Genomic DNA, 72,089 nt, shown 5'->3' with positions numbered 1-72,089 from the left:
AGGCACTTAAACATATGCATATGTACCTGGAGCTGAGAACCCTCCCACATTCTTTTTTCTTTATCCATCTAATTGGCCATCCTTAATTGTTGATGAAATTGTGGTGACGTCTAACAGGTACACAATTTGAGATTAAGTAGTGAATTAGCAAAGTTAGCTTTAAAGACAGGTGTGATGGTGGCAGACAGAGAATACTCATCTGTAGCACACTGGCTTACATGGCAGCAATATGAGCTACTTACTGCAGAAGACTACAGAGAGTTAACTGACTTTTAGTGTCAGCATGCAGGTTGTCCTCCTGCTGACGGTAAAATGGACTGCTGTGGAAAGCAGCATTTCTTCTAACTGAGCTTTTACCATACTCCATTGCAAGATAGTCAGCTTTTGTCAGTCTGCCAAAATGTGGGTCTACTACATAGAAGGTGTTCTTTGCACCTGCTTGTCTGTGCTTGAATTTGGACAATCCTGTTTGTTCCTTTTCAGTCAACACCACATCAGATCAGAAATTTTAAACATATATCTGCCAATGTAGGAATCATGATGAGATTTCTTAATTTCTTTCTGATGCTGGAATTGAAAGTCCAAAAAGGAGAACAAGAAATAGTCTGTTTCATCTAGATGTTGACTACATATTAGAGAAACAGCAGGAGGAAAAAAAATTAATACTAGACTGGGCTGAACTTGAAAAGTCTTGGTGGGTGATGAAGAAATGCCATTGGATAAACTTGGAAAGCTAAAGAACATTGTGCAATTTATCCAAGCAACTTTATTCACTTGCATTCAGCTCACAAAGCTTGGTGCTTAAACAGGATATATAATCCCAAATTTAGGTGCTGTAATGGGCAATTATCCCTGGGTGAATAAAAATAAGACAGAATTTGTGCCCCCTATTGCAAATACCTACGTATGAAAAGTTGGATTCTAAATATTTGCTTCCCTCGCTCAGAACAATTATCAGACTTCATATTTTAAGTACTGCACTTTATAGCTTGCAAACAACAGTCATGGGTTTTAATGTATTTAATTTTACTCGCCTGGCTTTCACATATTTTAAGAGCTTTCTACATTGCATTGGCAGCACTGAAAAAAAATTAACTTGCCAGAGGGGTATAAAGGGTCTCTAAATGAAAGTCAGGTCTCAGTTATTCTATTTCCTGACATCAAAGTCCCGGGTATTAGGCTGTTTGAGGTTTCTGCTACCTACCCTACATCCATATGAAAGTGAAATTATGCAGTGAAAAATGTGCTAGGATGAGTGAAATATTTTCCCCTTCTGTTGTTGTGTTTTGTCTCCTTGCAGTTAAAAGCAGCATAAAATGTGCAATTGAATCCTGTTTGCTTGATATTAAGATAATAATTTCATGCACTTGCCCATACAAACAATACTGCAATGAAAACTGAATACATTCCTGCAGCCTAGAAGCACTCATAGTAAATAGCTCTGATCTAAATTAAATAATAAAACTTTTCTAATTAGGCATGGTAGAAAGGCTAAAGAAGAGTGATGGCAGGAAATACCTTTTTCCTCATGCTATGGGGATGGAAATGCAGTGACATCATTTCTGTTGCCAAGCTCTAGAGGAGATTATAATAGGATATAATTGTTGCTTGCTCATTTGATTGAACTCCAAAACTATATCAAATAACACTTAATTATACACATGAATATCGTTTCAGAAGAGAACTCAGAACTGAGAGCTCAGTGTAAGCAGAAGCATTTAATAATTATACAACTCCTGTAGATGCAAATAGATAACTCACTGCTAATTAGTCTGCAGTTTTATGCTTGCAATATCATAAGTAAATTTGGTGAAAATTAGTCAGGAGCCTGAACATACAGTTTTACTATAGCTCCATCTGGTACGTGCCCTCCGATTACCCAGCACGTTGGCTAGCTGTTTGAGGGATGCATTTGATATCTGGCCAAGTTGAAAGGTCTACCGGAGGTAAAACAATGCCCACCCTTTTACAAGGGGATCATTGTTGTTTAACAATAAGGCTCTCTGGCTTATTTGAATGTCAACAATTCAGAAAAGTTGATGTTTGGAGCCATCAAATAAAATGTTTTTGTGAAACAGTTTATTATTTCAGTGGTAATTATTTGAATCATTCATGGTAAAGGATGTTTGCTAATGAGAGCTTGGCTGCTGTAAATTCCAGGGAGACTGAATGCTCTTTGTGCTGACAAAAAGGCCCAAATCACTGGAGAGAGACTGACTGGACAAATCATTCATCTATGCAAATGCCAGCTGAAATGGTCAGATGCATTTATTACCCTCCTCATTATAGTAAACAAGGCAGAAATCGTGACTGGCAGTTATCAACTTGCCCTGAAGTATGATTTGTTCTCCTACCACTATTTAAATGAGAGGAAGAAAGGCATGCCACCAGGGACTTTGTCGGTTTATAAAAGAGTAAATGTCACATAGCTCAGTGCTTAAAGACTTTTGATTGACAAATGTTTTATTTGACATATCAAACAATAATGGTTTTCATATCAAATAGTTCATATTTGTTAGCAGAAATTTAACCCTTGAAAGAGCGAGCACTGACTTTTCAGATTGCTCTGAATCCAGACGGAAAGTTACAAGTAAAAAGAAACTCCAACTGGGTGCACTGGAAAGACTCACACAGCATCAAGAAAGATGTTCTTTAACAGAGGCTTCAAAAGAACTGCTGTCATAAGGAAGTGGTATACAACTGAAGAAAATGAAAGACCTGAAGAAAATACTGTAGCAGTTTGAAGAAGCTCTAAACAGAATCTGTCTCACCCTCTGACCACGTTCCCAGGACATCAATGGCTATATCAGAACAGGCTACAGCCCAACTTGTCTGAGGAATGTATGAGCTTTGATAACCAGAAATAATACTGAGGGGGGAAAAAAAAAAGGAAAAACAAGAAAAAAAAAGAGGCAAATAAATATAAAAGCAGTTGTGGCTTATTTATTTATTGTGTACGTTTCTGTGTTGGTGATCTGTCATTATTGAATATGAACCTATTATTATATATATGGTTCTGAGACCCCATATAAATGTCTACAAAATCATGCCTCGTCTAGTGTAATTATATGTCACTAAGTGATGTATTTCACATCATTTGCTGATGATATCTTTTCACCTTTGTTAGTTGGTACAAGAATCAGATGGAAAGAGTATGAATGCTATAACCAAAGGTGAATGCACAGTTTTATCATTTGAGAATGATCTCTTTCAGCTTTATAGGAAAAGAGGACAAACTCTGAGTCGGGTCCTTTAAAGCTTTTTCCATCCAGAACACTGAACTAGATCTCAAGAAAAAAATCCTGATGCAGAGGAAAAATGAAAGATTGTAAGGTATTGTAAGAGGAAAATAAACTTCTTTGATAGTGACTTGATGGGAGAGAGAAAACCCACAAAACTTCCTACCTACCTATATCTTCTAACATATGCATACTGTTGAGATGCCATTCTGCACTTCAAGTAGCCTTGTAGAGAAATATTAAGTGGAAAAGAAGCAAGAAAAAACCTACCAGAAGGATGCTCTGCGCTACTGCTGGAATATAATGTGATTTTAATAATAGCATGAAAATGAATAATACTGCCTATTAGCTAGCATGATAGAGCAACGAGTTAAAAGCAAACAATGTCTATATAATGCTTTATGGCTCTTGTGAATCAAACATTAACTGATTCATTTTTTCATTAGCTCTATGAAGTAGAACTATTAATCCTCCTTTGTGATGGGAGAACATCTGCATATGTAGATAGGTGATAGATATTTAAGGTCACTTAGCTAGCTGCAGCAGACCCAGGTGTTACTACTTAGAGCATCTGAGTGCTGCTTACATGCATGGCTATTACAGTATGCTAAGACTACGCATGGAGACATTTCCTGCTGAAAATGGATTGCCACAGCATTTACTTGTACTGCATCTCTCTGCTAGGATCATTTAAAAATCCCTCTCATTAATATAATTTTAAAAACACTTCTTGTCATCATAGCTGTTGCTACTGTCATTAGAAGTGCAGTATTTTTCATTGCAACCTGAGTTACTGATTCCAAGTACCAGTTTCCTACATGTGGAAGCAGGCTGGCCTGGCACATCAAGGTAATAGCCTCTGACAGCTGGGCTGTGACACCAAGTATATGGCAGGAGAAGTCCTCCTCCAATATGATGGAACCACAAGGACATCTGACGAGAAACACATTAGGACAGAAGACTGCGAGCATTCTGGCTGATCATAAAATAATCCGACAATGCAGAGAAGAAAACATCCCCTCCCCCTTTTTTTCCCTAACTTAGCTTCTATTATTATATACAAGTTCCTCTTGCATTCTGTTCCTAATGCAGTCTGAATACACCTATAAAAGTCATTTGTTACCAGCGTTTTATAGGCATTTTGAGATTACCTTTCTGTCTCAGGATACAGCCAAATTTATTTATGAGAGTTCCTGCTTCTCCTTCTTTCTACACCCCCATATTTACCTTTTATCATCCTTCTGCTCCTAAATCCTTCCTCTGTCTCAGAATCTGGGGTGTTTAACTACTCCCATTGGCCCTGTGTTCTGGCTGTCGTCAATCTCCTTCAGAACTGCCACATCATTCCAGAGCCACCCTTTCTGCAGGTGGTGAGGGTGCTGTCACCACGGTGCAAGAGGCAGACAAATGCTTAGTTGTGGAGACAGGACAAGGCACTGCAACCTTGCAAAAGCTATAAATAGCATTCTTGGCTCCAAGATTTTGCAACTGAAGAGGAAAAGCAAGGTGCTAATGAGGCAGGGTGGAGCTCTTGCTCTTTGATGACATTGCTGGTCTCCATTTTCTCCACTGGAGAAAAAGCTAAAGAAGTTGATTAATGTAGTGCAAGAAGGTTTCAGGATCAACTTTCAGGAATGTGAAGTAAACAACATTTTCTCAAGCAGTCAGTATGTTGCATCTACAGCAATGCCACCTTCAAGATTTACAGAGTGCCCAGAAATAGTGATTGTCAGGAAACTACGAACAGGACAACATTGGGTCCACAGGATTGTAACATCAGGAGAGAGGGAAAATCTCACTGGCAAAGCTGAATAACTTGCATTAGTACGTACTGGAAGCTAACAGCAAGAAGGAAAAAAGCTGTCTCATCTTGCCAGCTGCTCCAAGTGACTTGGTGTCACTTGGAGGTGAGTGTGTCACACATACACAGTTTTCTGTACATCCCAAGCCTCCCGAGGTTGAACAGGAACTGCAGATGTCACTGCAGCTTCAGGCTTGGACTGCTGGTCCCTAAGTATGCCCTGCAAATAGCACAGAAAGCTTTTGGTACCAGCAAGTACAGAAACCATAAGCAAAAACAAACAAAAATCAACCAAACAAACCAAACCAAACCCCACTCTTCTGGTGACTCTGCTGTATTTAAAAGCTGAGGATGAAGTAGTTCTCCCATGAAAAGACATTCCAGCGTTCTTAGCAACTCCACTTCATTGCCTTGTTTTTGGATGAACCAATTATTTACAGTACCAGTAATTCACTGGCAAATCTCAGGCATGACATATTGGAGGAAAGAGCTCCGGGAAGAACTGACCTACCTACAATCTTCCTTAAATGACTTTATAATGGGGTAATTCCAGACACTTCAAAGGACTTACCCTCAGTCAGAAGTGCATAAATCAGTATGGAAGTAGGCCAAATATTTATATATATTTGTAGTCAAAAAAATATTTAACAGTATCGTAATTATCTGAAGTCATTGGCAGATATGCTGAATAGCCGCAAACATAAGAGAGAGTGGAAGAAATAAATCAAACTGCAAAGACAGTTTTACATTAAAAAATGGTTACTTACTCAGTCTGATCTGTACCCCATACAAAGATATTAATACCAGTATTTTCATTATTCAGAACTCTTTCAGTAACTGCATCCAAATTAACATAACCATCTATTTCCATGTGAGCAAGAATTCATGCTAATTGTACATTAATTCCGAGGATGAATAATTGAGGTATCAGATGCAACAGCTCAAAAACCTAAATCTTGTTTAGTGCTAAAGTAGCAAGTTCTAAGCCTTAAGTTAATCAAGAAAACTATACGTAGGTCTTCATTAACACACCAGGAATCAATCCCCAGCTGATAAAATCACAGACCACACAGGCTTAACTCTATCATACTTCAGTTATTCTGAACACCTCTGTGTGTTTCAACTTCCACGGCACTGATAATGCTACAGTTAACTGCAATGCTACAGAAACTGCAGCCACACATTGTGCTTTGAGTCCTTTTTCCAAGCAATAATGGAATGCGTAGATCTGGAAAATAATTATTTTTAAACAGTGCCTACTCTTTTTTGTTTGTTTTGTTTGTTTGGGATCTAGTTTGTTTGGAAGCTAGCAATTACTTCTGCTTCTTTAAGTTTCTCTATAGCAGTGCTGCACAAAGAGCTATGTGTAGATGTCCTGCAGTGTATGATTGTTCTACATACACATATGACATTATGTTGCTTGATAATGTTGTTTATTCATGCTTTCTCTATAAAAATGATCTACATCACAAACCTTCATCACCTACAAAAAACAGCCAAATTCCTGCAAGAAAATATGATGTTTTAAAAAGCTCTAACCATACAAAATAGAAAGGAGCTGTCTAAATAAACTAAGATGCAAAAGCTGATGAACTACTTTTAACTAAGAGCTAGCCTATTAATGTCTAGATGTAAGATGGAAAGAGGGAATTCAGTTCACTAAGGTAGAAAATCCCAGTGTAATTAATAGATAATAAAAAAGTCAGAACCTTGAGTTCTACGTTCTGACTGTTGGAATACTATGGTGGTATCCAAGCTCACTGACGAAATGTCAGTCCAGTTTTCTGTTGATATAGAAAATTCCTTCTTAGATGGAGATCCAGATATATTATTTTGTACTTGCACTGTGTCCCTAACTTGTGGGACATCAACAAATTGAAAAATCAAAGGTATTTCCTGCAAACATGTGTGCGTGTGTGCACACCTACACAGGGTAACTTGGAGCTGTTGGTTGCAAGGAAGGGGAGGTGGCTACAAGCTCCTTAGAAGCCAGAGCTCATGAAGTCTTTCCTGAAATTGGCTGCTAAAAGCTTATATATTTTATATATTACAAAATTATCTGCTGGAAACAAAAAGTAGAAGAAACACCAGAGACTTCTTGCCAGTAGCAAGTCCTCTTTCTCAGTACATTCTTCTAGTTTGCTCGATATTCTGGAAAAATGCTTAAATGACAAACTCAGATGGATCTCCTGAACCCACTTACCCCTCATTTGGGAGGACTGAACTTCTGATGATGAATAAACCTTATCTCTTTGAGATGTGTTCCTTTTTTTGTGTTCTTGCATTCTGAAGAACTCATTAGGTTAATCAAGAGGCCATTAGGTCATTAAGTGCCTAAATTTTGTTAGATTTCCCACAACTTTTTTAGAGTTTTTCAGGAATTATTTTGTTTTAGAACAAGGCAATAAAATAAGATGCTATATTGTAATCTGTAGTCTGATCTGTTCCATCACAAAATAAGTGCTGCAAAATGTTTTCTGTATTTCCACTTTATTCATTTATTTATCTATTTATTAATAAAACATAGCAAGAAGTAAAACCTCCTTCAATATTTGTGGGTAATATTTTCAATACTGCTTTTAAATATATCACTTTTGGTCTCATGCTGATGCGATATCTTTAGCAGTGGATAAATGTCCTAGTTAATAAGCATATGTCTTTACGTTAGCGTATTCATATAGGTGACAGTGGCATGTAGTTGATGCACACATTATTTCTGAAAGAAAACTTCTGCACATCCGATCCTTCATTGGAAGCTTAAGACACTGGTTGAAAAGCACCAGCAACTCTGAGTTCATTGGCACTGATAATAATGCTCCTATTGAACTGACTGGAACAGTGATAGGAACTTTGCAGTACGTTTCACAGTTCTCCAGATTTCTGACCCTTGGGTGGAATCAACTTACTGTTTGCCTTCTGTAAGCATTCAGCTTTGCTGAGCTCTTCTCTGACTGACGTTGCCATTGTGAGATGTGACAGCATTTGGATGAGCCACAGATAGTTTTGCCACCATGGAACTCAACTGGCATATAAAAATATATCTGGTCACATGAACATGTTATAAAGGACTGAAAATAGTTATGTGTTGCTTGATGAGAGGCTAACAATGTGTTTTTGTGAAGCTAAATGACATATCTCCATTGAAAAAAAATGTGGTATTGAAGTACTGCATTGCACCTGTATATATTCCCTTGGCTTTTGTGCTAAAAAAAATAATAATAAAAAAAAAAATAAAGCAGTGTAGCCTTTACACATAACTATTTCAGAACTACCAGTCATCTGCCCCTTGCTGCCAGTCAGGCTCACACAGCCATTATACAAGAAAATACGAGAAACTACTGGAGTGATAAAGGAAACTTCAGCCGATCAACGATTACAACCGACTGATACAATGAACTCAATAAAACAGAGTCTTGCTAATTATTAGGACATTCCTTTCACCATGAAAAACAAGACCTTGCTCAAATGTACCTTACAGCTCTTTCTAGTTGTAATGTGAAGAGAGAATCAACTATCCTCATTCCTTGAGCACAGACTCCTGTGATACTGTTCTGCACTCCTGGCAGCCTGCAAGGAAAGCCCAGAGACTAGAAGCAGCTGGCAGTGCAGCAGAAGCACTTGGCTTCAGAAATCTGACATTCAGAAGGTTAAAGCAATGGGTCCGGTGTGAAGAAAGTAGGTGTTTTGCCAGAACTGCCTCTGGGAAAGTTTTTACGACATAGACACCTACAGCATTTACTTGTCTGCTTGAATAGAGAAGGGGTGGTAGCCCAAGGGCTAAGGGAATTTCTTACTTATTCTTTCAATTGTTATTCAGGTTTCAATGTTACTGTATATCTTACTAAAATGTTATACAAGCTTTACATTCCCACTCTTAAATTTCAATTGAGTACAGTAACAAGCTGTGCAGTGTCAACACAAAAGCTTAATAAGATCGTATCTCTCTCTGTCTCTTTAGATCCCTATACGAAGACTATTGCTGGTTAAAATTAGCATATTATCCTTACTGGATCCTGCTGTTGCTGACAAAGGATTCTGATTTAAAACTTGTCTGAAGATTCTTGCACAACAACCTCCTTGGATACAGTGCTTTTTATTATCTCACATTTCCTAATCCTCATTAAAAACCTTAAGAAATCTTCAGTTAACACATCCTTTCCAGGCTTCAGGATTACTGCTCATAGGTATATTTCTGCAGAAAGATAAAAAAGAAATGATTTTTAACTATGATAAGACAGATAATGCTGTATTTTGTGAATTTTTTTTTTTTCCTGATTCTTTCTGCTTTTTTAAAAAAAGTTTAATTACATCTCAGGCTGAGTGCTTCTGCATTAGCTGCAGTCTTTAGGTACTCAAATGCTGCAACATATCTTGTTGTATAATTTGATAATATATACTAGGTGCTTTGCAGAAGACAGAGCAAGATATTGCTCCTGCCCCAGTTACTGCAGAGTCTAAATTGTGTGTGACCTGCTGAGAACCAGTGCCAAGCAGCAGAGAGACTGTTAGACAAAGTACTGCAGAGGCTTAACTGTATATAATGTTTAAGGACATACTTCAACTGTGGCATATCCTTCTCTTTATCTTTTAATAAAAGCACAGGAGAAAAAAAAAAAAAAAGATAAAATGCAGCAAATGTAATTAACTACAAAATTTGGTGCTTTCACAGAGCATAGCTGAGGACGCTATGCAAAACAGTGTGACGTGGGAAAACATAAAAGAGAAAATAAAAAATTTCCTCTGCAAAAACAGCCAGAGAAATAGAAGGGAATTCTTTTCTCACTACATTCAGGCTGGCATGGAAAGCAAGGACTTGTTAGCCCTGGTTCATGAAAACACTTACAAACATTTTAAACGTACTGAGTGAAGAGTCTCATTGACATCACATACTATCTCTTCCACTTCAAAGAATATATGTAATTTCACAAATCAAAAAGCAGGAATGCTAGCCCAAGAGGCAGCGATTTGTTTCCTGCGGTGGGTTAATATCCTGGGATGCGGAGGAAAACAGAGAGAACAACTCACTCCAATAGCAACAGTGCCCTGTGTACACAGTGCTGCTTTGTGGTTAACACTTGGCTAAGTCTGTTGTATTAAAAATAATCCACTGATTAAAATGATCTCATCATTTTTATAGTTTCACTGAATACTTAAAATACAAAGCTTTGCTAAGGGGTAACAATATCCAGTTTCCTACTGGGAGCAGAAAATGAAGACTTTTAATGTTGGGTATTTTTTTCCATGCTTTATTTACAGAATGTTTTCAGAAAACGAACTCAGGTCTCCCTCTTTTTTGGCAAATTTCAGTGAAGTGATACCCTGTTTCAGGAGGAGCTGTTTTATGACTCTTTACCCCAAGCTCAGGTAAAGCTTCCTTGCTGAATAAGCACATTTTTCCTTCTCACTAGAAACATTTTTGTCACATATTTGCACTTCTGCTATGAGGAAAGGTTGAGGGAACTGGGATTGTTTAGCTTGGAGAAGAGAAGGTTCTGGGGAGACCTCATTATAGTCTTCCAGTACGTGCAGGGAGCATATAAACAGGAGGTGGAACAGCTGTTTATGAAATGGATAGTGATAGGACAAGGGGGAATGGTCTTAAACTGTGACAGGGAAGGTTTAGGTTAGATATTAGGAGGAAGTTTTTCACCCAGAGGGTGGTGACGCACTGGAACTGGTTGCCCAAGGAGGTTGTGGATGCCCCATCCCTGGAGGCATTCAAGGCCAGGCTGGATGTGGCTCTGTCTGGTGGTTGGCGACCCTGCACGTAGCAGGGGGTTGAAACTGGATGATCACTGTGGGTCCTTTTCAACCCAGGCCATTCTGTGATTCTATGATTCTGTGATTTTATGGTATACATTTTCAAAGGTCAGCTTGGATGTTTATAATTGTTTTGAACACGTGGTCAAAGTCAGCACCAGTATTTCCTGCCCTTAAGTGCAGTGTACTGGGGCAGTGCATATGCTAACATGACTTTGGGTGATATTTGCATCTGTTTCAGCTTTATTTCATTTTATTAATGTGTGTGTATCTTAATGTAATACTGCTTAAGGATTGGGAGTAAGTTAAGAAAAGGTACTCATTACGTTTTGCAGCTTTCCTTTAGTCGCTGTTCGGAAAAAGATTAAATAATAGACCTCTTTTGCATTATGTCTCACAATAGACTTGTTTTGCGTTATGCCTCACAACTTATTTCTTGTGCCCATGCTGCAGATTGCCTCATTTAATGATAACTGTTTTCCACGTGCTCTAATTGCCTGCACATGAAACCGCTGCATGCGTACAAAAAAACAGATATCGATGAGCTTGGGTGGTATTTTCCGAAAACATTAAAGATGATTAAAGATCTCTTACCTAAAGGCAAGTGCCAGGCAGCACAAGGACTGCCCAAGAGCTTCCTAGTGGCACGGCGCACCACGACCACAGCCTGTCAATGCCTTCTGCAGCCCCACCTCCTGCGGAGCGCAGCTGGGAGGAATGCATGGCCTGACAGTCATCTCCGTGAGCACCGCAGGACCTGGAAACTGGGCTTCAAAAAGCACGAGTGCTTGGGCATGTGTATCAAATTAAGGAGTACGGAAGCAAAAGATGACACTTATTTTGCAACGTGCCAGTTAGGGCCCCCAGAGCCACAGCGATGCGCTGGAGCAAGTACTCATTAGGCTCAGCTAAAATCAGGGCTCCCTGATGGCATGCCGGCACCTCAGCACGACGTTAAGAGCCTGGTCAGGCTGGGGCTGGAGTTACAAGCTGCTTTTTCCCAAGTCTTAAGGACTAAGTACCACGGACACAGGCCGGACAAGAGCGGAAGGGCTTCCAGACAGCCGTGACAGCCAGCAAGCATCAGGCAAAGGAGAGAAAACAAGAAAGACATAAGCAAGAAAGGACTCAGCTCAACCCCCTCCGTTGCTTTGACTGCACGCGGCAATTAAAACCACGGAACGCCGGGCCGGGCACAGCGCGCAGCCCAAAGTCCATCCACCGCCCCTCCCCAGCGCCCCGCCCGTCACGGCCGTAGCGCCCGCCCCCGCCGCGCCGCGGGCACGCGCAGCCTGCAGCCCCGCCCCGTGCGGCGACGCCCCGCCCTCCCTCGCCGTGCGGGGCTTCCGGCGGCGTTAGGCGCGGCGGCGCGGGGGGCTCCGCCCTGCGGACGGGTACGACGGCGGCGGCTCAGCGCGGGGCGGCGGGGCGGGGCCGGGCGGCCCGTCTGGGCTCCTCCTCTCGGGGCAGAGCGGGGAGGGGGCGGCCGGCGGTAGGCCGGGCGGGCGCAGGTGTGTGTGTGCGCGCCGGGCCGCGTGGGCTGACGGGGCGCGGGCGGGTGGCGGCGGGGTGCGGAAGCTCGGCTGCGTGCCGGAGCTCGGCTTCGTGCCACGCTCCGGTGTGCGGTCCTAGTGGTAGGCCTCGGCCCGGAGCTGGGGAGAGCTGGGCGTTGGGCGGGCAGCTGGGGGAGCGCACGTGTCTGGGGAGCTCGAAGGTGTGCGAGGTGTGCCTACGGCGTACGTAGCGGGGCGGCGCCGGTGGCATTGGAACGCGTGGCGTTAATGTGCTCGGAGCAGCGGGCTGTCCGCTGGTACCGGCTGCTGCCCGCGGGGGGCACGTGTAGTACTGCAACCGGCGGGGCGAAGCAAGGCCAGCGGGGGTACTGCCGAGCGGTGGTGGGTGGATGGGCGGTCGCAGCGTGGCCTGATGGCCGCAGGGCAATGACCTGCAGGAAGGAAGCGGTTGGCCGGCCGGTCAGTGGTGTGCAGAGTATGAACGTGTGGGGTGGTGGGAACTAACAGTGAGAGAGTGGCCTCGGTCTGCTTACTGAGAGCGGTGCTGAGTGAGGTGGTGCACAGGTTTGGTGTGCTGCTTGTGTGTTGCTCATACCTGGGCTTCCTGAAGCTTTGGGGCTGCAAGGTGTTGGGCTTTTACACAGTGAGGAGAGAGCTGGCTGGAGCAATGTGAGCGACACGTGGCTTTCCTTTTTCCTGAAAGTGGGGGTTTCCAATGCAGGTTGTAGGCCAGATGTTCAGAATGAAGTGGTACAATGCTGTTGGCTTTATGCTTTGTTTAGGAGCTATTTTTAAAAAGGCTTACCTGATGATTTGCACGTAGTGGGAAGTAGTTTCTGCGATGTCTAGACAAACTCCAACAGGCAGTGTGGTCACCTTGGATACATAACAGATGCTCAATAAACATTTGTCTCAGCAGTACTTGCATTCTAAGCCATTCAGTGAGTGCTGGTCCTTGCAGGGAGGAGGAGCAACTTGTGAAATAATTTGAGATGCTCAGATTGTGAATGTTTTGTTGCTCATGACAACAACACAGTCAAGATTTTAAATGGACAGAATTGTCTTCACATTCTGTTGTTGTTGCAAGCTCTATGTTGAGAAGTTTCACATATGTAAAATGGCAGAGTTTTACTGCCAGATGACATTGCACGAAGAAACAGAAAGTAGGGCCTGAGTATAAACTACATTGTAAGAGCTTACTAATTTCTAATCAATATCAGCTCCAAATCTCAATAGTTTGAGTGCAGACACTGATATAATCTTCACAATCAATAGTGACAGATGCTCACCTATAGTAAAAATGCTCTGTTTTAGCCTATAATGTAAGGCTCCAGTATTCTCTCTGTGCATTGATGTGTGAAGAGATTTCTCCCTGACCATCTTTTAGCTGATGCACATACACTAAATCACATTAATCTATTGTTTCTGTCATTTATGTATTCAAGTTGTCATTGTTGCCGTTTCTTTTATATTCAAGTGAAAGGAAAGTACAGAGACACCAGTTTGAGATTGGCAAAGCTGCTGTAAAGAGAAGTTATTGCCTCTCTGTCTTTTAAAAATCAAATTTGGTGTACCAGTGGCTCATATATACAGCATTTACTTCTCTTGAAACAGGATGAACTCTGCTCTAACACAGTGTGTTGCTCAGGGGTGAAATATGCCAGCCTCTATTTTGCTAGGTATAATGTATGCTTTTTACACATATCCTTTGCTTGGGTGCCCTCCAATATTTTTGGTATGTACTTCCCACATTTTTCTAGCTTTCTGGCTGGTAAATACCTATGTATTGCCCACATGCCCTACTTCTGTACTTGTGGGAGAAGACTGAATACTAGCGAGTGGAATTGATATGCCCTGTAAAAGAGGATGAAGTAGCATAGAATCAACAGGGTAGGAAAAGACCTCCAAGATGATCTAGTCCTACCATCCACCTACAACCAATATTTCCCCACTACATCATGTCCTTTAGTGCAATATATAAACGTTTCTTGACCACCTCCAGGGATGGTGGCTCAAGCACCACCCTGGGCAGCCCATTCCAGTTCTTGACCAAAGAGTCACACGAAGAAATCTAGCGTTCCTGAATGCTTTTGTTTAGTCAGTGCCTGTTCCAATTAAATATGTGGACAAACAACATTTTTCTTTAGCAAGATGTATTGAAAGAAGAAGAGGTGAATTAGTCTCAGAAGGCTTTTCATGTGTATAGTTAATTGTATAGAAGGGAATTTCCTTGCACAGTTGTCAATTAAGTAATTGATGAATTTTGAAAGAAAGTAGCATTTCTTTACAAAGGAAGTTTTACTCTAGATCTAGCTTAATTTGATTCTCTGAGTCCCATCTCTTGTGTAAAATTGAAGGCACCCCTTCCATGGTGCTTTGAGCTTGGTGGCTTGAGGGTGTTGTAGTCTGGCTACCCCTTTGTGCCAGCCCTGATTTCTGTGAGGCAGCCCTATGTTGGTTCAGGAGCTGAGCTGCCTGAAGTTGGCCCTGGCAGGAGAGAGGCAGAATGGATCTGAGTAGGCCCCAGAGCTGAAGCTGCTGCAGAAACAGGGCCTGCTCTGTGGCTATGAAGCAGGAGTGAGGGTATAGGCAGCTGAGCTGGGGGGGTGCAGGGGCAGCCCTGCCCAAAGCAGGGGGTTGGGGCTGGGTGGACCTTAAGGTCTCTTCCAGCCTGAACTGTTCTGTAATTCTATGAATTTCCTATGACTGTACAGCAGGACAGAGGTACTGTCAGTGATTGGAAGATAGAGCTGAATGTGTCCAAGGGGATTTCTTAAAAATTATCAAGCAGTTTAGGAAGGAAAAAAAAATTCTCCATGTAAACTCCAGAGATGTTTATCCTGATGCTTTGCCTAGCTCTGGGCCTGCTTTTTTATACTTGCTGGATTAGATCCCTTTAATCAGAAGTCTAACCAAGTGGTAGTTTCTGAACATCTGTCTGTATCACCTGGCCATACTCATCTATGTTTAATGTAATTCTTCACTAGCTTATTATCCTTCCACTTTCTCAGCAATTTTTCGTTGGTCTTTTAAATCCTCATAATTCTTAATGCTTTTAAAATGTCAGAGGAAGAATTTATACTTTTATGGTAGTCCTAGTCTTTATTTATCCTAGTCTTTATTTATCCTTCTTTTGTGATATTTTTCTCTTTCCTCTTACTTTACGTAAGCTATTATATCCTGTATTACTTTTAACTCTTTAATATCCCTTTACTTGCATTGCTCAGACTAGAGTGTTTATATGAAAAGCCATGTTCTGTGCTCTTCATACTTCCCAACTTGAGCCTGTTGGCCCATATCAGCCAAAATAGAAGAAACAATGTCAATCTCAAGGCTATCAGATTCTTATCGATTTTACGAAAGTCATTAAAGTTGACAGGGGGAATGGCCCTCAGCCAGCTGGTTTCCCTCCTTGTTGTGAGCTACTAGGAAGCGTGCCTGAGTTTGTGCTGCTCATCACGAGCAGGTCGGTAGTGTGTTGGGCTGTGACTGGAGGAACCTCAGAGTTCACACTGCAGGCGTGAAGTCATGCAGGGTGCTTGTGTGAGATCAATGATTTGCAATTCTCTTGACATACTCCCAACTGGTTGACTCAGAATTGAGCTCTGTGAAGTCCTAAGTTATGTGGAGCAGGTTTCAAACTGTGCTCGTCAGTGAAACTTTGTGAGAAGCTCATGTCTGTGCTGATTGACACGTGATGCTAGGGCTTGGCACCAGTGAGTTTGTTGACGTTTAATGTCTGTTGGCATAACTGTAAGGAGACTTTATTTAAGAGGGTGGAAACTGCAGAAGAGGAATGTATTTTTAAACTTCACTTGTGTCTTATGGCAGCCCCAGGCCCAAATTATAATCTTATTATTATTATTTTTATTTTAGAAGAGATCAGGAGGGTTAGCACTTTTCATTCCTCAGTGTCTTTTCTAAAAGATGGTTCAAATGGGATGTTTGGGGAAAATGTGACATTATTTGGCTTTGGCATTCCAGCAGAGCTTAAAGTGGATCCAGAATGCCATCTTATGCATTTCCTTCTGCTCTGAATGTCAGGAGCAATTCATGTTGTTGACAGCTATGTCAACACGTGAAGCTGAATGAAGGACAGGAGCTAAACAACAAGCTAATAATAGAAGAGGCAAAGAAGTGAGAACTGAACACTTCGTTAGTAAACTTTCTCACTGTCATGAGTAAGAAGACCAAACAGTGCAGCCAGCCTTATCCATTGCTGCATGTGCCTTGTTGACAGTGTTCTAACGGAAGAGAGCTGTTCATATGTGCATTTTGTGAGTATAAGTTACCCAAGTAACATGCACGCTGACCTGCATACAAAAGCTACTCTGTTTCCTGTCTATTTTGCTTATTCATGTACTGTAGTTTAAACTTCTACTTTGAAAAGAACTCTCAAGTCTGGCCCCTTATCTACCCGTTCCGTATGGCAAAATATGGCCCCACATGCACCCATTCCAAATGGTACAAGTGCTTTTTGTCTCCCAGGCAATGAAGAGGCATCATGTTAATTACTGTTTGATACATTTTCTGCAGTTGAAGAGTCATCGCTGTTGGTTCAGCGGTTACGACATGCTCTGAGATACGCTAACTGGCAACCCCAGCACAGGCTGTTGAAGACATTTATTCTGAGATAGGCTTAGTCATGTCTGTGCCAGCCCCTAGCAGGTTGCAGGCACTGCTCCTTGTTTTTCCTAGTAAAGCAGACAAATAAGCTAATCTGGAAGCCGGCAGAAAAACAGTCTGCAGTAGTGGAGAGGTGTGATTATGCAGTGCTGTATTATTGTCCTAGAGTGTGGTGTACCACTAGCAGAAATCAGAGAATACAGTCCAAGTTCTGTTGTGTGGTGGTAAATCTAACAGTTTACGTCATGCAGGTATGGAGTAGCTGCTAAATATGGGACAAGCATGTGTAAGAGGATCTGTATTAGTAGGGAGTATGATACAGCCCTTCTGTGTCCTGAAAAAACAAAAACATTCAGCTATGAATATTTCTTCACTGTTGTAAAGCTTTACTACAGAGGCTTATCTTGATTTTGTCTTTTTCTAGTAGTTAAACCTACTTGTTTGTCTTACTTGTGGCTCAGTTTAGGCTATGTAAAACACACTGGTATCCTTAATTGTGCTGATTTTTATTTTATTTTTTTTCAGGGTGGCTCTCTATGTAAATATACTACATCTTGAGTCCTGTTGAATTGTTACATAAATTATTTCCCTTATCAGAATTGAAATGCTTTCAATGGGCACTTCTGCTTCTGATGCCTTCACTCTTCTGAAGACTTACTTTGTTGCGTGGCTTAAAAGAAGATGATACTGTTAATGAATTGTGAACATCCTTCAGGAGGCTGGCTACCCTTCAGTGGTTGGTTAATGCTGTCATGGACAACTTCAAAGGGTAATGGCAGTATTTTTGTGAAACTGTTTGGTCTAGTTCTCTGATCTGGGAAGGATTGAGTTAAGTTTGTGGTTCAGATGAATTGCCTTTAGCAATTTTGTTTTACTCTGAATAAAAATGACAAGCTAGAGTAATAGGTTTGCTGGGGTAGCAGTCCGACTTCCTATATGAACTGTCTTTGAGCAGTGTGTTTATTCTCCAGACTTCATTATAGTCTAGATATATTTGAGCTCTCCTTAAGTAATCTGGGTCCTGGGAATAGTTTTGGTGGGAATTGCAAGCAGTGAAGTAACTTAGGTTTTGTTGCACTGTATTTTGCTGCAGCTTGTCTAGGTATCCAGCTACTTATTTCAAAAGTTGGTTTTTCTTTAAATTATTTTAAAAGTACACCATGGGTAGTTTTATTTGTAAATTTGGAAACAACTTCTGCAGTTGTTTACTGTAGAAGTTTTAGTTTCGTACTTGACTTTGTGAGTCAGTGGAAGATTTTTTCTTTTATTGCTCTTGGTAGATCCTTGAAAATAACAATTTCAGTATTAATGTTTTTGTTACTTGAGGGTTAGTTTTGGCTAATATTTCTTCATAATCTTTTTTAAATGCAGTAAGTGGTAAGCCACACCTAGTAACCTGCAAATAAATAATTGTTATAAAATGTGATAGTTTGTTAATGTTTTAATAACAGTATGTTGTTTAAGAGACATTTGAAAGACTAAAGTTTGTTTCCTAGGACATATTTTATCTGCTTACTGTGTTTCTTCATTCTGTTTTGTCAGCTCTATTTCAAAACACCACAAGCTGTTATTGCACCTTATAAAGGACTCCTGACCTTTTGCATCTTCATGAGTCATATCTAGATGCCACCGGTGTTTCCCATGTTAACAGTTCTGAGCATGTTTTACTATATGTGCCTTCGGCGCCGAGCTAGGACAGCTACAAGAGGGGAGATGAACAGCCGGAGGGCTATTGAATCAAACACCCGAGCCTTACCTATCAATGTTGAGATAGTTCAGTATGCCAAAGAAGTGTTGGATTTCAGCTCTCATTATGGTAGTGAAAACAGCATGTCTTATACCATGTGGAATCTGGCAGGTATTCCAAACGTGTACCCTAGCTCTGGTGACTTTACTCAGACTGCCGTGTTTCGAACTTATGGGACGTGGTGGGATCACTGCCCTAGCGCTCGGCTGCCGTTCAAGAGGACTCCAACCACCTTCTGTAGCCAGGACTATGTGGAACTTGCTTTTGAGGAGCCAGTGTATCCCACTGCAGTGCACATTCTGGAAACGTATCATCCTGGAGCTGTAGTTAGGATTTTGGCGTGCTCTGCAAATCCTTATTCACAAAACCCACCAGCTGAAGTAAGGTAATTTTTCTTTTTGTGCTTTAGAACAGGCTTTTATCCTATAAGATGTTAAATATCTGACCCCCTGATGTTTTATTTCTATGTGTGTTTAAAGCTATGATGACCTGTCTTTGTAGCGACTTCAGAGATGTGGATTTACTTCCTTGTATCAGTTAACACAGATCCTAATATCAGATTTAATTTGGATAAAGACAGTTTGTGTTGGAATTTTCGGAGCAATTGTTGCTACGTATGCTCGAAAGTCCCTTGTGAATTGGCACTTCTCAGTAACTCTCCAATAATAAGGGAAAATTGCCCAGAAGGTACTCGGGATTTCTGGCTGCAGTATCACCCTGCTGCAAGTAACTATAAACTGTTCTCTCTGCATGCAGTAGGTTGTAGGTTGTATGTATGGTAGAATTAGGCACTGTAACACGTTTCATGTGGAAATAAGGGTAAAACCAGAAGTATAGAATGGTCAGACAGAAGGTGATGTCATCTGTCTGATATTTATTTTTGATCTGATCAACAGGTGTGAGTCGCACTTGATTTTAGGTTTGTTTCACAGACCAAAAGCAATCCATTTGTTTTTCCTCATAGCTGGAACTTGTGATGAATCACAGAATCACTCAGGTTGGAAAGGAACTTAAAGATCATGAAGTTCCAGTTTGGGAGCTGGGAAGATGGAGCTGGGGAGAAGAAAGAGTAAGACTGGGGGAATGTAATTACGATGATAAAGGAAAAGTGCGGTGTGATGAGGTGTGAAGCTCATAGAGAGGAGGTCTGGAAATAGGGTGGAGAGAGAACATGTTAAAGTACAGTGGAGAAAAGCTGTAGATACACACAAAGTATTATCAAAAAGGGATGAAATTATACCAGACTTCCAAAGGAAGGGAGAACTATTGGACGAAGGACTTAACAAGACATGTGCTATGGAAAACAGAATAGCAGCAAATGGTATATTCACCTGAAGTGCATACTTTGGCAGTATAAGCCAAAGTATAAGCTAATGCTTAGGTGTTGGATGTTTTTTCTCTAACCTGTTCTTTAAAGATAAAACTAGGAAGCATACCTTAAAGTTTTAGTATTCCATGCTTCCTACTAGTAGTCTGTTGATATTTATTCAAATGTCCTAGAAAATAGCTGTCATGTTATGCATTCAGAATTCCCGGGTAATCTGTTTTGTGTGGTTCTGTCAATTATTGTTGATTAGTGAATTATACAGCTCTGTAATGCAATGAGTAGATACTGTGTGGGTCTAAATTAAACTTCTGAATTGAAGGAACAGTGATAGGTCAAACTATTAATGGTAGGTCTAACTGAAGAAGTAGGAGTGTTTGGCACTAATATAGAACTTATTTATAGTACCGTCTGATGTAAACACAGCTTTTCAAATTTAGAACCTAATATATAATGACATCTGGCCAATTTTCTGTGAACTTTAGTTTTACTTGTTTCTTTAATGATATAGGATAAATTTTATGTAGAGATTATTTCTGTAACTGTTGACAATATTGCATTAGAGCCATAGTAAGATAGGGTGCTTCAGTGCAATGCAAGGACATACTTTTGAGAAATAACTTATGCTGTCTTATGGAAGTCTCTAACTAGTTCTTTCTTCCTAAAATTCATTTTGTTTCAATTTAATGTAAAGATCCAGAAGTGTTCAAGAAATGTTATGAGAAGAAGCTATTAGTATAGTGCACTGAGGGGGAAAAAAAAAAAATAAAAGGTGCGGATAGCTGAAAGAAAATATAAGAGAAAAATACTCATTAAAATCTTTAGGATTTGTTTTATAGCTCTTGGGGTGTGGTCAGCTCTGAGATAAAGGAGACCAAATTAATTGTGGAATCTAATCTGTTGTAAGAGGGAGAAGATCTGTTGAGATGTTTAAATGTTGTGTTTAGTGGGTTGTACTAGGCCAGCTGAATTATCTTTTTTTCCTCCTTGAACTCAATATTTAAAATGTCGCCACATCCAAGAATTTGCTGTGTGCAAAAGCTTATAAACTGCAAGAGGCTCTGTAAGGACTTGGTGTACTGCAGTCCTTGTGTAAGAAGATTTCATGTATTTTTTTGTAGAAAAACATCTGTAGCCCATAGCTGGCCCACAGGCTGCCCTGTTGTTCACTAGATACTTATGTCAGTGAATCTTCTGGGGAAGAGGAGGCTAAGGGGAGACCTTATTGCTCTCTTCAAATACCTGATAGGGGATTACGGTGAGTGTGGGGTTGGTTTCTTCTCACTGGTGGCAGGGGACAAAGTGAGGGGAAATGGCCTCAAGTTGCACCAGAGGAGGGTTAGGTTGGATATCAGGAAAAACTTCTTTACAGAAAGGGTTGTTAAGCACTGGAATAGGATCCCCAGGGAGGTGATTGAGTCAACATTCCTGGACGTGTTTAAAAACCATATGGATGTGGTGCTCAGAGATGTGATTTAGTGGAGGGTTGTTAGAGCTAGGATAGTATGGTCAGGTTGTGGTTGGACTTTGATGATCTTGAAGGTCTTTTCCAACCTGAGCAATTCTATGATTCTATGAATGATGTGTTGTAGGTGTTCAGAAAAGGATTCTCAGTGATGCACTTCTAGTAGTGGTGAATTATATATTTTTGTCAATTACAACTTTGCATGGCACTACTCAGATCAGGTTTTTTCAGTCTTTTTCCAGGTGGGATCAACTCTTCATGTAGTGGGGGAAAGCATTAATTTATGTTTGAGATTGGAATGTAATTGTGCCTAACTAATTCTAGTGCTTACACACAATAATTAATTTGATTTTTTTCATTATACTTTATCCACAGCTTTCAGCAATTACAGTACTGTCATCTCATCTCTTTTGTGATGAAGAAATCTCCCCCTGGTTTTGTTATATTATGCTTATTTTGTTATATATGTTATATTTGTATCATAACGCACAAAAATGTTTGTTCTGGACTTGCTGGTGGAGATGAGTCCCTCTTCAGCCAGCAGAAGAATCACAGCTCTATGCAGCAGTAATGGGGCTGTTCCAGCTGATCTGGCTTCAGCTGAGCCTAGCCGGGAAAGGGAGACCTTTTGTTTTATTTCTCATACTGTATTTGATGAATAAGTTATAGGTAGATTCTGTAATGAGGACAGCGTTTCGTTTTCCTCCTCATCTATCTGGAATGTTTACTCCTGACAATTCCCTACTGGCTTCTTTGGTATCAATCCTTTTGAAACATTCTGATTCTCCCAGTGCTTTGTTAGTTGCTGTCAGACAGGAAGAGTTTGTGTGTGTTTAAATGGGAGCTTTCAAGTCAGAATTTTTTTTTTCCTGAAGTTTTCAACTTTTTCCCATTACAAAAATAACTTTGATTTTTAAATTTAGAATATAAAAGAAAAAATGGTCCTTGTTCTTCTTCAATCATTGTTTTTGTTTTTTTTTTTTAACTTAATTTGACAGTTTCTCTTATCTCGTGTACCTTATAGTGACACCACATATTCATGTACTTTTATAAGAGCTCTAAAGCAGCTTTCTAACTAGTCTGGGATATGTGGCAGTGCTTGGGGATGTTTCATACTGTATGTCCTCACTGTTATGCAATGATTACTTTTTTTGTAGATTTGGATGTTTTATGTGTTTTTTTTGTTTATTTACTTTGGTGTCTTTAAAACTTTTAATTCCTCTTCCCCTGGCTTGTTTTCCACAGATGAAGTATAACACTAATAAGGTTGTTTTTTAAAGGTGAGATGCTAAGCATTCTACTGGCTGGGAGCAGTTCCAGAACTACCAGTGGCAACATTCTGCTTCTTGTAGTCATACCATTTCACAGAATCAGAATCATGGGGGTTCAGAGGGGCCTTCAGAAATCAAGCCCAATCCCTCAGCAAAGCAGGCCCCTACAGCAGGCTGCACAGGTAGGCATCCAGGAGGGCCTTGAATACCTCCAGAGAACATGAATTCACAACCTCCCTGAGCAGCCTGTTCCAGTGCTCACCCTTACTGTGAAGAAGTTCTTTTGTATACTGGTGTGGTTCCTATGCTCCATTTTATGGACATTTTCCATTGTCCTGTCCCCACAGACTGCTGAAAAGAGGTTGGCCACGTCTCCTTGACTTCCACACTTAAGATATAAAGATTAGTAAGATCCCCTCTCAGTCGTCTTTTCTCAAGGCTGAACAGATCCAGGTTGCTCAGCCTTTCCTCACAAGGGAGATGCTCCAGGCCCTTTATTATCTTTGTGGCTCTCTGCACATTCATTACTGTTTAATTTTTTTCATGTTTAGAATTTTGCTTGATGTTCTTACGAAGTTGAAGTTCAAAATTTGATTTTGTTTTTGTAGATGAACAGCCTGGCTCAGTATTTTCAGCATTAGCTGTGCTTGCTGCAGTCAAGTCTCATTCTCTTTAAGGTCTTGAAGCCCATAAGCTGCTGCAAAGAGAGCAGCAGGCTAAGGAGATTGGATAGTGTGGAAGATTCAGTGTCCTTAGTTAGGGGTACTCATTTTATATAGGCAATAGTCTCTCTAGAAGTCTAAACCAGGTGTGAATGTCGTTAATTTCTTTTGCTAGCAGACATGTTTGAATTAAAAAATAAGAAAATAAAAACCTTCTATTCCAATAAATGGAATGAAACTAGGAAGATAGTGTACTGAATTCAAACAATAGATCCATGACATTTTAAAGACAGTGGCATTCCAATGGTGATTCTACCATTTGTTTCCTGTGAATCTCAGTTGAAAGCACCCCAAACACTGCTGTTACTATCAACACCTTACAAGGTGGTAAGGGGTCTTCAGGGCTGTATCATATTTGTCTAGCTAAGTTCTAACTGTTTGCATTCTTACTTCTTGACATCCTCAGGGAAACAAATTTTAATCTTGTCAAGTTGACTGTTGCAGAGGAATGAGTTTTGGGTTTTTGGGACAGTCATTTTTGAGAAACACTCAAAAAGCTCATTTGGAGAAGGCAATTATTTCAAATAACTTTTGCTATTTTATATACCCTTTGAGCATTCTTGTACTCCTGTTTGCTGTTCTGCCACCTCTGTTATTTCAGAATTGAACTTGAAGTAGAAATGAAAATCTACGTATTCCTTTATGGTAATTAGACTGCTTAGGTGCTGTGAACTCTGCTTATCACCTTATCACAAACTCCATAAAATCTAAATGGAAAAACTTCACTGAGGTTCCCATTTTGTCTAGTCTCTTAAACACATTACAGATGTGACTTCCTCTCTGTCGCTGTAAAGGCTGTGGCTTCCTGGCATATTGCTGGTAGAAGCTTCTTATTGAAGCAGCATTAGTGCTTTGGAGTATTTTCATGAGCCTTGACTTAAGGACATCTGCTAGAGTTGAGGACAATGTCCTACCTTCAGTAATTTGATTTAACTTGATTTTTGAGAGCGCAGAGAGCCTAGTTATAGAAGGGGGGAAACAGGAAATTTTCTTTGAATTTTCCAGATATTTGTTCAGAGGCAATTTCTTCTTGGTTTAAATAGATTCTGGAGAATTTTAAGGCTGCCTCTGTTTGTTCCAAACTCAGTAGTGAATCACAGAATTGTAGGGGTTGGAAGGGACCTCTAGAGATCATCGAGACCAACCCCCCTGCCAAAGCAGGTTCCCTACAGCAGGTTGCACAGGTAGGCATCCAGGCAGGTCTTGAACATCTCCAGAGAAGGAGACTCCACCACCTCCCTGGGCAGCCTGTTCCAGTGCTCCGTCACCCTCACTGTAAAGAAGTTCCTTTGCACATTTGTGTGGAACTTCCTATGCTGCAGCTTATGTCCGTTTCCCCTTGTCCTGTCTCCATGTACCACTGAAAGAAGACTGGCCTCACCACTATGGCCCCCACACCTCAGATATTTATAAACCTGGATTAGATCCCCTCTGAGCCTTCTTTTCTCAAGGCTGAACAGACCCAGTTCACTCAGCCTTTCTTCATAGGGGAAATGCTCCAGGCCCTTCACCATTTTTGTGGCCCTCTGCTGGGACAGGGCAGAGTAGAGGGGGAGGATCACCTCCCTCGACCTGCTGGCCAAGCTCTTTTTAACGCACCCCAGGATGCCATTGGCCTTTTTAGCCACAAGGGCACACTGCTGGCTCATGACCAACCTGTCGTCCATCAGGATGCCCAGGTCTCTCTCTGCAGAGCTCCTCTCCAGCTGCTCATCCCCCATCCTGTACTGGTGCATGCAATTATTCCTCCCCAGATGCAAGACTCTACACTTGATTTTGTTGAACCTCATCCGGTTTCTTACTGCCCAGCTCTCCAGCCTGTCCAGGTCTCGCTGAATGGCAGCACAGCCTTCAGGTGTGTCAGCCAATCCTCCCAACTCTGTTATCATCAGCAAACTTGCTGAGGGTGGCCACTATCCCTTCATTGTTGAAGATGTTGAACAAGACCAGACCCAACACAGATATGTAACCACTGGTTACAGGTCTCCAGCCGGACTCTGCATCACCAACGATGACCCTCTGTGCTCTGCCAGTCAGCCAGTTCTCAACCCACCTCACTGTCCACTCGTCTATCCCACACTTCCTCAGCTTTGTTATAAGGATGTCATGAGAGACAGTATCAAATGCCTTTCTAAAATCAAGGTAGACTACATCTACCACTCTTCCCCCATCCACCCAGCATGTGACAACATCATAGAAAACCACGAGGTTGGTTGAGCACGACCTCCCCTTGAAGCTAGACATCCCCAGAAGCTAATCAGGTACCCATCCTCAAACCAGAACTAACTCAAAACCCTTTAGAAGAGAGGCATTTTAGATAACTGTAATGAAAAATACTCCAGAACATAAGAAATGCAGTTCTTTCTGTGGCTTCTTGGAAACTTCGGTTTCTTTCATCCATTTCCAAGTATGCAGTCTTTGTTCCCATTCGGATTGTAGCACAGTGAGAGTCAAAGCACTGATCCTCGATGAAGAGACTGCTTCCAATTGCATCAGTGGGTGTATTAAGAGAATGAGTACAGTAGGGAAGAGCATATCTACCAACCCCAACTCAGAGCAATTACAGTGACCTGGTTTTGTGTGTGGTGTCACCAAGGGAGAGAACAACAACAAATGCAACCTTGTAGACTGGAGGTTTTGTAGTTAAACCAACACCTAACTCCATGGAAGATGGTTTAGTGAGTGGGCTGTTGATGAAAAAGAGAGAGCAGTATGAGGATGATGGAAAATAGTTACTGATCTTGTTCATCAGCACTTGGTTTGTAATGCGGAGTCTTACAAGACTGTAAAAGTCCTGCTGTGTCTTTGATTTACTGTTCTCTAGTTTATTACAAAAACTGGTAGCTGGAGGCACTGAAGGAGATTTTTGCTTTGCAGTTTGATGAATCTAGACCTCCAGATGCATTTTTTTTGTAGAGCTACTGCTAGTTAATCTTCTCTCTAGGGCCTCAAAGGAAAAGTCAGTAACTAAGGCATGTTCTTTTAAAAGCAGATGATACTGTACATGTTATTTAGTGAGGAAAAAAAATAGCCTTGAGTTTCCCTTAGGATAATCTGAGTGGGTATATGAAAGTGTTTAAACAAAATAGCAAATGGTGATCTGAGTATGTTCAAGAAAGGTCATGTGTGGTGCCAACATTAAATATTTGCATAGGGAATTGACCTGTGCAAGAGAGTGTGACAGTGAAACTAAATCTTATACTTTTTCTGAGAGTTGAAGTTCCTCTCCTAAATTAATGAAATGTTTTATAGCTTCCAGTACCTTGGGGACCTACAGGAAAGCTGGGGAGGGACTTTTTAGAAGGGATGTAGAGACAGGACAAGGAGAAATGGTTTTAAACTGGAAGAGGATAGATTTAGTTGAGATATAAGAAGAAATTCTTTGCTGTAAGGGTGGTGAGACACTGGAACACATTGCCCAGTGAGGTTGTGGATTCCCTCTCACTAGAGGTATTCGAGGCCAGGCTGAATGGGGCTTTGAGCAGCCTGGTCTGGAGGGAGGTGTCCCTGCCTGTAGCAGGAGGGTTAGAACTAGATAATCTTAAAGATCCCTTCCAACCTAAAACATTCTATGATTCTCTTAGTAGAAAGTCTCTCACAAAAATACAAAATATTGAAAAAACAAACCTGTTGATCTTACAGCAGAGTGTGTTTGTACTGCTGACATGCCGTGTGTTCACCAATCCTGTATGTTTGGTTTTAGTTCATTGCTTTTTGTTTCCTTTTGACAGAAGACATCTGCAAGCCTCCGATTGTGCTGTAAGGTATTTGTGGTCAGTGCCGTGATGCAGGATAGGAAAATTTATCTGTGCTTTCCTAAAAATGTCTGTTGTGAAATGGAAGTTTCAGCCAATGTGGATTTTCATATCCTTGAAATTGGAGCAAATATCAAGTTTCTCTGCCTTGTTAATATTGTATTATGTTTTAGTGGAAGTCCTTTCATATGCTTTGCTTTCTGTTACAATGGCCAGAGTTTAATCTATTCTGGAAAACAAACCATGTGTAATATTTCTCTGCACTCTACCGCACCTGTCAGTCCTGAACAATATTTTAAAGCTCATGTTAGTGACAACTGTTATGAGGAGCAGAGCTACTGAGATGCTTCCTAGTACCTAGCTTTCTATCAGGCCTTGCATCTCTGAGGCCTGTGGGACAAGACAAGCAGGTTAAGAGACATCTTTGGAGTTGGGATTGGGCTGATACGAAAAAGGTGGAAGAGATGGGGAAGCGTCTGGATTTTGCACTCAGATGGCAGTAAGCATAAACCAAAGAATCACAGAATCAAAGGGAGTAGAAGCAGTGACTGCTGGAGGTTTCTTTCTTGACTAGAAACTAGACTTGAGGATAAGGGAGAGGAGAGGAGAAGGTGCTCATCTAATGGAAGAGATTTGAAGTTTGTGTGCAAGTATGTATGCAAGCTCTGTCTGTGCCCTGAACAACCTTCTGTCACCAAATCAAAGATAAGAATATTTTAGTTTACCAGTTAGACAAGTTTAGGGTTTTTTTTTTCAGCAGACCGTTTTAAAGAATGATGTGAAGATTATATTTCTCTGGTAATATTTAACCATTACATTAATGAGATAATTTGACAAATAAATACTTCTAAAAGTAATATTTTGCTTACTTTAGATAGATAAATCAAGTACGGGTGTTTTTTATAAGGGAATTTGTTGATGTTGCAGTTTGAACTACTTTGATGTGAATGAGTGAGAACTGTGGGTTTTGGTTTTTTCCCCTCTTTGTATATTTTGTGAAAACCTTGTGTGGGAAGTGAAGTCAACTGAGTGTGTATTTGAGTTGCTTGACAGGACTGTTCCCTGCTTATTTGTACTAACAGGCAAATTATTGTCAAGACATCTTTTATCAATTGGTTACAATAACCTTACCTGTGAAGTGTTGGAATAATTTGTGTGTATATAATGGTAATCTAACACAAGTGCATGACAATGAGTATACAGTTTGCTTGGTTAGCAACGCAGAGAAAATGTGCTATGATTGTAGTGTGTCCTGTTAAACTCATCCTTTGGAAATTTACCAAATCTAGTGACAAACATTATATTTTCACTGGCCTTTCAACCGTTTTTTCTCACTTCTTAAGTAATTCTGGCAAAAGCACCCTGTCTGTGTTCAGAAATTGGATTTGTAACTTTAATCTTAATCTCTGTATTTGCATGCACTTATTTTTACAGGTGGGAAGTCCTCTGGTCTGAGGCACCTACAAAAGTGAATGGTCCCCAGGCTCGGCAATTCACACCTAGTATCAAACAAATCAACTTTCCCACAAATCTAATTCGGCTGGAAGTGAACAGTTCTCTTCTGGACTATTACACTGAATTAGATGCAGTAGTACTACATGGTGTGAAAGAGAGACCTGTGCTCTCACTTAAGGCTTCAATGATTGATATGAATGATATTGATGAAGATGAGGATGAAGAGAAGTATGGCTGTGGAATGGATACTCTCAATAAACAGTTCAGCATCGTTGCCCTCAAAGAATGGCCAAGTAATGGATATTTTGATAAGCTGCCTTATGAGGTAAGAAAATCATGTTTATACTTAATACAGTTGTCTTAATGATTGAATGTAAAGGTGATGTATGGACTAGTGATCAAGTCTGCTGTTTTTTCCAGTTCCTTGCATTCTTTTGTGAGTCTTCTGCAACTATTGTATAGATATGCCTGAGTTGCAGTAGTCAGTCTGCTTCAATGGGTGGCTATTAACAAGCCAGTTTGCCAGTATATGCATAGTTATGGTACTTTTATTTCTCAGGAGTCTCTTTCTTTGCTCATGCACAGTTTCTTATGCCTGTTATTCTTGCCTTTCATCTCTGGCTTTGTACAACTGGAAGATCCTAAGTTCATGATACAAGTAGATTAGTCCTTGACAGAGAAGACACAAAAGAGAGTAAAAGAATGAATGTGACCTGGAAGTAGGGGTAGTTTGTAATTGGTTAAAAGTTTCTTTCCCTGATCTCTTTATAGAATGCACAAAACTTGGTTCTTGCAGCTGCCGTAAAATGTTCATATTCTGTGCAGGTGTTTTGAATCATGATGCAAGTTAAAAAAAAAAAAAAAAAAAAAGCTATAGCTGAACTTCTGCACACTCTTATTTTGACGCATTTGCTACTTTTTAGTCTATTACTGGCACAGAAAATAGTTGTAAAGTGCTCTTTTCAAATCCCCTACCAGTGGAGCAGTTGCAGGTAGGCTCAGCATCTGTGCAGGTAAATATCTTTTGTCCTGTCGTTTCCTATGTGGTATTGCTGAATATTGCATGCTGACCTGTAAATTTCTGCTGGAGTGTAGCTGTTCATGGGAGGCTGATACACCAGTGAGAGTAAGAAAGGAGAGCCCAAATGATCACCTTTGCCTCTTCTAAAATAAGCTGGATTAGCAGTGGAGAGGAGCTTCTACTTGGTGCTCAGAACTCTGGACTTCACAGTTCTTCCAATTGACAGTTCTTGTTTACTGCAGTAATGCATCAAATGCAAAAGAGTGCTTTTGGCTTGAATCAGGTAGGTTCATTTATGAAAGCAGAGAGGAGGATGATGAGAAATGCTGCCACTGATTGCAGGACACATTCAGAAATATGTCATTTAATCAGATAGTTTTGTGTTTTTTGTCATGTCCACTTTTTTTGATCTGTGGGATTTTCTTCTGTATTGAAGAAAAAGAAAATACACCAAAAGGAGAGTGAATCATTATCTCCTCTTTTAAATGTTTATTTCCATTCATGAGTTGTTGCCAGTGCTGCCAGTGCTGCAATGGAACAATGAATGAGGGTGCTGATTTCACCTTAGTTAGCAGCAGCACTGGTTTTTTTTTTTTTTTTTAATTCTCTAGGATGCATATAGTGGTCAGTGTATTTCACTGTTGGTCCTTCTGTATCTGTAAGGTGGTTTAGTGGTTATGCAGGGCTGTGGTTGAGTCCAGAACATGTAAATGTCTCTCTCTCTCTCTCTCTCTCTCTCTCTCTCTCTCTCTCTCTCTCTCTCTCTCTCTCTCTCTCTCTCTCTTTTTTTTTTTTTTTAGTGTCTACAATTAATTACAGAGAAAATGTGATTTAAATCTGGGAAGTCTTTTTTGAAAAGGCTTGATAAGTTGATTTGTAGTATAGTTGCCAATCAGAGAGGCAACTATTAATTAATCTCATTTTTGTTCTGCATAATTATACAAATCATCAAGATTCTAATATGTATAATTATATGTGGTCTTATTATTCCTAAGATCTTCTGTCTCTATGTACTTTATTGTGCTTTTCTGCTTACTTTTTTTTTACTGGCTTTCTTTTTTATCCATTTTTTAACAAGTTTGCTTTCATGAATGCATTTATATGGTCTATCAATACCAAACACTTTTTTTTTTTTTTTTTTCTTTGATTTAAAGAACCTGAAAATACGGCTAGAATACTTACCAGGAAACTACAAAAGAGTATTCCTGGACATGGTTTGTGACAGTAGCAATACCCGTCTCTGCTTTCTCTGTCCAGCTGGAAGGCTTGGTTACAGAAACAACAAAAATGTTGTGCTTTGTAGTGTGGCAACGTTTTATCCCATCTGAAATGGGAACAGTATCTACATGCTGTTTTTGAGAATGACAAGTGTCAGTTTTTTCTGGAAGTGTTCAGAGAAAGTACTGGTGAAGTAAAGAAAGCAAAGCACCAACTCCTTCCAGTTTTGACTTTGATATGTTACATGAAGAAGATGTATCTTTTTATAGGTTCCTGCAGCACATTATGAATGTGAAGCTGTTCTTAGTCTTCATACTTGCCTGTTTCTTACTTCAGCTGTTTCAGGCTCTTCATACAACCCTACATAATTCACGAAATGTTCAGCCTGAATGGTCTTCTATGCTGATCTTAAAATAGACAGCAGTTTTTTTGCTTTCCATGCCTTTCTGAAACTTCTGTAGACCATGCTTTCTTAGATTATGTTGCTTTCAGAATGGCTTACTGCGTGTGAGCTGTAAAAACATTGTTATGGTCTAATTTGCACAAAATAAGAGGATGCTCACATCCTGGGGCAGAGAGTTCCTTAGAAGCAAAGAGCTTGATGAGAGAATTTTCCTTCCTTGCTCATGCACTGCTTAATATTTTTAACATCCTTAATATCTGTAGAGTACTTGTTCTCAAAATTAACTTAACGTTGAGAGAGGATTTTGTAGGAGCATCTTCATGTCCTTTCGCATTTGATTAGCTTGTGCTGCTTGTAAGGTGGAAGGAATAAGGCCTTTGTCATATTCAGATTTGCAGAGTGCTTCAGACCTGGCAGCCTGAACAAGTTGAGAGCCTTCAATAAAGGGGAGAAATGCCTGCCATGGTGTGCTGTGTGTGCAGTGTGAGACTCACTATGGTACACCAGGTCCTGAGAACTTAACTCCTCCTCAGCAAAGCAAGAGGAATACTTTGGACTGCAGCATGCAGTATCTTTCTGTTTTGAAAATTTGTATAAAGAAATAAAAGAATCAGATCTTTGTCATCCTTGAAGCTGTTGTAAGCAGCTTCAGAAAAAAAGAATAACACAAGGTTTATGAGCAATTTGTGTCTGTTGGGAAAGTGAGTTTTTCCACTAAGTGTGGATTCGACACCTGCATTCCATGAGGCCTTAAATCTAAGAGATGCATTGAATGCAAGCCCTTAAATGTAAGGCCCTTAACTGATGCTTAAAAGAACTGAAATAATAAGCAGGACCATTTCTCAGTCATATGCTTTTTCCCCCCTCCTCCCAGTAAACTTCTTGCATCATTCCAGAACAAATGCTTCAAGAGTAAATATTTGCAGGCTTTCAGATAATTTGTAAGATTTTGTGCCTCTCTTTGGATTGAGAATCTCACAAGGGTCTTAAAGGCTGTTTTAAGCTTTTTAATCACCATATGGCATGAGATCCCTTCAGGTAATGGCTAATATACTGCCAGTTGCTGTAGCAGACTAGGCTCTGAGTGATGGCTTGTGGAGATCTTTGCAGCGTTAGTTTTTCTGAAGCCTTGATAATTTGTCTATCAGTCTATCAGTAAGATGCTTTCTGTTCTTCACATCAAGGTGGGGGTTAAAACCTTCAGCCTTTCATTTCCGAGGGGTTGAGTGCTTGTATTCTTGTGTTATAAAATGCTTTGGTGCAGCTGAACTTGACATGAGTAGAATAAAGAAAAGGAGAGATTAAAATGGTAGCATGCAAGCTATAGGATCACGGAACAAGGGACTGTGTTTTCTTAAACTATGCTGAGGAATGCCAGTAGTCACAGGATGTCATCATCTGCTTCCTTTCATCCTTCTTTTCCTTTTTGTGCACAGATCCTTTATCTGAGCATTTCTTGATGTCAACTCTAGTTCTTTAGAGTAAGTTGTGGCAGCTCTGGCTGCAGAACAAAAAATGAGTATTCCTGAATTATAGTTTGTATAGGCTGATGTGTTTTCATATTGGAAGGGCTCAAATAGAAAAATTGAAGGAGGAAATTCATAGTGCAGAAATTTTAGGATTGACAAACATTTGAGGATTGTCTTCTGGCCTAATCAATTTTTGCATTATTGTACTCTAGCCAAAGAAATTGTATTATTAGTTATAAATGATTATTTCTTGCTGTGATTCATATTAAAAAAAAAAAAAAAAAAAAGCTGGAGAAACGTTATTGGTAAGTGCTATTAGAAGCTGTGTGCCTGGGGTTTTATCCTGTGTGTGAAGTGTGTGATGGAGATCCTGTCTGAGCTTATAAGTGAACTTTGCACTGTATGAGATTTCTGTTTTTTGAAGATATTTTGAGTTTATAATTCAAAGTGAAGGTGAATGTTTAAGATGCTACAGTCAGGGACTGCAATGATTTAAACAAAAACAGCAGGCAAATCAGGTATGACTCAGGGTCTTTTTGTTGTGCAGATAGCACAGCGAATTCGTATGTTGATGTTTGCTGGGTTGTTGAGAGTTACTATCTGGAAACCTCCAATTTTTGGATGTTCTCTCAAGCATTTATTGATCTCATCACATCTCTGAATCTGGACATACACGGTGTGTTTTTGCCTGGAAATGGGACAGAAAGTACTTCTGTTTTCATTTTTGATCCATCAAAGGCGAGCAGCGTTTGTTTTAGCTATATTTTCTTTTTATTTTTCCAATTATCTGTGTTTTTACTGAGCAGCTTATGAGAGTGTGAAACAACCGTGGTTGTAATAATTTTTCATAAATCCAGAGTTGAAGCTAAAATGTGATGGCAGGAAACAATGTTGTAAATAGATTTTCAAAGTAGATATTCCATTCTGTGGTGTTCATGGAATTACTGTAAGCACAGCGTAGCACAATGGGAGCACGTTTTGTCACACACAGTGGTATCAAATGGTATTCTGTGCTGGGATATATGTACGCAGATAGCAGACTGCTGACAGATGCCAGCAGTGGTTAATGGGTATTAGCATGTAGATTTGGATCCTGTTATATTTGTTTAATCAAAAGCAAGAAAAAATTATCACTACAACAATATGAAGTATTGCATTATATGTTTTTAATCCCAGATATTTCATCTTGGGTGGGAAGGATTGCAGTATCTCTGTGTTATGAAATACTCTTTAAAGTTATCAGTGAGTGTAAAGTATATTGAGGCATCTGTGGTTTCATTCACCATTACTTTTGCTGCTCAGAAATCATGAAGAAATTTTTTTTTCCCCAATGAACAGAACTAGTGTTTCTCTGTACCAGACATTAATTATACCAAATTAATTGTAGACATAAATTTAGCTAACTGCAGCTATAATGGCTGAGCTCTTTGCTATAGAAAACCTAATAAATAAACATTGGAAAAGTCTGAGGGAGAAGACAAAATAGATATTTAGTTGGATTACAGAATGCAAAGTAGCTGAAAGGTTGCAGGACAGCTTGAAATTGTTTTCAGAATATTGAAAAATTGTTCAAAGTTAATAGATGATCTTTAAAATATGTGTATGTATTTAGATACATGCTAACAGGATGTAGCAGCAACTTCTAAGGTTGAACAGTAGGTCTGAACACAGCAAAATAACCCCCAGATGTTAGCTTGGGATCACATGTGTGGTAGCTCCTAGTCAGCTTGCGATGTGTTGTATCAAAATGCCAGCAACCAAAGTGTCAGTCTAGGAAGTGACTTTTGTTGAGTGGTGTTATGTGGTAATGTCTGCCTTGGTCTGCAGCTTCCAGCTGAGGTAAAAAGCCAGAGGTGTTTTTAGGACAGGGAAGAAGACTTGAAATCAAGGTTTAGAAGACCTCAGTATATGCAAGCACTTCTCTGGCATTGGATTTAATGTTAAGTTGCTGAAGAGTTCGTAGATATGTGGAATGTTTGATGTCCAAACAGTAAATCTGGGGCTGAGTCAGAAGTAATAGGGCTTGCTTCAGATTAAGCTGTTGTTGTTTTAATTTACACTGTCTCACTGATTCATTGAAGAGAGTTAGTTTTCCTCCTCTGCTTGGAAGCGATTTACTCACTTAATTACATAACCAGAGTGCTGGTGCTGATAGCTGTGAAAGAGCCACAGTAAACTAAAGGTAATTTTTAGACAGAATTTTACAAGAGCGCTTTCTCTCAGATTTCTAAGCTAAGGGAGAAATTTTTATTGAAGGTTTTTGTTATTCCCTGAAGTGATTACTTATGTGTATTTCTGTTAATCTTTCTTCAGAAAGAAAACCAGAGCTTGATAGGAGATGGGATTTTTCTTCATCTGAGTGTAAAAAGTCTTTTTAAAAAGGTATACAGTGGTGCTAGTGAGAAGGGCTGGTGATTATTCTGAAGCTGAGATGATTCAATTTGATAAAGGCAAAAAGGGGTGGTACTTCTCAGTTTTGACTCTCACATACAACCAGATAAGAAATTACTTCATAAAAGACAAGCTGAATGTATTTGATTTTTTTTTTATCTTGTTGCGTAGTCCAGCACTGGTGGGAGAGTGGAAAAGGATACCAGGTAGAAGACAAAACACTGATTTATTTATTTATTTTAGAGAAGGGTGCAGAGGAATAACTCTGAAATCAATTCAGGTTGTGGGGAAACTGGGGCACGATCTGATATCATGTACTCTTCAACTATGCTACCACCTTATAACTAAATCCAGAGAATAAAGAGGATCCCAGCACAGTGTTATGATCAATGAAAGTACAGACATTATGAAGGGAAATATGTAAACATAGTGTTTACATATATATTACTGTTTGAATTAGCGTAGGTAAAGAAACTTCTGATTTGAAAGCTTCCTGTCACTTTTATTTGCTGATCTGCTTTTCCCTTTCTTGTTTATTATGTTGTCAAATCGAGAAGGAAGGGAAGTGCAATCCTACTTAATAGTTAATCAATGTTCTATTTGAGAAGTTACTTTTAAGTAAAAGAACTTACCTTTCTTTGAAGTTAAAACGCGTTTTCTTATTCCTTTGCAGATTTTCCTTAGCATTTCAAGTGCTGTATGACCATCTGTGCCTTTTTTTTCCCCTGTTTTTAATATAGCTCATCCAGTTGATTTTGAGTCACCTTACAGTACCAGACCTGTGTAGACTAGCACAAACCTGTAAGCTGCTGTATCAACATTGCTGTGATCCTCTGCAGTACATTCATCTCAGTTTACAGCCTTATTGGGCAAGAATTAATGACACATCTCTGGAGCACCTACAGTCTCGCTGCACTCTCATCCAGTGGCTGAATTTATCTTGGACTGGAAACAGGGGAGCCATCTCTGTTTCTGGATTTAGCAGGTCAGTGCTAAATGTTTGTCAGTATTTTGACAAGCTGTTTGCAGAGCTGCTGCACAGCACTTTGTCACTGAGTAACTGAAACCTTGCTAAAAGACAGGAAATGTCTTTGATTTACCAAAAAGAGTGTGATTGTTATGATGTGGGAGGGGAGGTTAAAACAGTAAGAGGTGCTAAATAGGGAAGTAGGAGTCTTTTCTGTCTGTAGTCTGCAAGATCCAAACTGCCTGTGATTGAGTGGTTTCTTCCAGTGGGAGAAGTGTTTTGCTTTCTTCTGGGATTCTGAAAGACTCCATGAGAACTAAGCAATAGGAAATTCATCCTATGAAGAAAGCATCTGTAGTTGTTCTGTGTACAAAGGAGTCATCAGTAGGACTGTATTAGAATGGCTGCAGTAGTAAACTGATTACAGTGCATGGTTACAAGGTATGGGCCCTAAGTAATCACTGGAGTGCAATGTAAATGCAAATATTTTCATAAAAATGATTTAAAACATTAGTCCTTTTGGAAAGCAGGGGGTTTGCGTGTGCGTCTTCACACTGAGTTGAAAATATGTCTATGCTATAGGTTATTAAAGCAGCAAATATGCAGGGATTCTTCTCTGTATAACATCAGTGTTCTCTGCTTCCTTAACATATCATTTTTTTGCTGCTTCACTCATTTGCATTAGTTAAACAGCATTTATCAACACATTTCATTTAAACAAAAATTGCTGTTTCAACTAAGAGATAATCAACAACAGCGGGTGAACTTGACTGATAAGAAACAGAAATGTTTAATATATTTTAAAATGTCTTGGCTTTCATTTGTTTTCTGAATTAAAAGGTTAGAAGGTATTGGAACGTTTTCTTTCCTTTGGTGTCTGAGTGCCTTCCTTGAGGCACTAGAGGACAATTATTTGAAGAAATACTTCATCAAGATGAGAATGTCACTTCCTTTTTACTGACCTTAAGGTATAACCCAAGGGCCCTATGCTGTGCTCTTTTGTTCTTGTTGGGAGAAAAAGGAGATGGTCATCACCTAGTTGAGTTGGATACAAGATATCTCCTAAATTTGGATTTCACGTTAGATTATGCTGAATATAAATGTATAAGCTTTAATTCAACTCTGAAATAGTGAAGTGTTTGCTTTCTGATGTTTAGCTTATTAAGTTGGTCTTTATGAAAACTTAAAGGTGTGTGTCTTCATATGATATTTTTCATTTTTTTTCTTTTAAATATGCAGTGCTGTTAAAAATTTTGCGTAGCATTGAAAGAAATGAATGTCTAAGCTCAGCGAATTGTGAACTTGCAATCCTGTCATATTTGGCTTACAGTTAGTTGAAAACATCTTTTAACTAATTAACTGTTTTTACTTTCTTGTTTTTTCTGTTTTTTTTTTTGTTTGTTTTTTTTTACTACTAAAATAATAGCATTTACTTTTAGTCAGCATTTCTAGAATTACTGTATCACCGTGACGTGTTAATTGCATGATCCAGTACGTGCTAGTCATGAACTCCCAGCTTTTCCTTTTGGATCTCTAGACATTTCTCACCTCACCTGACTTTCAGGATTTATTAGCCAAACCAGAATTTCCAAAGAATGGAATTACTTTGACTTTCTTAGGAATTCTATTTCTTTTTAGTTTACTCTTCAGTTTACCTTCAATAGAGGAGGTTTGGCAATCGTCCGGGGAGGATGCATTGCTTGTTTTCTCAGTTACTAGCTGATACCTTCCTGAAAACTTATTCATGCTTTTGATTTACAATTGTCCATTGCAAGAATGAAATACTTATGACTCTACGTATGGAAGCAGAGGACATTACCACTATATTATTAATGTAAAGTCTTTATTAATGTAAAATCTTATCTTGCTGCTCACTGTATGTTTCTGAAAACAATTGCTGGCTTCTCTTTATGCTTCTCTGACTTTTTCCCGTTCTTGGTATTCTTTCTTTCTGCAAATAAAATTTTAGGTATGGCAGTGAGGTGTCCTGTAGAATAATGAGCTGTGTTTTGTTTGTTTTTCATTTTGGATTTAGTTGGTTAAAAACAATAAAGTCTTCCTGTAACTTGAGGCTCAAACTAACCTAAATTGCTTGTTCCAGTACTTCAGGTTTGATGCCCCATCTCTGGAGGCATTCAAGACCAGGCTGGATGTGGCTCTGGGCGGCAGCCTGGTCTAGTGGTTGATTACCCTGCACGTAGCAGGGGGGGTTGAACCTGGATGATCACTGTCCTCTTCAGCCTGTGCCATTTTATGTTTCTGTGATCCATTTTATGGTAAGCTGCTGTATAAGCAACCATGAACAGCTGTCAAGCCACTGCAGTGGAAATATAGAGAATTCTGCCTGGAAGCTGTAACAGTCTGAAGGACGCCATTACCTTACTTATAAAGACCACGTTATGTTTGTCCATTTAAAGAGAGGAAAAGTAATTTTCTAAATGAAATTCCTAAGTAACCTTACAAACACAACAAATTGCTGCAGTATAAAGTCAACAAAATGCTAAAACCTAATTACCTTATCTTCAGTAGATAAGAAACATTTAACTTTTGCAGAGCCTCCTTTTGTTTTATTTTTGCACTTTTCTCAGTACTTGGTATTAAAATTTGCACTGTTGAGTTGAAAACCACTTGAATTAGTTTGATTCTTCCAGCTGTCCTGTTTAGATTCTGATTTCTGCAAGTAGATGCCTATTGATGTGGTACTCTTGCTTGAGTTTTATTTTGGAAAATATCTTTAAAATGTTTTTATCCTTATTTTCTTATGAATCTTAGAAGAGGTGAATTGTATAAATGTGTGCTGCTTAAAAAAAAAAATCCAAATGTGCTTTCCTGCAAAAGTGGACTGAAGTAGAAACTTTTTTTTAAAGAGTAGTTTAAGAAATGACTGAAGCAAATTTTGTGTTATCATGAGCAGATAGAATGCTTCAGGCATATGAACGTCCTGAGGCAAAGCTGAAGGTATTTTAACTTATTGATAGCATCTGCTCCTTAGGGCTAAAAATGACTATCATAAAATTTTCATTTCAGCATATAATATAAATTAACTGAACTTTGTCTTTTAGATTGCACTAAAAGTATAGAGAAAAGTGAAAGACAAGTGTTTGAGCAATCTCAAGTGTCTGGAATGTAAAATGACAGGGAGTAAACAAAGATTTCACAGAAAACTTCACATAATCAATGCATTCTCTTGGCATTAGAGGTGTGCAGTGAATTTGTTCATGCAATGGGAATGTCAGCATGGGACAATAAGACCTGTATAGGAAAAGTGAAGCAGGTTGATTGGCAGTATAGTAAACACCAAGATGTTGAATAATTGCTCTGAGTTTTTAACAGGTGAATGATGATGACAGCTTAGAAACAGACTTCTGCGTGCAGATTTCTGTGTATCATTGGTAGTACAAACACTACGATTCTGTAAAATAACCACTAGAGTAAATGTGATGTGTTCAAAACCCTCTTTAGTACATGTCTAAAAGTGTTTGGGGGATTTCATTTGGGAGGTCTTAGGCAGTCAACTCTGGCATGAACAGTGCTTCTCTTGTACCTTGGTATTTTAATTTTGAATCATAGGAAATATTAGATACAGACTGATTTCAGAACTCACTCTCCAAGTCTAAGGTGGGATAGAGCTGGGAGGGAGGTGAACATCAAAGCAGTGCTGGAAAGTGAGAAATGTGGCAGGGCAGTTGCAACTAGATAATTTTTAAGGTCCCTCCCAACTTATAAGCCATTCTATGATTCTCTGAAAATAAACAAAAAGACTGAAATACTGTAGTTTAGAATGAAGGTGAATTTAAAAGTCTGTTGTAGTGCCTAGCAAACTAAGTGTACATATTTAGATTCTTCTAGGTTGTTTGGTTCTATTTCATAATAGGTAAGAAAGGAAATCACTTCAGAAATTGTCTGAACCACCGGTAATAAAGAAAAAAGACTAATAAGATGAGTGACTGCAGAAAGGAAGAGATCCTATAAGTGGGATGCAGTCAGTCTTCAGTGAGTAAAGGAGAGGTATGTGAGGAAGCATTCCTTTGGATAGCAAGTGCTTTTGTTGGAGATGCTGTTCTGAAGTAAGTCATTGCCAGGCAGCCTTCCAGTATTTGCTGAGTCTCAGGAATTTGAAGGAAATGCCGCTTCTGTTCGGAAAGCCTGAGAACCCATGTTCTACCTTGCTATAAGCCTTTGGAGGTCTGCATGGAAAGAATTTAGCAAAACCTTCTGCCCCAAGCAGGCTGTGCAGTGTAAGCAGAGGATGGGGAGAACTCAGAAGTACTGACTATTGTACTCTGCAATGTTCTGTTTGCTGACTCCCTCAAATTTCCCTTTCTGTTTCTGTTCACTGCTTCCCTTCATGCCTGTCAGTTTGTTCTTATACCCTGCTGTGTCTCCCTTACTGCCCTCGACTTAATTTCTTCTTAATGTCTCCTAAATAACTTATTCTGAAAAGGAAGTAAAGTCACAAATAAGTGCCGTGCTCATTGCTACTGCTGGTTTTGCTCAGTCCTTGTGTTCTAAGTATAATGAAGATAAAATGTTACCAGGATAACTCTTCAAGCTGGTGTGCTTTTTCTTATCCAAGTCTAAGGGATCAAAGAATGCTTCTCTGACTTAGTAATGTTAACTTCTAATACTGACAGGAGAAGAAAAGTGTTGATCTGTAGCAATATTTATAATGGCTGAATCCTGTTAAATTATATGGCAGTTAACCTAACATCCATTATTGTAATGGAATAGTTAATAAAATATTTATCCATTAGCAAATTGGAAGCTAGAGGCATAATAAATGGCAATTGACAGGGTTTTATGGAAACTATCACCACTGGAACAAACCCAGTGATTTGTTGATGAAAGAAGCCATATGAATGTGTTGTTAAAGCACTCACTGAAGAGAGGAATTGGCTAATTGGCAATCAGCAGTGAATCAGTACATCTCTACTCAAAGTTCCAAGGAATCTACTTCCTGTTTCTCCACGACAGTGTTGAACTCTGCTGCTGGTCTGAAATAGCAGTCTAATGTTTAGATATCTGGTATTAATTCTGCTGAACTGTCAAGTCGTTTTGCTTCTGACACTCTTCTGTAGGAAAGCTCACAGGTCTAGCTTACCGGTGAATTCAACGTATCTGTTATGAAAACAACAAATAACTGCTTGATGTTTGATTACTTTTTACAAGCTAAAATGGATTCTGAAGAGAGACTGTGGGGTTGCACAAAAATAATGGAAAAGATTTGAATGCCACTTAAGAGCATACTTAGCAAAACCCCCAAGTGCTCTGTCTCTCTTTCTCAGAGCCTCTCTTTGTCGCTTTCTGTAAGCTCATGAACATTAGGGACCTCTGAAGGTCACCTACTCCAAGCTCCCACTTGAGGTGCTGCTGACCCCAGCTCTGGATCAGGTCAATTGAAGTTTCAGATGACTCTTGGAAGCTTCCTGGAGTGGAGGTTGCACTCTGCAATCTCCTTTTCTCTCCCTGTTGCATAGGATCTGTATAATGGAGAGTAAGGCAAAGGGAGCTGGGTAGCATGCAAGATGAATCAGGAAAGTTGGTGGTCATGAATAACAGGTAGACATACATGTATAATGAAAAATAAGAAAAGAAGATTTAATAACATGCATCTTGAGAAAGGGACATCAAGTCCTCACTATTCTTTAGTGTCATTTTGTAATGCCTTCATTGTCTGGGAGCAAATTGCAAGAAGGAAGCATCTTCCAACTTTCTAAACTGAATATTCAAGGCCAGCAAAACCTTTGTTTTTCTTTACCCCTTGCAGTGATGCTTTTGCAATTTGCTTTCAAGGTAGAATTGTTTTCTACAGCTGCTTTAATGGCATCAGTGTCCTCATATCGTGTATAGCTTAATATAGTCTTTTGTGTTTCTTAAAATGTATGTGTCAAATACTGTTTTATACAAAAACTATAATATCTAGGTTACATATGGTATCTAATGCTGATGAAACAGTGTTAACTGTCAGACCACCTTTAGTTTTCGAATATGATGTCTAACTCAGCAACTCATTAGTTTGCTCTTCAGGATCTGTACAGATTTGGTTCACAAGTAATTTCTTCAGAGTGGTTATGATTAATTTACTTTAACCTAATCATATTTTCCATTAATTAATTCAGATGTATATCTGAATTAGTGCCATGGTCTGTAGGTTTTTCATTGCTGGAAGAAAGTATTTCCTGTTTTACCATGCTTACCATGCTTACAGTTTTAACATTATTCAAAGATTTATTTTTCACCAGAAATGTGAATTTTTTTTGCAGGTTCTTGAAAGTTTGTGGCTCCGAACTTGTACGTCTTGAATTGTCTTGTGGCCATTTCCTCAATGAAACATGTTTGGAGGTCATTACTGAAACGTGTCCTAATCTTCAGGAATTAAATCTCTCATCATGTGATAAGATACCACCTCAAGCTTTCAACCACATAGCCAAAGTGGGCAGCCTCAAGCGTCTTGTTCTTTACCGAACAAAAGTGGAGGTAGGAAAAAGTGTTTTAATGCCCAGCATGCGCTTCAAGTTGTTTTCTTATGTTTGGTTTGGTTTTTTTTTTTGGTACTCCGTGTGCTTCCTCATCCAAGGTTTAGCTACTTGTAATGGTGTTAGAGTTAATGCAAGATAGTTAGAAGGTCAACCATCTTGAATTGTAGGCATTTGCTATAGGTTTTGTTGGCAATTACAGCAAAAATAGTGTCCCTTAATAACTTATTACTTCATGGTATTTAGTCTGTGTTTTGAAATCTTACATACTTAACAATTACCTTTTTTTTTTTCTTCTCCAAACTAAAGAATTGGTCAGCCCTGCTTTTAAGTGCTTTTGGATAGACTTCTGATTCATTCTACCTTGGGTGTATCTGTTGTGTTTGTAGCTCTGTAGTCTTTCTGTAAATCTTGGGTGAATCTCCTTACCTCATTTTGTGTGGGCTTTGTAGTAGAGATCATTGGTGCAGGTTTTTCAGAAAGTCTGAAAAGTACTGGTCATCTCTGTGCTCTGGCAGAAATCATCTTCAAGGATCTCAGATCATTGTATCAGATGATCATTGTGGTCCTTTTCAACGCAGGCCATTCTATGATTCTGTGATTGTATAATTTTGTTTCTACTGATGATTGAACAATCTTCTTGATTTTAGTCAAGTAACTTAGTTTGAGATTTCACATTTGTAATAGAGTAGCACCTAAATTCCTTCTGAACCTGACTGGTGACTGTCACTTCTCAGCTATCGTTTTGCTGAGAAGAACTTGAAATTGGATTGGCTGTAGATAGTAAAGATTCCCTGATTTTTTTTAATTTTTTTTTAAGCTTTACATTGACTTTTGTGTATGAGCAAGTGCCTGCTTGTAGCTGACAAGAAAATTTGTTCACAATCAAACTTGGGGATTTGCTTTTTTTTTTTTTTTTAAATAAGTTTAAATAAAAAGCACTGCTCCTTACAAAACATATAAGAGAAATTTTTAGAGACAGAAGTAGGCAAGTTGGACAGGATGCTTTTATGTTGCTTGTTATTATGAAGCTTTTTACCAACATACACTATGCCTCACAGGTGAGAAAGTAAAGGAAAATGTAACATAGTATTTGAATCAGAGGATTAGCGTTACAGAAATGACAGTTCAATAAAAATAACTTTACTTTTCTCCCCATTACTTTCTTTTCATACAAATGCCTGTTTTTTCCTGTAAAAATTAGGCTGCTTTTCCTTCTGTGCTCTTCATCTGATACTAGGATGTTAGGTAGTAACTACATGCAAACAAGACTAGATAGATAGTTTGATCCAGTATGCTCTGGAGCAAACTAGACTTCTCTAAAACACATCAGAGAATTGTAAGCATTCTTGATTTTTTTTTTTTATTTTATTTTATTTTATTGTTTTGGGTTTTTTTTTTTGTTAAATATCTACTGCTGATTCCTTGCTGGAGCTTCAAACAATGGAGCAATTCTAATGTTTAATAAGTAACTTGGCGTTATATTCTTATTGGAATAAGGCTGGAACTGCTCAGAGAGAAGAATCTGAGGCTCTGAATCAACTACAGAAAACTGCTAACAAGTATGTGTTTGTTAAGAGAAAGTAAGAAGGTGAGATGAGCTAAGCTATGTGTGCTATGGTTCTGTGCAGAAATTCTTTCTCAGAATTCAAAAGAAAAAGGCAAATAAAAAATCCTTTCATTCCATTTGGTACACCATTTCCTTAAATAAATTAGTAGCTTCTTGTTTTTTTCTCTGAAGAACAAACCAAGTTTTTTTTCTCTTAATTTTCTTCTCACATCATATTCTAGAGTGGCAAAGGTTCAGATCCTATCATAAATATTAACATGTCATTTTATTTATTTATTTTTTTTTTTTGTGATGCAAAGATGGCATCCCTGTTTATTAATCTCCTTGATGTAGGATTGGGATGATGTGCTTCTGGAGAATTTGAAGCAGTTGTGAAAACGTGAAGAGGGAATGAATATGGAGTGATACAAGTAAAAGGTTGACTTGAAATGGGATGTCCTGTAGGGTATCACAGTTTTCTTTTTGTGCATCTTGCTGCACAATTAGACACAGTCACTGAAATTGAAATGTAGTGAAACTGGATCAAATAGAGAAGGTGATACCTTTTACGCTTGTAAACAGTCAGACGAATTTATTGTCACAGCTGATCAAAGTAAACGCAAGTTGAATTATTTAATGGAAGTGATCATATTTCTGTGTGCCCCAAATGGCAACACTAAAGAGAAAAATAAAAGAAAGAAATAGGAATTAAAGCTTTTGCTGACATTTGAAGAAGCACTCCTCTGTTATTTGTGATGCCTGTGTAAAAGGGGTTATATTCTTTCTCTGCAAGTATCAGTCCCTGTTGAAAATGCAGTACTGTGCTAGAGCACATCTGCATAAACAGTACAGCTTGTTCTTCTAGTTGTTAATTTAGGTGTGTCATTAAGTAACAGAGATTATGGAATTAACCTTCCCTGTCCGTCTTGTCTGTATGATCGTAAAGCTGTTTATGTTCCTGCATGATGCTTTATAAGGTACAGCATTAACATTAAAGAAGTGTTCAAATAAAAACAAATTGCCTGTACTATTACTCAGACTACTTCTTGCTTTCTCTTTTTTAATGGAAAAAGGGACAAACTGACATTTAAATTACTCATACTTTTCTGCTTATGTGATTACGATGCTAAAAGATAAGTTCTGGGAAAATACTCTGCAGAAAATTAATTTTTACATGTGAGACATAGGAAAACAAACTGAAAATTTGCAACATACTATGTAATCACCTGAGCAGTCCTTTTGGCAGTTTCTTGTTTTAGCTGTTACCTTTGAACAGATTTTTCTTTAAAAAACATACTGTCTCTGTAAGCTCCAAATTTTAAGTGCATGCTTTCAGTGAAATGCGCAATTCTGACGTTCTTCTACTTACTGTCTTTCAGCATGATAAACACCTCATTTATATTTTGAAAGAGTTTATGATCTTTGGTCCTAACCCTGCTGAATCTTAAGGCAATACATTTCCTTGACTTACTGAGTGGAATTTTCTGTTTACAGAGTTGGTTTCCAGCTTCTACGGTGAAGCTCCCAGCACCACGAAAATACTTTCCACACTGTTTTTCAAGGAGTGCCCAGTGACTTCTGCTAACTTGTTTGAAGCCAAACAAAAGCAAAACAAAAATTCTTAGATCGCTATGATCCTCTGCACTGAATGCAGCTGTTTTCCAAGCTTTCAATTCATTAAGAAAGGTTTTGATTCTACATCTGCTTGAAATAATTTGTAACGTGCTTTGAGAAACAAATCCCAATTTTTTGTAAATGTTAAGTTCTGCTAGCTCAAGTCCCCTATTATATTTGTGAGTTTTTGTGCTGGAAGTTCTGGTATTTGCTGATACACGACTCCTTAGCATTTATTCATTGAGAGCATATTCTCAGCATAGTTTAATCACTTGTTGGCATTGATGTATTTAAAAACCACAATGAACAAAGACGGCATTATTGTGTACAGTAATGGGCAATGCGTGTCTTTATGGCTTGAGTCCGTTATCTTGATGTAATGCTTATTATGAGGTATTTCACCCATACATGCAGCTCTGTCAAAATTCTATTTTAAAGAAACCGAAGCCACAATTACAGTAGAAAAACTTCATTCTCATTATTGCTGGCTGTAATTTTTAATGTATGATTGTATATTTCATGTTGCATGGTATGATGAATTCTTTATAGCACGTGAAGAAAAAATTTAAAGCTTGTATTAGAGATACAAATTGAAATACAAAATGAACTGACTTAAAATCATCTGGACAAATGACTTTGCACACATTTTAAAATATTGTGTTTACAAGTTATAACAAGATATCTCTGAACAAGAGCAAATTCAGAATTTGGGCCACTGTTAGAAAAGATATTGGAGGATTTCGGATACCTGGAAGACACATAGGAATCTTGCTTTTTTTTTTATGTCATGAGCAGTGGAAAAGTTAATGCTGACATAAAATCAGATGTCTTAGAAGTAACCTCTTATGGGTGATGCTGTATTTCTGACAACTGTTGTCTGAGACTTTTCAGCCTGGATAAAATTTCATTGGCTTGGGCACAAATCCTTAGGATTAAGAGTTGCTAAAATGGAAAAACAGTGAAAGCTTCTAGCTAGAAGGTATGTTCTTAGAAGAGAATTGAGCCAGTGACAAATAGGCAGTACAGGGCCTTGATGCCTGCTGATCAGGGAGTTTTCTTATTTGTGTGCTTTTTTGACCCAGGAAGTTCTAGTATAATAAAGCATTCTTTGTTGTAACTATGAAATAGGACTTCATTGACGAAAGATTAAGACTGTGATAAGTAAGAAATTGGTTACAATATATTGTTTTTTAAAGGACTGATGGAAAATACTCATAACAATTTTTCTGTATTTTTACTTATTTAAGCCAAAGTTGGATCAAATTTTCTCCATTGCTGACAATGGGTTCAAATTATGAGGTTATCTTTTTTTTTTTTTTTTTCTTGCAAGGAGTTGTATTAGAACTTCCTTTCATCTGGTTTTACATACAGAAATAAGTTGCCATTCCAAAGGTACTGTAGTCATGTATAGTAATAGCTGCAGTTCAAAAGAGGAATTCACTGATGTGCTGCCATTGAGATTATTTGTCTCCACATTACACAGGTGCACATAGTGGTTGCTATTCACTAAGAAATTTCCGGAAGCCCCAAAGCTGAGTTCACATCTAGTTAAGTGTCTTCATTATTTTTTATTGTAGTTAGAAGTAATTATCTTCACTTCCTGAAATATCTTGGCAAGAGCTATATATGGCAGAGTTTGTGGTAGTGAGAGGGGGAACTATAGTGCAAAGGACGATAATCCAGGATGTTTCTTTTAGGGGAAGAGTTATCAGTGCTTTCAGAAAGGTCATTATCCCAGTGGCAGGAGTTTCTTGTTTCCCTGGAAGTGGGATGCAGGAGGTGTGTGCTGCCGGTGTGGCCTTTGGGCAGCCCCAGGTAGCACGCTCTCCTTCTCTTCCTTCGGGCTGTGCAGAGGGTGCTCTACAGGACTCCTTTACCAGCAGAGCATACGAAAGATTTTCTTTGTTTCCTTAGCCACTTTGAGGTTTCTACACTCATAAACTTTAGAACTTCAAAATGTCACAAAGCAAAACCTGAAATGGTTGAGAGCAGTGAAGGAAAGCTTCACCTGCCTGTTGAGTGGAGAATGCTTAGTCCGCAGGAGGTGTGCGTGATTTTTGGGGTAGCAGGCCATGCCCACAGCCGTGCCACAGTGCCCATTGCATCTCTCACTGTGACTTGAATTCTGCTGCCAGCCATCATCATCATTCTGTTTTTCTGTTCTTCACCTTTGAACAGTTTATTTGACTTTGAGTGCATCTAATGATAATGACAATGTTGGTACTGCAGCTGTCCAGAATGATGCAGTGAGAGTGTTTGCATTAAAAGATATGTCAGGTGTTTGCTCTGGTAGACGAAGCAGCTGAATTTGGTTGATAATAAAACAGTATTTCTTATAGGAGTTCAAGGTGGGGTAGGTATAGTATGTTCATTTGCTACTTTCTTTATCATCTTTATTTTTTGACTGCATGACAGTAATTGCTGTGCCATATTACTTTTGTGCAGAACAAGGCAGTTGTCAATGAAGCAGTTTTGTATTTGCAGCAGTAGAGGCAGCACTTACTATGTGTATGCTGAAGGCTGAGTTGTTTTGAGCAAATCTGTTCCCAAGCAAATAACTGTAAGTTTGTGGGCCTGAACCAGCTGGTTCTGATCTCCTTTGTTGTAAATTTAAACCTTTTGAGGACAAAAGGAAAGCCTTTGTTCACATCATGAGTAGAGAAAGGTTTCTGTGAATGAATTTCTGAGAATATTTTGAAGGCTCGACTTAGGACAGTGTGGGTTCAATTGAAGGGTTGAGAAAGATGGTACATTTCATTGGCCTCACCTTAGTCTGTAGTAGTCTGTAGATCTCCAATTTTCCATCTGTTTCTTGTTGCAGAATTTTAAGGGAGAGGACACTGACTGTGACTTCTATTAGGAGGATAGAATACTTAAGAGTACTCTGCAGTTATCTCCTGCTTGCCCAGTTAATACACTTGTGTTTTGGGTTTTCACTCAGGTTATTAGTTCTTACTGAAAGGAATACTGTTGTCAGGTGTTCTGTCAGATTAATAGCATTCCAAAGTATAACTGTGTTGCATCACATGTATACTGTTTTTTCATGTCCTGTAGTAAATGTCTGATTGCTATATCAACTTTTTTAGCTGAGTGCATTGAGAAATGTGAATTTGACTTGTACACAAACAGTATGTGACAGCTCCTGCTTGACTACTCAGTATTTGGGGTTCTGTAAATCTTTACTGTTTGCCTGATCAAATCTTTTGATAATTTTCTTTCTGCTTTATGAAAAGGTGATTGCTCGTGGAATCAAGTTGTATAAAAGTTAGCTGGTACAATTATTTAATATAGTTCTAGAAAGCCTGATTCTAACCTGAAAGCAAATGTTTTAAACAATATTTTAACATAGATTGGTAAAATAAGATGACAGTGACGCCTGCAATCATCAGTAAATACTGTGATAGCACCTGTTATTAAATATAACAACTGCAAAAACTCATATGCAAGAGCAACTCGCTGCAAGGGCTCTTCAAGATGCATTTTTAAAGGAGAGATAAGTAACTGAAATATGAGAAAAGAAATTGTGGTCTTTAGGAACTCTCTTAAATTAATTCCTTGATATTATGGAAAAATGCAATATTCTCATTGTGGTAAGCCTGCAAATATAGGCATGTTATCTGATATTTGCCTGAGACTAATGTTATATAACTATGTGAACGTAAGCGGAAACAACAGGGTTGGGGGCATGGGGCAGGGAACATTGGAGATGAGGTTGTCATTTGGAACTGATAAGAAAAAATAATAACAACTTTGTCCTTTCATATAAGGCAATTATGGAGGGAAGAAATTTAAGCTTTTTTTCTACTCCTAACTTGAAATTTTAATGTTGAAATATGTATTCATGCAAAACTCAGAATTTTTCATGTGTGATTGCCAGAGATTTAGTAATTCAGTGATCAAAAACATAGGAAGCAAGGGAAGTCTAGTTTAAAGAATGGAGAAAGCAGCCTGTCAGAGTTTGAGATTTTGTCAGCATTTACTTCACTCAAAAAAAAAAAAAAAAAAAAAGGAAAAATTACAGGAGAAGAGAGACTTGTAAAGGATTTAGGCTGTCTTGCTTCATTGAGAGGGCTGCAAGAATTTCCAGTCTATGTCAGACACGTTTCTTCTGATTGCACTGTAGGGGAAAAAAAGCAGTCTGTTTTTTTTTTTTTTTTGTTCCCAGCATTACAAGTAGAAGAATTTTAAGATCTTTCTGTAAAGAGTTTATAAAAACATGTAGACCTATCCCAACCTTAGAAGTAAAACTATGTTATTTTTTCTGTAGTTCTTCCATTAGTGTTCCACAGGCAAAATGTTCTTATTATGGCAGAGCCAGTGTATCATAACCGTCTTCTGTATTTGTAAAAAGCTTTATATTCTGGACTATTTGACGGTGAAACTGCAGCGAGTAGATGGTCCAAGACTGAAAGTGCATCCTTCATGAGTGAGCCAAGTGCACTATAGACAGAAGGGGCTTTTCTGTTAAGTGATACTAATCTCAGGATATCTCTTGGATGCTTTCCTTATCATACCAACATCAGATATAATTTGCACTTCTGGTTGGATCATGAATGCAAAAAGTCCTGAAAAAATTGCAGTGGGATTCAGCCTTACTAGATGTATTACTCTGTCACCAGTATTTGATTTCCTCACTGTTCATTCAAGCCAGCTGCACTCTTGCAACTTGCAAGCCAGAATGTACATGTGATGTGTAAGGTCTTTACAAAGGCAGGTAGGATGGAAGTTAGTCCAGTATCAGCTATTTAACTGTGGTATGCATAGCACAGAAGTGTGTTCCAGGCCAGCTGTGTTACCAAATGAAAGACTTATTCATGTTTGGGCAGAACTCTCTTGTCTCATGTGGAATGAGTTAGGATTTCAAAAGGTAATCTCTCTTCTTGTCCAAGACAGGATCAACTCTGTTGATGTCGTTTCTGACATGTTAGTCTAGCCTGTTCTTAAAGACTTCAGAGACTCTTCAGGGTGTCTCCTTTCCATTTCTGAGGTTTGGAACTAACTGTTGTGCCCTAAAAATATTTCTATAATCTGTTCTAAAAGGCTGTGTTTAACAGCAGTATCGTGTCATCCTTCTGTGCAGCTTGATGCCAGTCTTCTCTCCTCAAGCAATTTGTGCGTGACTTCAGCTGTAAGCATTTTCATCATCTAAAAACCATTCCTGGAAATGGATAATAGGATCTTATTTGACTGCTCAGAACTCTTCTTCCTGCTGTTTGTGCTGTCTTATAAAAATTGACTGTTCACCAGTTACTGCTTTGATTGGATGGCAGAAGAAATTTGGACCACTGAGGTGTCTACTGTTTGCCTTCTGCAGTTTGAGCATGCATGAAGGGGAGCCGGTTCAAAACCAGCCCTTACCTTTGCTACAGGGCAACCTTAGAAAGTCTCCAAACTATGCATATCTTGGCTACTAAGCTCACAAATGAAGTGTTATGTGGGGAGTCTTTGATTTGACAGCCTCTGCTTGGCTGAGGAAGTGCAATTGGATTCTCTCCAGTTGAAGCTTTCTGGTCCAGAATTTAGGTGGCCTGTGCTCCTCTTATAACGAGCTCTGACATCTGAGGTTTGGCCTGCCTTACAGCTTCAAGGTCAGGTGATTGCCTCATTCTTCTCTGCTTACACAGGAATGTTATCACTCATCTTGTGTTCAAGACAAGTCAGAGAGATGAATTGTACAGACAGATGGCTTGAAACAGAGTCAGGTTATTACAATGATAGTTCTTGATGTGCAGTGCATATGTATTCTGTGAGCTGCCATTCTTTCCTGCTATTTTGATGTCCTTTACCACCTGTATTTGCAATTGACTGAGGTTCAACTAGGCATATTCAAAGAAAGGTGGTTGTTTTTTGTTTTTCTTTTTTTTTTCCTCTTGACATATGCAGAAACAGCCTCCAGTTATGGGAGAACAGGCACAGCTTCTGAAGAAAGTCTGCTTTCTTGTGTTGAGGCATGTGCGTGCTCCAGAAGAAGAATTAACCTACACTGAGTGTAGCTACTATTGAGTAACTTATTGTTTACTCTTGGGCTAGATTTGGCAGGCTGTGTGATGGTATGCTATGGTGTTCTACCATGATGCTTTTTTATTACTCACGTTTCTGGTGCTTATCTTCTTCCTGTTTTTTGCTTTTTTTTTAATTGTTGTTTAAAGTAATACTTTAGCTATTACAAGTTGTGAAAAGACCTCTGAAAATGTGGACTCAGTGCATATAATACAGGAAGAACTCCCTTGGACTAAAGTATTCTGAGGGAGTCACTAAATTCCTGTTCACATTAGCTTATTTTTGTGATCAAGACCACTATGAATATTGATCTCCTTACCTAGATCACTCTTCCCTAAAGGAGTGTCATTATGGAATAGATCTTACGTCCTCAGTCTGCTCAGCGTATCTATATGCTTCTGAATTATGTCAATTAAGGAAAAGTATTGCTGCTTTCTGTCCTTTCAGGCCATTGTTTAAATTTCACTTTAGAAACTACTGCAGAAAAAAACGTGGTCAAATACATTGAGTTATTCAGTTTTATTGTAGAGTCACCTGGAGGAAAACCTGCTTAGCATTGGATATTAAGAGACTGATGCATTTAGCTCTGATATTTAAGATTTATAGAGAGATGTAAGGATTTATTTATTTATTTTGGAAGTCTGAGGAGGTTCTAAAGCGCAGAGTTTTCAGGGAGGAAAAGAATAAAGGATTTCTCACTCTATTAGAGTTGCTCGTTTATTCATTTTTAATGCTCCAAATAAAGCGCTTACTTAATAAGTACTTTAGTTTAAACACACTGGATATTTACACATTTACTAGCTTTAAAGTGCTCCTAAGTGTTACCTCTTTTATAATGACTTTTTAATGCTGTTATGCTTAATTCCCTAGTTTACCCTACTCTTTAAAAACATAAATGAAAGTCAGTTGAGCAAGCAGACAGTGGCTTTGTAAGACCTCTGCAAAGATGTTTGTGAGGAAGGCTTGTTTGTGTCCTCAACCTTCAGGCTGCTTTTGGGAAATCAAATCTCAGAAGGCCAAGCTGGCAGCTGAAGTTCTATCCATGTTAAGTATTGGGTGTTTCTAATTGCTCCCTTGAGATGCCTAAATTAGATGTCTGGAATGGTCTCCATGAATACTCTACCCACTGTCTGTGTTCTGCATCTGCCAGTGTTTCAGTGCAAGGGATCACGTAGTTCTTCACAGTGCCATGAAAAAAAGATAATGGTCCTGCTGAGTTTCTTTGGAATATAATGACTGAAAAAACTCAGTAAAGCATTTTACCATTAGGTTTGTGAAAACAAACGACTTTATATTAGCATATATAAATAGGTATCTTTTATAGTTCACATGTCTACAAATAGTTTACTGGTATTCCTGTAGAAATTGTACACGTTAGCAGTTGATTTTGTCCTCTGTATACTGCTTCTTTTTCTTGTGTGTGTATGAGAGACACTGTTGTGTATCCTATATACATACACAGACTTCAGTTATCTTACGGAACTTACTGTAGTCTTCAAGCTTACAAAAACTAATTAAGTGGTAAATGTTTCAGGTATGGTGCACAGATATTTCTGTTTTGAATCCCAGGCTGTGTCCTTCTCTGCACTTGTTTATATTTCAAACCACAAAACAGAATATGGCTACAGACAATGCAGAGGAGTCTTTTCTCTATTTTAGAAATGCAAATAACCATGAGGTTTCACTTGTCATAGAACAGAATAGCCATGTACTTAGCATTTTGTAAGATACATCTGCGTTCCAGTATAATTTCAGGCTGAGTAACGTGCAGTACTTTCTGAAAAGAATGGCTGTGATAAATGGCAGAAACATGACTGTAAAGTACACATTATATCTGTTTCAGCCCGCATGCTGGTAGTGACAGGTGCTCAATGGTTGTCAGCATCCCTGTCAGCACGGAGACTCCTTTGACATTAAAGTCACCAGCTCGGTCCCAATGCTGCGCTGCTCTATTGGCAGTTCCATCAGGCTGCGGCCGATGAGAGAATGTCAGTGCTCTGCTGTTCTGCTGGTGTGTCACCAGCCCTTTGTGATTTTGGTCTGGCCTTGCCGGTTGTTTGAACTTGCCACACTTATTCTTCAGCATCTTTCCTGGGGGAAATGAGCTGATAGGTCATAAGTGGATAGGTATCTTCAGGGCAATTCAAAACCACATCCAAAGTGACTTGTGTAAAGGTTTGTAATGATTACTGTTACTTTAAGCCAATCAATGGGCAGATTACCTGGGGACTCATTAAGTGGCATTTGTTGTGTCTGTAACAGAGTTTTGAGCTGTGTTTCAGGAAATGCAGTGACAGCCTTTAATGCTTAATTGACCTCTTCTCTTTGTTTCACGTTCCATATTTCCTTCTGATGCATTCCCTTGTGGCAGCAAACAGCCCTGCTCAGTATCCTGAACTTCTGCTCAGAGCTTCAACACCTCAGCCTGGGCAGCTGCGTCATGGTGAGTAGCTGGAGTGCTGTGTGCGCACACATGTGCTTCTAAACTTGACCTGATTGTGTTTCACAGAGTTGTGTTAAATGCTGGGTTGATGTTAGATGAGGTATCAAACTTCCAAAAGATTCGAGCTGGATGTAACTTAATCATCTTTTTAAAGATTGTATGTCAGTTTCACAGGTTTAAAATCTAGCTTGTGTTTTTTTTTTCCATTGTTCTTCATCCTCTTCCTAAATTTTGGAACATTTCTTATGTGCATAGTCACCAAAACAATTAAGACTTTTTTTTTTTTTGGAAATTCAGACCAAGTCATAATTCATAGCAAACCAAGACTTGTGTGTGACACTACAATCATAAGCACAAGAATGTTTTCAACAGAAGCTATTTGAGTCATGTAGACTTCCTGGGTACACACACTGAATTGAAGAAAGAAAATATGGGGCTTGGAATCCCTGCACAGAGCTCACCTAAACTTTATTGAATATGCATATCAGGGTTGTATGCACTGGGACTTAACTTTCTGTCTCTGGTGATAAACGCATCTGACAGCACATCAGGTAAACTTCCCTGCAGTTTCAGAAGCAAGTGACAAAGCAGAACTGACTCAGCCTTCCCCACTTTGACTCATGGGCAGAGGAGGAAAGCAGCACGCTATTTTCCAACAACTCTAGTCTTCCTATGATTTTTGATAGTGGATTTCATTTCTTCTACCTGTGGAGTTGGGGTACTTTGAGCACCTTTGGCTTGTCTGAGGTAAACAGTAATGTTCCCATAAGGAAGTGTAGCAGGTGATCAACCTAGAATGAAAATAGGTGCCCTCTTTAATGCAAAAACACTTGTAGTTGCTGTTTCTATTGTCATAAATACAATTTTAATAATCTCTTGAAGAAAAGGAGGGAGTTTTCAAAGAAAATGAACTTCTAACTGCATTTTCACTGATCCTCAGTGTCAAGTGAATATAAAAGCACGTATGTCTGGGAGTAAATAGGAACTTTATTTTTGTCTCATGTAGGAGTAGACCTCAGTGTACAGTGAGTAATTTTCAGAGCTCTTTAGAAGCGACAGATGCTTAGGATGGATCTGTGGATGTGTAAGCAAGTAAATCTTGAAACACCTATGTGTGTCTGGAAGGGTGGTATACATGACAAAATGTTTATTTTCCTTGCAGATTGAAGACTATGATCTTATAGCAAGCATGATGGGAGCAAAATGCAAAAAGCTTCGCAGTCTGGATCTTTGGAGATGTAAAAACATAACTGAAAATGGAATAGCAGAGTTGGCTTCAGGCTGCCAGCTTTTGGAAGAACTTGATCTCGGCTGGTGCCCCACGTTACAGAGCAGTACGGGTTGTTTCACAAACCTTGCACGTAAACTCCCGAACTTACAAAAGCTCTTTCTTACGGCCAACAGGTCTGTGTGTGACACAGACATTGAAGAGCTTGCAGCTAACTGTACTCATTTACGGCAGCTAGATATATTGGGTAAGAAAATGTAGGAATATTGGTATATATTTTACTGTTCTCAGAAGCCTGAGTTATAAAAGGAATCCATGTGGTCAAACTGCTGCCTAGATGTATTTATATGTATTTATATGTTTGTATAAAAATAGGACTTAGCTTGTGGAAAGAAATGAGAGATAAGTAGTAACTGCAATTGTTTTCTGACACCTAAATTCTTTAGATTCTACTAATTGTGTAATTTGATTGTTTACTTACATATGTTACTTAAGCTAAGAATTGTGTATTTGTTCCAGTAACTCTTGGTTTCATGATAATCAGTATATTTAACAGAAATCTTTTGATTTTTGCTTCAGAAGATGCAGTCCCCTCTTCTTTCTGCTTTTGTTTTTTAATTTCTATAAAGTGTGACAAAGTATATTGATAGTGGGAATTCCTGATTAATAAATGGGTTTCTGGTTTTGCACAGTATAGGTACGCCAGGCAGTATTAGCAATCTTTGTCTCTTTTTACAGGAATTGAATTTGTCTCTTTAAAGAGAAAAATGTTATTAATAACAAAACTTTAAATGGAATTACCACTGAGGTGGAAAAGAAGTGATGAGATGCAAAGAATGCATCAAATCTTAGATTTCTAATAATCTGTGCTGTCTATAGCTAAAAACAGTTTGGGAAATCCAAACTAAATATGTGTTGGATCTTGAGTAAGGACTTTGGGAATTGTAGTTTTATTCTTTCTGTGGCAGAATGTGGGATTATCTTTAAAAGGAACAGTCTGTGACAATGATGGTAGTCTTAACATTGATGTGGGGAAAATTTCTTCATCCTTGTCTTAACTTATTTTCACAAGGTTGGTTGAAAAATGAAGATTTAAATTATTAAAGAGAAGAAAGTAGCTGTACTGCTTATTTTCAGTATTTAATAATATTTTGAGAAGGTAATACATTTAGGTTGGGAGTGGTGCTCCAGAGAAGCAGTGCCTTTTACTCAAAGAATGTTACAAGCAAGCTTAAGCCTTACCTGTGTTTCTCATTACAAAAATTTACCACGTGGCTGCAAGTTGTCACCACAATATAGATAGTAAATGCTCTTTTACTTAGTTTTAGTTTTACTTATCTATAAATTAGAAAGCTACCTTCTCTCCAACATGGAAGGAGAATGAACAGATGAAAACTTAAGTCCACTTAGTACATATTATTCTGGATTAATGCATAAGTTTTCGGGTGTTAATATATGCTTTTGCCTATGGTTAAGGGCACATGTTTTGTAGCTAGACTAGCAGGGATATACATTTCACTGTTCAGACATGAAAAGTTTCCAAAAGGCATAATGAATACAGTCTTTCATAAACATGTATGTTCTCCTGACCACCCACATACATGCTGTTACAATGGCATTGTGTCTGCCCACAAATCGGTCTGACCTTTTCACTGTACCAAAGGCTGCAGAATGAATAGCTCGGTTGTGTTAAGCCTGCAGATAAGTCTGCTAGTTCTGCTGCCTCTTTTCCAGCACTGAAGGGTTTTTGCCACACTTCTCCTTTAACAATTGAATTCGCATTTGAATTCAGTTTAACATCTCATTGATGTTTTTGTTGAAAAATGTGTGAACATAGAGTGGAATTCTCTTCCATTCCCTAGGTGCCTACCAGTGTTACTGAGTCAAGTGGGTTTGTAGTCAACCTTACCTGATAAAGCTGCAAATTGTGTTCAGGAGGGTGCTCTCTAGAGGATATCCAGTTGAATTATCCACACCACAAGTTGTTACCAAAAATCTCAGTGTCTACTCCCATGATTTGCTTTCTTTCTTCAGAGTAACACTTAGCTGAATGCAACTTTTTTTTTTTCTCTACTATAATCAGTACATTCTTCACAATGTATGTGAGGAAGTGATCCAGCTATTGTGGTACTAGTAAGAAAACTCTTCGTGTCTTCTTTTAAATATGGAAGCCATTACATTACAGTCTGTGGTTCAAAGAAGGAGTGAGTTGTCAAGCAGAATCACAACCTTGCTGAGATCATCTGGAGGTAGAGTTGCCAGATATTCAAATATAAATTCAGAAATCTCTTAGGAACCCAAGACCTGCTCTCTTACATCACAAGAATGCTGAGAAAATCATAAATCTCATTATGTGCTCTGACTTCTGGCTGCTGATGTAGGACCATGCTATCTCTATTAACTGCGTAAATTCTTAATATGATTTTTTTCCTTTTAAAGAAGGATGACAACAGGTCTGAAGCTATTAGAGGCTCGAGGTCAGTTCTCGGCTTTGCAAGATTAACCTTGAACGTTGGGTCTCCTCTATGATGTGAATGAAAAGGAGATTCTCGTACTGCATCCTTTGTGATTGCCCAAGTAAAAAATGGCTGGATTACACATGCATATGTTAAGGGCATACAAGTATTACTGCTGGGTTAGCAGTGCATGCAGCAAGAGAACTTACTTTGTCTCAACTACACTGCATAAAAGCTTGATTTTATTTTGCTGTATACAGGAACTTACCTAAGTAGAGATCAAAATGTCTCGCCTTGCAGCATAATCACCAGTGTGGACAATACTTTGCTTGTTTCTCTGTTCAACTGGTAGAACATACAAGTGTGGCAGGGAAAAATTCTTGGTTCAGTTACAGAATATTTATACTCCCACTGTGTTCAGAACTGAAGGAAATCTAAGCCTCTCAAAGAAAGCTTGTTGAACTGTTCTTCATTTAAGTATTAAAAAAAAAAAGGTTATATGTACTTTGGATGCCAAGGTGGTTCTACAGCTTGCTGCCCATCTGTCCTTTTCTTGGTGTCGCTGTTATTGTTTGATAATTCCCTTCTTCTTGATTTAGTGCAATGAAAGAAGATGAAAATTGCCCGTTTCTATGTGCTGCGTAAAATTATTGGCCCACATAAAGCATTGTTTGATGGGTAGCTTTGTTTAAATTGTGTGTAAAGCGTGCTTAAGAAAGTAAGGTTCTGTTAAAATCATGGTTTGGTTTCATATCTGCTGTATTTATAATACAGTTTGGAAGAAGCATGATGAAGTAAGTGTGTCACTAAGTACATGAGTATGTTTCTTGGGTTTTTTAGTTATGGTATTTCTTTTACCCAGTACATACTGAGCTGCCTATTTACAAGTATCTTCTACTTCTCTGCCTGCATCTTTTCCACTAATAGATAGGGTAGACTATGCAGGAATTATTTCTTTTTGTTCACCCAAGGAATGTAGAGTGATCCAGCTATGATTATGTTATATTTTTATAGTGTTGCAGTACAGTGTTCAGTGTTACGATACTTGTAAAAGAAACCTCATGTCAAGACAGGTGACCGCCTGAATTGGCAATGCCAATAGCTTTAAATGTATGCCATATCAGCTGCTTAGTTGTGTTGCTGTGAGTACCAGTTGCTACCAAGGAGAACAGTAAGTCATATTAACCTCACTTCCCAAAAGTCTTAACTTTCTCTGTCTTGCACAAAGAGTATTAAAAAGTAGGCACCCTTGTTACTGCAGAATTTGTATACTGTCTGCATACCAGCATGTCCTACACATTTCTGAGCAACAGCAAAACCAACAACCCCCTTGCCAGCTGTCAAAATCTTCAGCTTTCTCTTGAGGGCATCAACACATAGCTAGTCAATTCAAACATATAAATGTGCACTGCGTTTAAACTTTAATTAGAGTTCTGTAAATCGAGTAGAGTGTAAAGAATGAAAGGCTAATCTGGTTGGTTGGGGAGGAAAAGGAAAAGTGAGAGTGATTGGGAGAATAGTGCTAGTTATTTCTGGGTATCTTTTTTTTTTGTTTTTTAGCCCATCAACATGTGTGTTATTTTTGAGTAAAAGATGAAAGCTGTTTTTTCATGTGCACTCTTTTGAAAGGTTCATATTGGTGTATTTTTAACTGAAGTTACTGGAGGCCCATTTAAAAAAAAAAAAAACTTCAATATTGTTCTTAATTATCATTTGTGTATCCGTCCCTTTTGCCCCAGAAGTTGTGACTCTGGCAGTTTTCCAGATGTGGTACTTCTGTAGTCATCATTACACTCAACTGTTCTAGTATTTGAGGATTTGGATGTATCATGCATATAGGTGAAATCATTTGCAGCTAATAAACATAACTGTTCTTGCATATAAATCATTACTCAAAGCACCTTTCATGAAAAGGATATCAGGTTTTTTTTCAGGACTGTAAACTGAGCGACAGAAAAAAAAGCAAATGTTATGAATTTACTCAAAGAAATGGGCAATGTGGGAGGAATTGTAGTAAAATAGTAAAGGTCCAGCAGCCTCCAAACTGTAGGAAAATGTGCAGTGTAGCTAACTAGCATATTTTGTCCGTTTTTGAAAGGCAAGGAAATATATGCTATATTATACTTCTGAAATGCTTTTGAATGTGCTTTTGAGAAATGTCTCATTAATTTGGCATTGTATAACATAGAGTAAGTCTGTGGATGTTTGCTTATTCCCTGGTCTGAATGACCAAACACTGCGAACACCGACTAGCCTTTTTAGCTTTGAAGAAGGTTTTTCCTAATGTAAAATTTTAAGTCTGGGGATGAAGAAAGTAAGAGGTGCAATAAAGCTTGTACTTAGATGACCTATTTGGTTCTAAATCCATTAAAAGTCTTAAATTAAGCCATAGGTCAACTGTCAAAGTTGAGATAGGAAGGAATGAGGAGGACCCTCTTACTACACACAAAATGGCTAGGCATCTATATATTGCATTTTGTAAAAAGGTTTGAATTCTTATCTTAAAAGCTGAGATGGTCAAACAAAACTAGTTTTAAATGAAGATGCTAATGCAGTAGCAATTTTAGGTGTGGTAGAAGGATGATAGCATTATTTCAGCTGAAACATTAGAGCAGATCCTTCTGATAGGGCAATGGTACTATGGTACAATTATGATTAAGGGAAGTAAATAACTAAAGAATATCACAAAATCTGTGTGTGTGCCAATAGGACTGCTGTATCAACTGCCTGACCACTGTGGTGATAGTGATTATATGATGGTAAGAGTTAAAAGTCACAATAATGATACGCCTTAATTACCTCCCTGTAGGTGAGGTAGAATTTGATAACGTGATAACAGAGACAGTAATGTTCCTAAATAACTAATTCAAGATTCTACTGCAGAATAGGTGAAAACCACATTTAGAGACCCCTGTGCTTACACAGAGAACTACAGGAGACTACTAGAAACAGTCATCTTTCTGGAAATGAGTCCTGTTCAAAGGAAGAAAATAAGAAGGTGAAACAGCATCACAGTAAGGCAGAAATGGACCATTAATGAGCTATTGGCTAAAGGTAGAGCTAAAATGGCATTTCAGGTATGTTGGAAGAAGTTTACAGGAGAATTACGGAGACTGGTAGATAAACAGTGTGTCTGGCCACTCAGATATGAGAAGGCTCTTGCAGGAAAACATCTTACTAGCGCTTGCTGCAAGGGGGTTCAAGTAGGCTGCAACTTTAGACCCATTCTCTCCAGAATAGCCTGGAAAGCTGTCTTAAACTGGAATGCTGATACAGGAAGCTTTTGAACAAATTAATATGTTGAGCAGTAATAAATTGTTAGCACTAATATTTATGCAGTATTTCTAAACGAGCTCACATGCAAAACTGTTAGTATGATTTATCACTTAAATTGGCCCCAGTGCTGGAGAAATGAAGGGCTGAAACGTGCAACTGGACATGAAGATTGTTAAGATATTGTGAAGGGGAGCTCCATCCCTGTGAGATTCACCTATTAGGTGTTTCAAACCTAGAACTTCAAACACCGATACAATCTGGATAGTATTGGATTTTCAGAAGTTTTTAGCAAGGCTGTTCTGTTTTTGTAACAAGCTGTTTTCTGTCTTAGAGAAGGTGTTTAAGTGAGAGAAAGCAAAGGATAAGAATATATTGTCGCTTTTAAGTCACTGCTGTGGTCACCAAGGACCATAATGTGATAGGTGCTGTCTCATCTGCTAATGAGTAATACAGGCAAAGGGGTGAATAAGCCATATCAGAACTTGCTGATAATGCATAAGCAATTAAGAAAGAAAAATCTGAAGCTGAAGAATTTAAGGCTGAAGATTTGCAAAATGATCCTGTGATACTTAGTACCAGATGATAAAGCAAGAGGAAGAAAGAGTTGCATCGGGTTATGAATGATTTAGAAAAAGTGGAATGTCAGTGCTTTACCAATAGATGTCTGCCAGTAGATATTCACAGGCCTGCTGGATGCATAAGCTCTTTAGAGTCGGTAGAAATTGAGTAGTGTGTCACACTGTGGACATCCATGCTTGGTTTACTTTCTGGAATAACTTGCCTGGCTACCAACTACTCCAGTAAGGTGTGTGTGTCCAACCTTTAGGCTTGCTTGAGCTGCATTAAGTGGAGAGGAATTGTTCTTGGACTGCGTGTCATACAATAATAGAATGGCTTAGGTTGAAAGGGACATTAAAGATAATCTAGTTCCAACCCCCAGCCACGGGCAGGGTTGTCAACCACTAGATGAGACTGCTGGGAGTCCCATTCAACCTGACGTTGAACGATCCTTTCAAGGGTAGGGCATCCACAAATTCTCTGAGAAACCTGTTCTATCACCTCACCTTCCTCCTGAGTAAAGAACTACTTCCCAGCATCAAACCTAAATTTCCCCTCTTTTACTTCAGATTCCCTTTGTCCTATCACTGTCAGTGTAAAAAGTCCTGCTTATAACCTTTTCCTTTCTGAGCTAAACAAGCCCAACTCCCTCTTCATAAGAGAGATGCTCCAGCCTTCTGATCATCTTCTTAGCCTGCTCCAACAACTCTGTATTCTTCTTGTGCTGGGGAAAATTGAACAAACTAGGCAGGAGTCGAACCTACAGTTGTCTTATTCATAGCCAGATGTGATATCCATTGCACCACTGGCTCCAGTAAAATGCATAATGTAGTTAATATAATAGGCAACTAAGCTGCTTTTATTTTTAATATATTTTATTAAAATGTAAAAAAAAAAAAAAAAAAAAAAAAAAAAAAAAAAAAACAAGGACATAAAACTAGTGGGTTATTTGAGTTTGTTTTTGTGAAGCAAATGCATCATTCTGGTTTGGTGAAGGTGCTACAATCCTCAGTGAGTTCTTGTGGTGTTCATCAGAGATTTTTGATGAAATTTTACATTTTTCCTGCTTCATCCTTGCCAGCAATTGTTCACAAATACATGTACTGCCAAAAAGTGATGATGTGAATAAGGTGTGATTGTGAAGCAAGGGATATCTTTCTCAGATGAGATAGGTCTTATAAAAGTCTGGTAGAGACATGATCAATTTTCCTTTGAGTCAAATATGATTGCAACTCTGTGTGTTCCAATTTCAAATTCTCAGGTACTGTATTTATGTAGACTGAAGGTGGAGTTGCAAATATATCAAAAAATTGATTATTTTTTTTTCAATCTTGAAACTCGTTGTCAAATTCCTTTATCAATACAGAAAGCACTGCTGCCTGTTTTTGCTGTTCACAGGACTGTGTGTAGCCAAGGTGTCAAAATGCATAGAATTATTTGCCATAATTTGAGCCAGCTCTGCACTGCGCCCTTCCCGTGCCCCAGATAGTGTTGGTCAAACAGCAGTGTTTGGTTGTCGCTGAACAATCTGGGTGTGCATCTGGAGCCAGGCTGAGTCACTCGGTGTGGGAGAGCCACTACCACAATGGTGTGACAGCAGTGGGGTGGGCTGCAGTATGAGCTGTGCCGGGCAACATACAGCCCACAGGCCTTGGGTTGGACGTGCCTGCAGTAAGACGTGGGTCTCCTGTCAGTCCTGTGACCTGTCTGCCAGGTGTGTAGTAGTCTTTTGAGAACCGTTCCTGCATGATGTGGGTGTAATACCTGTAGCCACTCTAGAGCCCTAGAAGCCTTGCTGATGTATTTGGAGTTGGAAGAGCCTATAGCAGTGTGTGTTTTGCCAGGCATTGCAGCCAGCAGAAAAGTCACAAGAGCATGAGTGTAGTGTAGTATTTTCCTGTGTAGCCAAAGCCCAGGATCTAGTCACTGGCTCTTGTGGCTTTGGATACTTTGGTCAGCTTCTGTATTTAGAAATTTCTCTTGAAGTTGTAAAGTTTATTCTAAGAAGCAAACGATCTAATTGAATAGCTGAGTTAGGAAAATGCAACAGGCTTCTTAAAAGCAAAAATTATACAAAGACTGCCGCTGAAGTTTTTCATTTGAAATCTAATTGAAATAATGTAAATAAACATTGCATTACTAGCATTCTTTTTGTGCAATATTAGCAGCTTTAAAACAAACAAGAATTCTTTTTAACTTTGCATTTTTTCTTGTTTGTTTGTTTGTTTGTTTGTTTTCAAACAGGAACGAGGATGGTAAGCCCAGCATCATTAAGAAAACTGCTGGAGTCTTGTAAAGATCTTTCTTTACTCGATGTGTCCTTCTGTTCACAGATTGATAACAGAGTTGTCCTAGAACTGAATGCCAACTTTCCTAATGTGTTCATAAAGAAGAGTTTCACCCAGTGACTCACTACATATGCTGCTATGGAATTCCTTTGACAGTTATTTCCTGTGGATTTGTGCTGATTTTTTTTTTTTAATGAAGAGTTCCTATGAAATAGTGGATTGTATTAATTACTTGCACAAATGGGTAAAATACATTTTAAATTTAAATCTATTATGCATTTCCTAGAGCTGATATTGTACCTAATAATTGTTTTACTCTCTTAATCGGTGGCACTGCATGTTTTTAAATACTAGCCATATGTATGGCTTTAATGGCAAGAAAATGAAAAACATCTTACATGTCCCTTTATAGGGTGTTATACCCAGCAAATATGTTAATATCTAGGTAAATGAAAATGTTGAATAATTACTAGTAAGAAAAAAAAGATGGGTGCTTCCTTTTTTATTTATGTGTATATGTGTGTATGTGTATATAACCGTGTACAGATCTACGTGCACACATGGTAGCATTTTAATTTGGTCTGCAGCACAACATGTTATGGTCAGGCCTACAATTAGTTATTTGAAAAACTTTTGAGCTTCATTAAGAATGGATTGGAAAGACAGGTTTTCATTTTTTGTGGCAATGAACTGCATCTGATAGATTTTCATCCCTTCCTCCATCTGAAATAGATGTAGTGATGTTTTACAGTCCAGCCTAAGTGACACAACAGATAAATTCAAGAACCTGCCACCTGAACTTGTAGCAGAAATGAAAGAGAAAATTGCCAGCTGCTTCTTGGTGTTGGATATAAAATTGGAGCTGTACACAGTGTCGTAACTGATGTGTAGAAAATTCCAGACCAATTCTCTTTACACACTCAAGGCAGTTGGTTTGTATACATCTAATTATCCTGCACAGTATGTAAAATATAGTACTTAAGTTAATGCATTAGCAAATGTCCCTAGCACAGGAATAAAATCTGTCAAGTTGTTAAGAACAAGCATGTTTGTTCAGTAAAACAGCAATGAAAATACAGTAGTTTTGGAGGGAGAGCAATGTGTTTTGGTGGTTTAGTAGTCTAAGCTATTGGATTTGAGGGTTTTTTGTGCGTTTTCTTCTTTCCCTAGAGGTGAGAGCTCTAAGTACTGTTGTACTCTCTCTCTTCAGCACTGTTGAAATGTTGAAGAAGGAAAACTGTTGATGAACTATTTACGGGTTTTGTTCCTTTTGCACTTCCTTGGATGAAGCTTTTCTCTTTTTTTCTTTAATACCACTGCTAGAATATGTTGTTGTGTACATCAAGAATTGAAGTTATTTTTTTTTACCTATTTAGCTATTACTGATGAATATGGACCATGAAATACAGCTTGTCGTTTGATATTGGCTCCACTGTTACTGTCGCGATGGCACTTATTACCTACTGGAAGAAGAGGGAAAATATTCATCTGACAGAAATACGTTATTGCACTGAGGACCACTGGCAAAGAATACTTCTTTTCATGCAGTACATAACCATCCAGTGGTAGAGGACTTGTACAAATTGTTAAAGATTTGACAATCTCCGCAATTCCTGAATGAACACTCTGAACTCTTGTGCAGGTGCCAATACTTTTCAAACTGTGTCACAAAACAGCTAGAAACCCATATCTGATTTTTTTATAAAAAGACCTCATTCTTTTGATTTTTTTTTTTTAATGTTACAGAATCTTTTGGGAATTCCAGATCCAAAGAAGGGCAATGCACAGTTGGCTTCTTGTTTCATTTTTTTTCCTCTGCACAGATGGCACTATGGGATTTCCAGCCATATCCATTCCACTTTGTTTGTTTGTTTGTTTTTAGTGACCTGGACATTGTCAGAGAACTTCAAATTCAGATTTTGTGTTCCCCGCTGACAGACGTCAACTTTGGCATAATTCTGTGTGAAACCTCATTTCTTTCAGTCAGGTTTAGGTTGATTTACTTTTCTGGGAACTTTTTAATATTTTTTTTATCTATAAGTAATATTTTTCATTGTAATTTAATATTGAAGGTTATTGTCAATATTGCTAATATTGAATTGTTATTGTCTACAGGTAGTTATCTACCTGTAGAAGAATACAGGCTCGGATAATGGGACTTTAGAAAGAACAGTATTTTTTAAAAAATGTTTTTGTTGAAAAATTTCACTTCTCAGGGTGCATCTGTGTTCATCTTTTTTGTTTTTGTTTTTTCTTAAGAGATCTTGTTTTCCACTGTAAATAGGATGGGATACGGATGAAGTGATATCCATTGTGCCTTTAAACTGGTAAACTAAATAGTATAGAGTCATTGCTGTAGCATCAGTGAGTCAAATAAGTGTTTTTGTAATCATGTGTGTGTGAAGGATTTCATTCTCTATTGCTTTTTAGGTGGTATAAAGGAGGTTTAAATTGACATTTAGTTGTTCATACTAAGGGATATTTTTCTTTCTTTTGTGCCTTCTGTTTAAAGCTGGTTTTATCAGAAGTTCTCTAAAGTAATTGGAAAGATAAATTGAAATCTGCTCTTTATTTGGGCTATTTCAAACTTGGCTGTTGCTAATGTAATTAATTCAAATAGCTGAGAAATAATTGGGGAAGACTTTCATCTATAATTGCACACTTTAACCTTCAATCAGTGGGTAAGAATCTCTTTTAGCTATGGCTTTATACCTCCAAGATGTCTTCCAGCAAAGCGAGGAAAGACTGGACTTCGTATTTCTGATATTTCCACGATAAGAAAATAAGCTACATTTAGACCTTCCTTATGTCACAATGAAGCAAAGTAAGTTGCTGTATTTTGTGGTAGTTTTATTTTATACTTAGGCGTGTATATATGTACTCACATATGTACATTTATATATACACTTATGTATAAATCTCAACATTTTTCATTTAAGAATTACTTTAGTGAAGTACACATAACAGCAGAAGGTGTTTTCTAGCAGCTGTGTTTTAAAATGTTCTTCAGCTGATGGAGAGGACTGCGTTTCTCTCCATCTGTGCAACAGGAAAAACCTGGGGCCTGGGCAGTGCAGGTGTGCTGGATTTCCTGTGTTGCTTTGCCAAAGTGCCTTTTGTTCGTCTACAGGTGAGAGATATTACAAGGTATGGTAGAGTGGGGATGCAAAGTCTGATAACTACTGTGGCCTCTCTCCACGTGAAGTGGTCATATAGAGGGAAATTTGTTTTACTTTCATTTAATCCAAAGTGAATGATGCCAATTGTTCTGGAACTGAGTGGTCTTTTCCAATGGTCAGCCATCCCTCAGTCACATTATCTAATTTCTGCTTTTAAGGATACTCCACTTTTTTTATCTTGTTTTTTGATGTTGTCTATCTTTCCTAATCATTGTAAAAGATGTGTTTTGGCAATGAATGTTAAAAAATGCATTGCTAAAATGCCTTTAAAAAAAAAAAAAGTGACATGCTGTGAAGTTCTCCTGTTCTTAAACTAAAGGGGGATTTGCTGTAGTGTATGAATGAAGTTGGCATGAGCTGTCATATAGGGAGAGAAGTCATGTTTAATGTCAATGGGAATTTAACCATTTAAAACAGTTTCCCAAATTTTGATGTTTCTAATTCAGTGGTGTACTTGTATTCATAATCATGAATTGTTTTGATAGACTAAATAGCTTTCTGGACATGGTTGAAGCTGCTTATGTTTAAATTATGCACTTGATTAAGTACATTAGCATGCAGGACTTGTGTAGAAGAACGACTTTTCACAGCAGTTTGAAACTTTTAATCCCTATGTGCTTAGAGATCTAAATTTGGGACAAAAAAACAAAACCAAAACCCTAACAAAATAGGGGAAGCTCACTGTATTTCTTGCCCAATTGTTAGGGCTCTCATGTCATCCTTTCCAGATATAAGCTGTCCAGTAATCATGGTACATAGCGAGTGGAACTCAGTAAGTGCTTTTTCTCTGAAAGTTTGACATCTGGTTTAAGTGAGGAATCTGGGCACCTCTAGAGAGCTATTAATCTCCTCCTTAGATGTTTGAGAAAAGTCAAATGAATCGTTTCCTGAGGCCTCCCTGAGGAGGCTCTGGAAGCTGTGATTTAGCTCAGGTTAGATACTTTGCTTTCAGAATACTAACCTGAGGTTAATTCCATCCAGCATTGTTCTACCAGCCTTGGAATAGCAAAAAAAGTTAGAACAACATCCATCCCCAAACATCAAAACTTTTGAAAATCTATCCAGAAGGAAGCAAATTAAGGAGAAGCTGAATTGAAAAGTCTGTCTTTATAATGCCAGGAACTGCTTCTACTCTTGAGTCCCTTGGCAATGTCCAGGGTGTCTTTTTCTTAAATTGAAATGCATCCCCTTTCTCTATTTTAAAACATCATCTACCTACCTATCTGGCTATACGTATAATTCTGTAAATGCATGAGATTAACTGGGAAACATAATTTAATATATTGCAGTTATTTTTTATAATCTTTCATATTGCTGTAATTAAGACTATGACTACTTTAAGTGCTCTCCTGTCATCAGAAATGTTACCCACTGTGTACTTGCAAAATTGTGTGTTTAGTCCTAATTTATACTGTGTGTACTTACTGCATCTTATGGGATATGTTTCACACGTGAAATCTGCAGGACTGCTCAATTTACAAAAACTAGATAAAATGTAGCATTTTCTTATATGGAGCTTGGGAGTGGCTTTATGTATTGATTTACATGTTCATTATTACTCTTTTGCAATGATTCCATATGTTGTAGCTTTTGATATTGCTAGGCTAAAGATTTCTGGTTTAATGCATCTGTACATGCTGTGTTAGACACGGACAACTTTTTTCCAAAATAAAAGTGTTTGTCTTTCACTGAGATGGTAATTTCTGTGACTCCGGGTTTCTGACTAAAGGACTCTTTCATTAAATCTTACCGTGTGAAGGACAAGGTCAGTCCTACACGTCCTCCTCTTCAGTCTGGAGAAGAGGAGGCCCAGGGGAGACCTTATTGCTCTCTATAACTTCCTGAAGGGAGGTTGTAGTGAGCTGGGGGTTGGCCTCTTCTCTCGTGTCATTAGTGATAGGACCAGAGGGAATGGCTTCAAGCTGTGCCAGTGGAGATTTAGGTTGGACGTTAGAAAATAGTACTTTTCTGAAAGAGTGGTCAGGCACTGGAATGGGCTGCCCAGGGAGGTGGTGGAGTCACAGACCCTGGAGGTCTTCAAGGAATGGTTGGATGTTGTGTTGAGGGACATGGTTTACTGAGTATATTGGTGATAGGGGGGTGGTTGGACTGGATGATTTTGAAGGACTTTTCCAACCTTAGTGATTCGGTGATTCTGTGATGTGATAGTTGACATAGGGAAGCATCAAGGCATGAGTCTTGTTTGTTAAGGGCCTTCAAAGGAATTTGGCAAAAGGTAGCTCTTGTTAGGAAGATTCAGTAATAGCAGACAATAATGGCATTTGTCTGTTTAGTTGATGGATAAAGTACTGTTATTTTAGTTTGAATTGTGGAGCTCTGGGTGGTTTTAAGAATATCTGTTATGACAGACACCCCAAGTTGTAGAGGATCCTTTGTGAGGAATGAAGTTTTTCTCTTCTGTGTTTTGTTCTCCTTCTCTAGAAACAAACAAATGTATTGAACCAGCAAACCCAATAAACACCAAAACACAACTGTTTGAAGTCTCTTTTCTTGGATACTGAAGAAATGCCAAATCATAGAATGGTTTGGGTTGGAAGGGACCTTTAAGATCATGTAGTTCCAGCCCCCTGCTATAGGCAGGGACACCTCCCTCTAGACCAGGTTGCTCACAGCCCCATCCAGCCTGGTCCTTGAACACCTCCAGGGAAGAGGCATCCACAACCTTTCTGGGCAGTGTGTTCCAGTCTCCCTCACAGTAAAGAACTTCTTCCTAACATCTAGTCTAAATCTACCCTCTTTCAGTTTAAAGCCATTTCTCCTTCCCTGTCACTACATGCCTGTATGAGAAGTACCTCCCCAGCTTTCCTGTAGGCTCCCTTCAGGTACTGGAAGGCTGTTAAAAGACTCCCCCTGAGCCTTCTCCAGGCTGAAGAGCCTCAACTCTTTCAGCCTGTCCCCTCAGGGGAGGTGCTCCAGCCCTCTGATCATTTTCATGGCCCTCCTCTGGACCTACTCCAACAGCTCAGTGTCCTTCTTCTGGCAGCCCCAGAACTGGGCACAGTACTCCAGGTGGAGCCTCATGAGAGCAGAGTAGAGGGGCAGAATCACCTCCCTCTACCAGCTGGTTACAGTTCTTTTGATGCAACCCAGGATACAGTTGGCCATCTGAGCTGCAAGAGTGCATTGCTGGCTCATGTTGAGTCTTTTGTCAACTGACACTCCCAAATCCTTCTCCTCAGGGCTGCTCTTAAGCCATTCTCTGCTCAGCCTTTATCTATGCTCTGGGCTGCCCTGACCCCCGTGCAGGACCTTACACTTGGCCTTGCTGAATTTCCTGAGTTTGGCATGGGTCCACCTCTCAAACCTGTCCAGGTCCCTCTGAAGACAGCACCCCTTCCCTGTAGCATGTCAACTGCACCACTCTGCTTGATGTGGTCTACAGACTTACTGAGGGTGCAGTTGATCCCACTGTTGTCCACGTTGCCTACAAAGGCAGTTTAATAATACTGGTCCCAGCACTGATTCCCGAGGAACACCACTTGTCACCAGTCTCCACTTGGACGCTGAGCCACTGACCACAACTCTCTGAGTGCAACCATCCAGCCAATTCCTTATCCAGCAAGTGATCCATCCCTCAAATCCATTTTTCTCCAATTTGACAACCAGGATGTTGTGTGGAACAGTGTCATATCGAGTAAGTTGAGAAAATAAGCAAATGGGAGGGAGGAAGTTCTAGGGAGATAATGAATCTAATATGGCAAATTCACCATCCTTTGTGTTTATTTCCCATTATACTATTGTGAACAGCTCTTGGCTAGTGACAGTTTTACTGTCAGTATGATCTTCTGCTCACCGTCAAGAGGTGGGTTCTTAACGTTGCTCCGTTTAGATTTACTTTCCTCATGGTAATGCCATAGACTTCTGCACTTCATACAGCACTCTGCAGATGGAAGCCACTTGTGATTTGGAAACCAATGGCTGGGCCATGCTTGCAGCTAGTTTGGAATAGCTACCAAAAATGACATAAAATCATCAGGAGTTAGTATGTTCACAAGGGAACACACTTGCACTTTCTGATTTAACTTTCAGTTACAGACAAATCCTAATTACCAGCTGTCCCTTGAGCCATCTTAATAGAATTGATTTGATAATCTCATTCACAAAACCATTACAGCTCTTCAGCATCTTGTTGGCTTTTGGCATTCATCTTCTCAGTGGGCTTGAGAAGGATGTAGAGTGGTTAAAGCTGACCAGATCTCCGCAAGTGAGGTGCATCAATATCCTGGGATGTTTTTCTGCTCACACTGTGTGCGTGTGTGTGTGCGTGCGCACTGTCTGAAGGAGAGCCATTTTCAGACCTGCAAACATAACACCTGAATTCATTTTAAAAGGATTTCTCTCTCTCCTGCCTTGTCACAACCAATGATCTGCTCATGAAGAAGCGAAATTGCTTCTGACACATTCTTGTGATACCAGGCAAAGTATGCACAGGCAGGCCAATAGTCATATGCAGAAAGAAGAGTTAAACTCACCCAACAAGTGAGGAGGCTCTCTGGCTGCACAGCTCTCCTTTGCAGGAAGCAGCCTTCATCCATGAGATGCTCTCCCTTCAGCAACTGGCCCTTTTATGAGCCCAGGGTGGCTCCACCATGGGTCTACCCCTTCTGGTCATGTGGAAAACACAGGTGCAAAACAATATTTTTCTTAATTTTCTGCTGTAACAATGAGAGTTTAACAACAAGCTGCTTCTGTGTTACATTTTAAAGGGGCTAATTTATATAGAAGACCTGCAACTGAGGAAACAGTTCCGGACAGTAACTGTAAATGATTCTGATCTGCATGCAGCACCACAATCAAGTTATGCCCTATTTTTTAATAACAAATCAAGAAGGAGAAAAAGGGTAATGATCTCT

The 72,089-nt window shown here is 38.9% G+C and overlaps 1 protein-coding gene across 5 annotated transcripts; it reads left to right on the top strand.

Annotated features, from left to right (window-relative positions):
- Positions 1-12,098: 12,098 nt before the first annotated feature.
- Positions 12,099-68,903, top strand: FBXL4 (F-box and leucine rich repeat protein 4). Of its 5 annotated transcripts, XR_007374918.1 has the most exons (10): positions 12,099-12,194; positions 17,466-17,709; positions 18,483-19,072; positions 28,659-29,004; positions 35,922-36,166; positions 42,412-42,625; positions 54,159-54,230; positions 55,393-55,705; positions 63,993-64,280; positions 65,413-68,903. XR_007374918.1 is itself a non-coding variant. In XM_048935413.1 (9 exons), the coding sequence occupies exons 3-9, from the start codon at positions 18,564-18,566 to the stop codon at positions 64,084-64,086; spliced, it is 1,704 nt and encodes a 567-aa protein (XP_048791370.1). In that variant the 5' UTR covers positions 12,099-12,194; positions 17,466-17,709; positions 18,483-18,563; the 3' UTR covers positions 64,087-68,903. The 5 variants fall into 5 exon arrangements, 4 of the variants coding, with proteins under 4 accessions (XP_048791370.1, XP_048791367.1, XP_048791369.1 ...); XM_048935413.1 differs by having other exon boundaries at positions 64,082-68,903; XM_048935410.1 differs by having other exon boundaries at positions 63,993-68,903.
- Positions 68,904-72,089: the final 3,186 nt, after the last annotated feature.

This window comes from Lagopus muta, chromosome 2 (genome assembly GCF_023343835.1).
Source record: "Lagopus muta isolate bLagMut1 chromosome 2, bLagMut1 primary, whole genome shotgun sequence".
Taxonomy (NCBI): domain Eukaryota; kingdom Metazoa; phylum Chordata; class Aves; order Galliformes; family Phasianidae; genus Lagopus; species Lagopus muta.
This window is presented reverse-complemented; position numbering and strand designations above follow the sequence as displayed.

Coding starts and splice junctions, on each gene's coding strand:
- FBXL4 (XM_048935410.1), top strand. CDS start 18,564: ATGCCACCGGTGTTTCCCATGTTAACAGTTCTGAGCATGTTTTACTAT. Junction 29,005..35,921: donor TTGATAAGCTGCCTTATGAG/GTAAGAAAATCA, acceptor TTTTTAATATAG/CTCATCCAGTTGATTTTGAG. Junction 36,167..42,411: donor TCTGTTTCTGGATTTAGCAG/GTCAGTGCTAAA, acceptor TTTTTTTTGCAG/GTTCTTGAAAGTTTGTGGCT.